Consider the following 60,948-nt stretch of genomic DNA (forward strand, 5'->3'; position numbering starts at 1 on the left):
GCCAACTGGTAAGTATAATTCAGAAAGAAGGATTACAAATTTGTCAGAATTTAAAGTTACAAAGAACCTTAAAATATGAAATGCATAGGACTAAGCAAGAACTAGGATCTTTTTGTAAACAATTTGATTATGGAATAACCCAAGATAAAAGTTGTAATGGTCAATGTTCTAAATCTAAGCCAAGAAAATATTATAAAAGAGAAAAATATTACAAGAAAAAATACATAGCAAAACCAAGTAAGGAAGAGTATTATAAAAAGAAAGATTATAAACCCTATAAAAGGTACAGGAAGAGAACTTCAGTAAATAAGACCCAAAATAAAAAATCATTTAAAGATTTAATATGTTTTTATGGGCAAAAGGGTCATATATCTAAATTTTGTAGGTTTAATAAAAAATTAAATGAATTAGAATTAGATGAAGAAATAGTAAATAAAATTCAGGAATTATATATAGATTCGGAAAGCTCAGGATCAGAAGTAATAGAAAGTGAAAACCAGATAGATGAGTTAGGAGCTAGCTCGTCAGAAAAATCAATAAGTGTTCTAACTAAAGAGCAAGGCTCATTATTGGAACTAATTAATAATATAGAAGATAATAATACTAAAGAAAAATTTCTTAAAAAATTAATTAAAAGTTTTGATGAAACAGAAGAAGTTAAAAATACCGTCCCTAAAATAGAAAAACAAACTTATGATTTGACCAGAATATTAAGCAAAAATAAAAAACCTAAAGAGACAATAACTATAGAAGAATTACAAAAGGAAATCAGAATGGTAAAAGCTGAAGTAAAAGATTTGAAACATCAGCTTCAAAAAGATTCAAAAAGAATAAAATTCCTAGAAGAACAATTAATTTTTGGATCATCCTCCTCATTTGAAGAAGTAGAAGATGAAGAAAATGAACATAATAAAATTAGTCAATTAGATAATGAAGAAATAGATAATAATTTTATTTTGTTATTACAAGAAATAACTTCTAGAAAATACTTAGTAAAATTAACTATTAAATTATCAGAGGATTTCAGGATAGATACTATAGCATTATTTGACACAGGAGCAGATTTAAATTGCATATAATCAAGTTTGGTACCTAAAAGATTTTGGCAGGAGACTAAAGAAAAATTAAAAACAGCAAATAAAACTAATTTAAATATTCTAGAAACAGAAGCATTAATAGTAAATCAGGATTTAGAAATAAAAACTGGATTTTTATTATCCAACAGATAAATCATATGGTAATATTAGGAACCCCTTTATAAACCTAATACACCTTATTTAGTAAAAGAGGACTGTATAGAAATTAAAACCAAGAATAAAAAGATTAGAATGGATTTTACAGAAAAACCTAAAATAAAAAATCTAAATTTAATAAAAGCACATTCCATTAGAACAATGGAAATAAATTCAATAATAAAATAAAAAACAGAGAATTTAAAAGATTTAAAGAATAATGTACATCTAACTAGAATTAGAAATCAATTAGAAAGTAAGTTTATAAAAACCAAGATAGAGGAATTAAAAAATTCTATGGAAAAATAATTATGTGCAGATCATCCTAATGCTTTTTGGAAAAGAAAACAACATATAGTAGATTTGCCATATGAAGAAGGATTTAATGAAAAATCAATCTCAACCAAGGCTAAACCAATTCAAATGGCACCAGAATTATTAGAACATTGTAAAAAAGAAATTAAAGGATTAGAAGATAAAAAATTAATTAGTAAATCAAGAAGCCATTGGTCGTGTGCAGCCTTTTATGTTAATAAAAATGCAGAAATCGAAAGAGGAACACCAAGGTTAATTATAAATTATAAACCATTAAATACAGCATTAAAATGGATTAGGTATCCTATACCTAATAAAAAAGATCTTTTAAATAGGTTATATAATGCAAATATATTCAGTAAATTTGATATGAAGTCAGGATATTGGCAAATTCAAATAGATCCTAAAGATAGACATAAAACGGCATTTACAATTCCCTTTGGACAATATGAATGGAACGTAATGCCTTTTGGATTAAAGAATGCACCTTCAGAATTTCAAAGAATAATGAATGATATTTTTAATCCTTATTCAAAATTCTGATATAGATGATGTCTTAATATTCAAGCAGAGTATAGAAGAACATTTTAAATATTTAAGGACATTTTGTATGATAATAAAAAAGAATGGATTAGCTCTAAGTAAAACTAAAATGAATCTATTTCAGACTAAAATCAGGTTCTTAGGACACTATATAGAACAAGGTATAATTCAACCCATAGAAAGAACAATGATATTTGGAGATAAGTTTTCGGATGAAATAACTAATAAAACACAATTACAAAGATTTTTAGCTTGCCTAAATTATATTATAGATTTTTATCTAAATTTAAATAGAATGATAAAACCATTGCATGATAGACTTAAGAAAAATGCTGGCCCATGGACTGAAGAGCATACCAGCATTATAAGACATATAAAATCTTTAGTAAAGTATATCCCAAATCCGAATGCATTTAAAATTGTAGAAACTGATGCTTCAGATATAGGATATGGAGGAATTCTAAAACAGAGAATAGATGATAAAGAAAGGATAATCCAGTTTACATCTGGACACTGGAATTCAGCCCAGATAAATTATTCTACCATTAAAAAGGAAATTCTAAGTATTGTAATTTGCATAAATAAATTCTAATATGATTTATTAAATCAAAAGTTTTTAGTCAGAATCGATTGTGTAAATCAGCAAAGGATGTTTTGAAAAAAGATGTTAAAAATCTTGCCTCTAAATAGATTTTTGCTAGATGGCAAGCAATCTTAAGTATTTTTGATTTTGATATTGAGTATATTAAAGGTAGTAAAAATAATATTCCAGATTTTCTAACTTGAGAATTCTTACAGAACAATGGGAAGAAAGAAGAATAAACAAAAGGAAGTAAAATCCAGCCCAAGTCCTACTCCTAAAGCCCTATCAGAACATTCGGAGGACCTGGATAAAACTGTAAGACCACAAGTAAAAAACCCAAGCCCATCAGATATAAAATCAAGCCCATTAGATTTAAAAAGATGGATTGAAGAATTAAGTCAGTCACCAGAGGTGATTAAAGCCTTCCAAAACATAACCTCCTCCTCGGGAGAATCAGGTATGGCCCCTAAAACTAAAGCGATCGTACCCGTTCATGGTACGGCTAGTCTGTCTCAAACGGTAGACAGTAAAGACATCTCAAATCCATTGATGGTTGTGGGTTTGCCAAAAATCCAATCTACTCAGGGGTATAATATAAGTTTACATAAATGGATTATAAAAAATGTATCTAATTTTGAAATTGTTGTTGAAAATGGTTATAACGATGTAAACCTTTGGGGAGTTATTAAAAAATATTATCTTGATAACTGGTATTTTATACCTAAAGATTTTTCAAAATCTCAGGAATACTATCATAGTATTTTGGAAGATACTGAGTCAGTAAAAATAAAATATAATTTTGACAAAAATGATAGAAATATAATAGCTTATACAGATAAAATGGGTTATCCATCCCAAGGGTTGGCCAACCCTGAATTTGTATACTGGTTTAACATTTAAAACTCTAAAAAAGCATTTTCCTTCATATAACTATTTTGATTATATAGACGCCTGGAAAAATGTGTTCAGTATCCAAAATCCAAACCACACTCACTCATGGCTAATATATTTTGATCAGTCAAAAATTAAAGAAACCACCAGATTTCCAAACTAGTTTTTAAAATGGTGGCAGTACAGGGGTATTTCTGAAGTATCCCAAGTATATCAGTATTTCAAAAGCAATTATAAACCCAACTTGAATGAAACCTATATATCCCCTTTAATGTATTTCTGTATAAACTTTTTTATTCCTTGGGTATACCAATGGTTTTTTTATTTTCAGTATATGGTGAGAACTTCTATTCCAGCTATAGTAAAAAAGCATAAAATTAAATGGTGGAGATCATTCAGAAACACCACCACAGAAATAGTTGTTAAGGAATGGATACTTAAAAAAGCACAGTTCCCTGCTGTGTCTTATGCTAGTAAACTAACACTGCAACAAGGAGAGCCATTATTTGGAGCCCAGAAAGCCCAATGTCAGGCCTTATTAGCAGCAGCTAAAACCCCTGAAGAGTTCAAAATAATTTGTCAACAGATGTTCAATCAGTTTACTCCAAAAGAAAAAGAAAAAGTAAAGCAATCCTGTGATAAAGAATCGTCAAAGAAATCTACTGATAAAGAATCATCAAGAAAGTCTTCTAGTAAAAAAGTTTCAAAGAAGCAGTAAAGGAGAAAAATTAAAAAGCAGTCCAGTTCTAAATCGGAGTCGACAGCGTCATCCCAGACGTCATCCTCCAGTAAAAACCAGACATCTTCATACTGTGATAGTAATGAAGACGACTATTATGGAATTCTCCCACCAATAAAAATCAAAAGTAAAACGGGTAAAAGAAAAGAGAAAAAGGAATCAAAGGTGAAAAAAGAAAAGAAAGAAATATTAAAGAAAAAAGGCAAGAAAAAGAAGGACACCTCATCTTCGTCCTCATTAGCATAATCAGAATAAGGACAGAAATAGTAAAAGGGTTGGCAGACAAACTATTGATCTACAGTAAAAAGGAACAGAGGTGGCAAACAGACTATTCACCAATAGTAAAAAGGAGTAGTAAAAGACAAAAGCAGTGACAGACAAGTTACTATTCATAAACAGTAAAAGTCCGCGTGAATCAACAGTAAATCTCCCGTGGCTCAACAATAAAGGCTAGAAAATTTATATATAAAGGGAGCCTCTCCCCTTGTGAAGGCAAACCATTGTAATCCCTCTCTCTCTCTCTCTCTCTCTAGTTTCTCTTTACATTTCCTTTGTGTATTCTCTCTCAATTTCCAAAATTCTGTATCAGTTCTTAATTTTTAAAAAATATAGTAAGTTTCTTATTTCTCATATTATATACTGTTACTTTATAAGTCCGTGTTGACGACACCTTTCTCTTCTCCCTCCACAATCTGACTTAACTCTAGAGATTCCAGGTTAAGGTTGCAGGAACCCTAACCGCCGTTAAAAAAATTAAAACCTCATAAGTATGCTATGTGGTTGCAACTTAGTCTGATCTTCCACATTAGAAAACTGTTATAAATTAACTATTATAAATTTTCTGTCATAATTAATAGCTTGAAGGCCAATGACTCTGAGAGGCTATTAAACTTATACTTTTTTGGTATATAGACTGGAAAACCAGACCTCTTCAATCTGGCAAATTGTTGTGCCGTAGAAGAAACTTGGGTTACAAAGTCACGTACCATTAAAGTTATCTGATTTTGAAGTTATAGTTCATGAAAAAGAGTCCATTATTCAAAATTTTGAAAAAATATGTTTTGGGTATGCCAACTGAACCCGTTTTAGCCAAGGTTTAGGCGTCATAGGGTATAACAGGCAGTGGCCGCAACATAGTTCAAGATTTTTGAAAATGGATCCTTTTTTGTGTAAATCGGCAAGTACAGTAAAATCAGATGATTCAGAGTCTTCAGAAATTAAAAGAGTAATAAGTAAAAATGAATTAATATTGGAAGATTTCGTAAAAGTAATAGATGAATGGGAAATTCCTAAAGTAGATAAAGAACATATTTATAAAATTCCAAAATTTAATGTTTTTAAAACAGATTATGTAATAAAAACAGAAGAAAGGGATTTTCTAAAACCACTTTTCTAACCAGATTGATGTTAAGGGAAGATTCAAATCAAGATTTTTGAAAAGAAAAATTCTTGGCAGGACTTCCTTATTTCTTAGGAGAAAAGGTCAGGAACAATATAAAACAACAATTTGGTTGTAATTTATACTTTGTTCCAAAGGCTGAATTCATCGCTTTATAATGAATTTTATATATTAATGCTATCGGAATAGATCCTTGTTTCATCTTATAATTATGAGTTTTTATTTCTAAAACTATACTATCTAAAATATTTAAGTCGTTATATATATTTGCATTCGATTTAGATTAAACAAAGCACATAAATAAAGATAGTCTTCTAAACTCGACAACAACCTTTGCTCCTCTCTAATTTGAATTCATCTTCATATATGTTGATAATATACAAAAAGTAAGAATCATTGAAATTGTGACATGTGTACACGTGATTTGAAAAAGACGAACTAATCTTTTCATCCGGTCGATTAGAGACCCTTTGGAAATCCCAAGCCAATGCTGTATTTTTCATTTTCTTTATTTCCCTTTATGTTGATAAATCTTAAATAATCCTTAATCTAACTTGAACGTCGGAGAGTTTTCACTAGAGGTATTATCGGTGGACTCTTGATCGCCTTTTTCTATTTTCAAGGTCTCCTTTCTCAAGATCAAATATGAAGAGACCCAACAAAATCAACTCAGAATCAACAGTTAACCTATCGAATCGTGTCGCTACCCAAGTGTCTACATCTGGACACTTTGCTGGATATTGGATCATCATATATCCAAGTTGTCATATGCAAATTCACACATTTTACAACACTTGTAAAAATTAGCAAATAGTGAACTACATGTATTGTTTAAATTTTAATAATATGTAGTCATACCTTCACAAGGTATACTCTTGTTAATCAAAATCAAAGTACTTCAGGCTATATCTTGATTAATATCTAAACCTTTCTAATAGTATAAAAGATTTTTTTTAAATTTTTTCACGTACAGCTTCATTCTTTAGTTATTTAAATTGATCTTTGGACTAATGTCAATAATATTATGCATATAAACTCCAAGAGATTCAACAATAAAAACTGGCAAGAATAATGGATCAGATCTATTGGTGGAGTGAAATCAACCTAGATTTCAAAATTAAGCTAAATCAAATTGAATAAGTGCTCTCCAATGACCATTCCTTCAAAAGTGCTTCAAAACGACTATGCCTTCCAATATCTTATTCATGAACTATGTTTTGACATCCCATTCTCAAAACATAATCTTGTCAACAATACTACTCTACTACTAGAACCAAAATTTCTTAAGCTTATTATATGTCCATAGCTCATTTAGCAAATCATTTGCTAATAAAATAACTATGCAACATATACATGCAAATCGTTGACTTAACACTTTCTTCATGAGTTACATTCCTTCCCTTCACGCTCTTTGAAATAAGGAATGAGGAGTTTAGTCCAAGAACATATCTTATACGCTGAAGTTTAAAATACCTTTTAAACTTATTAATTAATTTTAAAATATAGTTTAGTGATTTTATTTATTAGGATAATTATATAATAAATAAAACAATTATCATGTGGTTTATACTTCAATTTGTAACAAAAAGGATCTATTTTGTTAGTAAAGTGAGGTTTTTCCTCTAATAATGTTAAATAACATTGGTAAATTACAATTTATTCCCTAATATTTAGTGAAAACTACATTTTAATATTTGTATTTTTAAATTTAGTCAATTAAGTTTTACTTGACAAATAAAATAATTTCTTAATTTAAATTTTATGTTTTAATTAAAATTAATCCTTATATTTTTATAGTTGGTCTCTTAATATTCTAATTACAAAACTGGATTGCTACTAGCACTAGGGTTCAAATTGACTTAAGGTCGTCAAAGTCAGTAGCAAGCCCACTATACATCTTGTTACATCTGATATATCCCAAACATAATCCTAAAAATTTACATAAAACATTTTTATAATGTGAACCAAAACTCATCATATGCATACATACATACTTGAAAATATAAATCTATACTAGAGCTTTCATCAAATGCTCCAATATAGTCACATTACATACTACAGCTTGGTTCAAATAACTTAACTTAAAACTTTTACATGATAAGATCATTAACAAGGGGATCACAAAAGAAAACTCGGGCAAAGCACAATACAAAATCATAGTACATTATATATCAACAACTAATTAATTACAAAAAGAGTTATACCAAAAGACACTACTGATCGCATGCTATCTCTGATCCTGCAAACTTAGGATTAGGAAAAAGTGACTTATAGCCTAGTGAGTAGAAATATAGCATAAAATAATTCAATAAAACATACACTTGTATGAAACGCATCGTAACACAAATAATTTACATTAAGATGGACTTGTCACCAATGATCCTCCATAATTCCAATAGTGCCCGACCCACAACGAATGTTCCTCAAGACTTTCTCTTAAACATAACATAACATAGCATATCCATAGTGTCAAGGGCGTAGAATGTGCACTCTAGTCTTTCTCTTACATAATGCCAAGTGCGTAGAATGGGTCTCAACCTGAACTTCCATATCCATCATACATAACATATCATATCAGGTTCAAGGGCTAGTGGATCATTTGACATCCATCCACAACAACAATCAATTATGCAATACATCATATTCGTGAATTCTAATGCAAAAAAAAAAAAAAAACTATTCATATATACATGGCATTTGTGATGCATGAGCATACTTAAAAGCATTTAGTTCGATTAACATAATAATTTAGTTCAATTCTACTCACCTCTTGCAGACGCAAGCCTCACTCTGAAATAGTTATCTCATTATTATCCTCTACAGTCTCCCAAGTTTAATCCTATATAAACAGACTTAAATGAAGGACTAAACATAATTTTCACAACTCTTAAAACTATCCTAAAACACCCCTAAAAGTATATAAGGAAACACGTAGAATACAAGCTAGAATAGGCTGGATAGGGGACTTTCAACGGCAAGTTTAGTAGCTTAAAATTTTCTTATAGATGCCAAAGTCAAACTTTTAGAGGCACTTATGGCGGCCAAAGATGACTGCCTCAAATGCAGGTTTGGTGGCCAAAGGGACCTTCCATGGTTGAACCTGGATTTTGGCAGAATGCCAAACTCGATTTTGCTTCTGCAATCCAGTCTCCAAACGCAACCAAAACACAACATAGCCTAAAAAACCATGTTATAAAGACACCACAGGGTCTCAAACAACATAAAAATGAGGAAAAGAACAACATGTAATCAAACCACATAAGATTCATCAAAATAGAAATTTATTCAATTATCACACTTTGAACTTCCATTTTTAACCCTTGCATACATTGGAATCTCTTAAAACAACTTACAAAACTTTCAAAACTGAAGAGAAGATATGGGTTTTAACTTACCTCTTCAAAGAAGACACAACCACAATAAGAAATAATTTGGTGAGGAGGAAAGGATGAGCTCTGAAGAGTCCCGATTGCCAAAAACTCAAAAATCCAAAATTGATTCTTCAACAAGGTTATAAATCCATGAGAAAAACACTAAAGATGAGCATTTATGAAAAAATGGGGCAAGAGACTCACCTTTGCTTGGAATAGAGAAAATCTTTTGACCTTTTCAAGCTGAGACCCTTTATAGGTGAGTCTGCCTGCCAACGTTTGGCGGCCAAATACTTAAAATTCTCCAAAATCTTTTTTAACATATTTTTGAAACACTTAAAATTCATTTTATAAAAATCCACTTTACCCATCTAAAATTTCCAATTTCAAGAACTTGGATTCCAACGGAGATTCTGTTAAGATTTTGGAATTCCGGCACCAGATTTTATCCAGATATTACACTTCTCATGATGAACTTAAATGTGTTTTAATGCAAGAAGTTAAAGCGATTGCCTTTATTTCTAGACAACTAAATCCACACGAGAAGAACTATTCCCCCGATGATATGGAGTTTGCATCCATAGTTTTTGCACTGAAAATAGAGTCATTACTTATATAGTAAGAAATGTTACATCTATACAAATCATAAAACTTTGAAATACTTGTCTACAGAGAAAGAAATTAACATAAGATAGAGAATATGGATGAAGTTACTGTAAGATTATGATTGTATTATAAATTATCATCCAGACAAAGATAACCTGGTAGCAGATGGACTCAACAGGAAATCCTTATTTTCATTAAGAGCAATGAATGCATAGTTGACTCTAGAGATGATGGAGCTATCATAGCAGAATTAAAAGTCAAAGGAAGATATAGAGATAGCCTTACGGACTAGACATGTATAAGAAGAGAAGAAGTAGAAGCACGTGATTAGTGATGATGGCTACCCTATCACTAGAAAGTTAAAATAAAGCATTCTTACATAGGCACACAATTATTCATATGCTATGCATCCAGATAGTACTAAAATGTATTAAGATCTAAAAGGTGCACTATTAATGACTAGGCATGAAAAAAGGTGTAGTTGAATTTGTAACAAAATGTCTGGCATGTCAATAAGTAAAAGCAAAACATCAAGTTCCATGAGGGTTATTGCAACCTGTCATTATGATAGATCATAAATGGGCTAGAATTACTATAGATTTTTTAACAGGAGTACCACACACTAAGAAAGAAAGATTTCATTTGGGTAATAGTTAACAAATTGACTAAATCAGCACATTTCTTGCCTGTTATAACTGACTATATACTAGAAAAGTATGCAGAATTATACACCAATGAAATTGTGAGACTACATGGTGTTCCTATCTCTATCATATCAGATAGAGATCCCAGATTCTAAGGAAAGCTACATGAATCTTTGGATACTAGATTAAACTTTTGTATAACTTTTCATTCTCAGATAGATGGTCAATCAGAGATAGTAATTCAAGTTTTGAAAGATATGCTCAGGAGTTGTGTATTTGAATTTGAAGGTAGTTGGGAAAAATATCATCCACTAATAGAATTTGATTACAACAATTATCAAGCTGGTATTAAGATGGCTCCTTATGAGGCATTATATGGCAGAAAATGTAGAACCTTATTATGTTGGACAGAACTTAGTGAAGTTAAACTTGTAGGTCCAGAGTTAATAAAATATACTATGGAGAAAGTTGGAATTAATCAAAGAAACATTTAAAGCTGCAATAGATAGATAGAAATCCTATACAGATCTGAAGAGAAAAGATATAGAATTTTTTGTTAGGGATAAAGTGTTTTTAAAGGTTTCTCCATGGAAGAAAGTGTTAAGATTTAGCAAGAAAGGTAAGTTAAACCCTAGGTTTATTGGTCCATATGAGATAATTAAACGTGTGGATCCGGTAGCGTATAAGCTAGCTTTATCTCCATAACTAAATAGAATACACAATGTCTTCTATGTATCCATATTAAGAAGATATAGATTTGATTCTTCACATGTCATCTCAGCATAAACTATTTATGTATAGCCTGATTTAACTTATGAAGAAGAGCCAATGAAGATTCTAACAAGGGAAATAAGAGAGTTGAGAAACAAGAAGATTCTCTTAGTTAAAGTGTTATGGAGAAATCACAATGTGGAAGAAGCTACTTGGGAAAGTGAAGAGGTGATAAATCAACATTATCCATAATTATTCAGAGCAGATAAAATTTCGAGAACTAAATTTCTTAAGAGGGGAAGAGCTATCACATCCTCAAACTCGTAGTTGGGAATAGTGACACTACCAAATATGAGTTAGGTTGTTTCACAGTTAGAGGAAGTGACATTAGGGGAGGTGCTAGCTTACCTCAAGCCACTTAGGGGAAGTACTAGCTTAATCCCTATCTACTTGACACAAAATTTACCTATAAATAGAGCATCAAAACCCTGCTTAGAGGTATTGAGTTATATTTGAAATAGAAATGACATGTAATAATATTTTAATATTTTTAAGTCTTAAAAATTGAACCATAACAAGCTCAAACAAAGAAACAAACATATTTAAAAATAAAGTAGACCGTGTGATAAGCAAGTCAGAGTCAAGTCACCTTTAAGAGGTTGCAATACCCGGTTAAACTCTGGCGTCGAAATTCCAACATTCTAACAGAATTTTCCTTGGAATTCGAGATCTCGAAACTAGAATCTTTTAGAAAGGTAAAATAGAATTTTCATTAAATGAATTTGAAACTTTTCTTGGTGTGTTAAAAAAAAAAGTTAGAGGAGTTTTAAGGTTCAGCTGTCGAACCTTCAAGTTCGGCCGCCGAAGGTGGCTTTTCCAGCCACCTATAAAAGGCCTTCAGTTAGAAAACGTGAGAGCTCTTTCTCCATTTTCGGGCAGAGGTAAGTCTATGCCCTTTCCTAGATGTTTTTGCTGAAATTACTTCAAATCTCTTGGAGAATTCATGAGTTTTTACTTTATTTTTGACCTTTGGAGACCTCCAAAAATCGATTTATCTCTTCTCCAAGTCTTGCTTATTATAATCCTCGTGTTCTTCAAGAGGTACGTTCAATCCTTGCTTTTCTTATATTTTCTGAAGGTTTTTAACTAGTATTACAAGTTGTTAGGGCATGCATAATTGATTATTCTAAAGTTTTAAAGTTTGAGTTAGTTTTGATGATGGATGATTTTCTCTTGGGATTTTGTTGATGCATGTTGAGTTTAGAACAAGTTTTGAGGTCCCTTATGCGTGTTAAGTGTGTATGGTAGTCTTTAGGCTATTGCATGTAAGTTTGGGTTTGTTTCTTGGCTGTGAGCTTAGTGCAAAATCGGGTTCTGTCTTACTGGAGAATCTAGGTTTGGCCGCCAAAGCAAGATTTAGCCATCGAACCTGCCTGTGGAGGCAGCTTTTAGGCCGCCGAACCTACCCCCAAAGAATTGAACTTCGGATCTGTGAAGGGACCTTTGGCCGTCGAACCTCCGCCGAAGTCCTCTGCCCAACCTTTTTCAGCTTGTTTCCTACGTGTGATCTTGTATATTTATAGAGGTGTCTTGGAGGTTGTTTTAAGTATTGTAAAAGTTATGTTTGGTTTCTCATTTAAGTCCATCTGTGTAGGATCGGACTTGAGAGACCATAGAGGCTTGCAGTGAGAAAACTGCTTCAAGTAGGCGTGCGTTAGTCAAAGGTGAGTAGAATTGAACTGATCTATTATTTTAATAAAATCAAACCTTTTTAAGCATGCTCATGCATTAAGAATGCCATGTATATACGATTAGGTTATTTTGCATTAGAGTTCATGAATATGATGCATTGCATAAATTATTATTATTGTGGATGGATGTTGGATGACGCACTAGCCCTCAAATATGTTATGATATGTTATAACGGATATGGAAAGACCAAGGCTGCCCATTCTATGCCCCTAGCACTATGGACATGTTATGTTATGTTTAAGATGAAATCTTGAGGAGCACCCATTGTGGGCGGGGCACTATTGGAATCTGTAGAGGGTTACTGATGACAGGTCCATCTTGATGTGAATTTTTTGTGTTGTGATGCATTCATACGATCATATATTTTATTGAACTATTTTTTTTATGTTATGCTCACTAGGCTCTTGTAGCTTATCCCCTTTTTCCTAACCCCAGATTTGCAGGATTAGAGTTAGCTCAGGAAGTCAGCTGAGTTGCTGGTATAGCCAGTTGTAATAATATAGCTATGGACATGTATTAAATTATGGATTAGAATTGTTCTTTGCCCTAGTGTTTCCATGTAATCCCTGCTTCATGATCCTTATATGTAAAAGTTTTAAGTATATGTTATGTTTGAACCAAGCTTGAGGCATGTTATGTTGACCATATTGGAGCATTTGATGAGGGTTCTAGTATGGGTTTTATGATTTTAGTTATAATGCATGCATAGGTCAAGTCTTGGTTCATGTAATGATTATGTTTTTTTGTTCGTGTGATCATTTATGAGATTATATCAGGTGTAACAGGATGTATAGTAGGCTTACTACAGGTTTCAGCGATCTTAATTCGATTTGAACTCTAGCGCCGATAGCGGTCCGGTTCTTGAGTCATTACAGAATGGTATCAGAGCCCTATGTTCATATGGTCGGACGTAGAGTGTTGGGCTCATAGATGTTATAGAGGGCAAACACAATTTGAAAAAATCATGTCCACTAGGATAGGATGTGGAGTCCTATCTTGATATATATATATGATGATGTGTAATGCCATGACTATATGCATGTGCATTGATGATATGATAGGTATGATGTGGGTTCATGTGTATCCACATGAACCATATGATGCTAATGTCTATGTGTTTAAATGTTGTTTTCAAAAAACAGGATGGGAGGCTCACGTCAGTCTACACGGTTGACTGGAGTCCCACCTAAAAATGAGAGTATAAATGCCCTTCCCCTTACTGCTTCGTCAAGAGCGCGGTCAAGTAGAAATAACAGGGGTGAAATGTCAAGGGACCCTAGAAGGTCTTTTGATGTAAATAGAAGGAGAATAGAGCCGGGTAAGATGTCTGCAGATATTAGGGAAACAGTAGGTAGTGATCAGAGGAGAGATGGAAGTTTGGGTATGAGCTTTGAAGGAGAGGGTGTAGGAGAGTCTGTAGGAGGAATAGGAGGCGCTTAGGCCTCAGGACCCGCCTATCCACCTCAGTACCAACCCTACTGTTAGGGTCCCGGGCCAAGGATCTTGTTTGGGGTCTAAGTGTAGATGGTTGGGTAGGTGTTTGGGTGTTTGGGTTAGATTTCTTTTTGTTTGCTCGGGTCATTAACGATTCGGCTCAAAGAGGGAGCCTTAAACCTCTTGAGTGTAAAGTACTCAAAGACTGAATGAAATTCCAAGTTGATTCTTCATTGATGTTTATGCAAATATTTATAGGGTACATCAAAGGATCATAACTTGATCATGGCCATTACTTCCTAGAATAAGGGAGGATCATGACTTGATCATGGCCACTACTTCCTAGAATAAGGGAGGATCATGACTTGATCATGGCCACTACTTCCTAGAATAAGGGAAATAACAGAATCTGAAAAATACGTTCCTAATATAATGGAAACACTAACATAATGCATAAAGAAATATTCAACAAATAAACTAGAAACTGAACATGACTAACTGCTTCAATCCTCAACTTCCATAAGCATTACACGTGGCTGATGCTTCTGCTGGTTACGAGTATACACCTGCAAGGGTCTCGTAACGGTACTTCCCGCCCCGTTAGGAAGCTTGTCCGCAAGTGTAAAATCTGGAAAGCGTGCCAGCAAATCCTGAACATTTTCCCAAGAGGAATCAGCTGGGGAAGATTGGCTCCAATGGACCAAGACTTCCTGTTTTCCCGAACGACAACGCTGTCCCAAAATAGCAAAGGGAACCAAAGATTGCTGTTCAGTAATAGGAGGGAGAATCGTTTCAAAATTTCCAGAATCAGAATGATATGGCTTGATTGTGGAGACATGAAAGACTGGATGTAATTTGGAATCAGGGAGAAGCTTCAACCGATAAGCCATAGAGCCAATGCGCTCTAAAACCTCAAAAGGACCATAATATTTGGCAGCCAATTTCTGATTTTTTCTTGAGGCAATGGATGACTGACGGTATGGCTGGAGTCGGAGTAGAACGACATCACCAACATTAATCTCCAATGGCCGGTGAGAACGATCATAATGAAGTTTCATTCTGTTTTGAGCCAATTGAAGGTTGTTGCGTAGGAGCTGCAACATTGAGTCACGTTGCTGTAAAATAACATCCACAGTCTCTACAGTGGAATTGCCAGCCAAGTAAGAAAGGAGTCTAGGTGAAGCACGCCCATAGACAGTCTCAAATGGAGTGGATTTAAGAGCTGAATGGTAGCTGGTGTTGTAGCAAAATTCAGCCCAAGAAAGCCAATCACACCATTTGTGGGGATGAGAACTAGAGAAGCAGCGTAAATACATTTCCACTGTACGATTAGTGACCTCTGTTTGACCATCCGATTGTGGATGATAAGCTGAACTAAAACACAGTTTAGTACCAGACAACTTGAATAATTCAGTCCAAAAAATGCTAGTAAATGTAACATCGCGATCACTGACCATGGTTTCCGGTAGTCCGTGAAGCTTGAAAATGTTATCAAAGAAAATACGCGCAACACCCACAGCAGTATAAGGGTGAGAAAGTGCCAAAAAATGCCCGTATTTAGAGAACCTGTCAATAACGACTAAAATCACATTTTTGCCTCTAGAAGTTGGAAGGCCTTCAATAAAATCAAGAGACACATCTGCCCATATTTGTTGTGGAATCGGCAGTGGTTGCAGCAGACCTGCTGGTTGCAATGATTCTGTTTTGTGGCGTTGGCAAACAGGACAAGCTCGAATGAAATCCTGCACCATTTTTTTCATCCCTTTCCAGAAGAAATCCCGTGTAACTCGGTGCAGCGTTTTCTGATATCCTTCATGACCCTGATTGTGAAGTGCAGCTATAACCAGAGGTATTGTTGGTGAGCCATGTGGAATAAAAACCCGGTCTTTAAAGAAAAGAAGACCTTGTTTGAATGTCCATGTTGCGGCAGCTGAGTGATCAAGAACCGCTGAGATGAGGTGCTGGACGTCAGGGGACTGTTGCTGTTCCTGGCGGATATCATCAAACAAATCCAGCTGGGGCATAGAGAGAGCAAGAAAACATGGTTGATCGGAATCTCGGCGCGACAGTGCATTGGCCACAATATTCGACTTACCCGCCTTGTACTCTACAGTGAAGTCAAAAGGCAGTAGTTTGCTCACCCAGTACTGTTGTGAAGAGGAAAGTGACCTTTGTTCAAGCAAAAATTTTAAGGTGTAATGATCTGTGCGCACCAAAAACTTTTTGCCCCAAAGATAAGACTGCCAATGTTTAATTGCTTTGACTAGACCGATCAACTCCCTTTCATATGCTGGCAATTTGGTGTGACGAGTCGCAAGAGCTCGGCTAAAAAATGCCACAGGTTTAGTCTCCTGTAATAGAACAGCCCCAATTCCTGATTCAGAAGCATCACACTCAAGAATAAACATTAGCTCAAAGTTAGGAAGAGCTAAAATTGGAGTAGTGGTGAGTGCCCTTTTCAACTCTTCAAAAGCCTTAACCGCATCATCGGTCCAGTGGAAGGAGTTCTTTCGCAACATAGCTGTGAGGGGAGCAGCAATAAGGCCAAAATTGAAGACAAACTTACGGTAGTAACCAACAAGACCCAAAAAACCCCGCAAGCCTCGAATAGAAACTGGTCGCGGCCAATCAGTAATAGCCGAAATTTTGGATTTGTCAACCTGAACGCCTTCATGTGAAATGACATGACCCAAATAAGAAACTTCCGTTTGGGCAAAGGTACACTTGGACCGTTTCAAGAACAATTTGTTTTCTGCCAAGAGGCTAAACACTTGTCGCAGATGTTGCATATGGTCATCCCAAGATTTACTGAAAATCAGAATGTCGTCAAAGAAGACTAAAACAAATTTGCGCAAGTGGGCATGAAATACCTCATTCATTAAAGCCTGGAATGTGGAAGGAGCATTTGACAGCCCGAATGGCATGACCAAAAATTCAAAATGGCCATGGTGAGTTCTGAATGCGGTCTTCTCAATGTCTGGTGGATGCATGCTAACTTGGAAGTACCCAGAAACCAAATCCAATTTGGTGAAATACTTTGCCCCTCCCAATTCGTCCAGAAGCTCTTCAATCACAGGAATTGGAAATTTGTCTTTGATAGTTCTTGCATTAAGTTCCCTGTAATCCACGCATAGGCGCCAAGTTTTGTCAGCTTTAGGAACCAGAAGTATCGGAGAAGAAAAAGGTGATCGGCTGGGACGAATAATCCCTTGATTCAGCATAGCAGTACACTGTCGCTCGATCTCATCTTTTTGGTTGTGTGGGTATCGGTAAGGATGGACCACTACGGGTTTGGTATTTGGAGCTAGAGGAATCCTGTGGTCACAGTGGCGAGCAGGTAGGAGACATGTGGGAGCTTCAAAGATTGCAGCAAAATCAGCTAATAATTGGCGCAGATGATGATCGCGAGCAGCAGATGGTGAAAGGGAATTGAGGGATGAATTTGTTTCTGATTTGCTGTCTATACCCGTAAGAGCCACCTGTTTCCCATTAACAAAGAAAGACATCCACATGGAGTTAAAATCCCATAAGATGGGGCCCAGAGTAGCTAGCCAATTAACACCGAAGACCAAGTCAAAACCAGTGAGCTGTAACACAAATAAATCCACTGTGAAAACAGAGTTTCCCAATTCAATCGGTGCGCCTTTGCAAAGACCAGGACTGTGAAGTTGTTCACCGTTCGCAACTTTCACCCGTAACCCATCCTTCGCATCCACTGTAACCTGCAAATCGGCCACCACCGAATTCGAGACAAAACTATGGGTGCTTCCCGAATCAACCAAGATCAGTACTTGCCTACCGTGCCAACAACCTAGAAGTTGCATAGACTGGGAATTGCGAGTTCCAGTGATGGCATGGAGAGAGATTTCTGGTGGAGAATCGGAATCAGACTCCGCATCAGACTTACTGTCGTCATCCAGATCAATCAAAAATAGGTGTTTGCATTGACGTCCGCGTACAAACGGCTCATCACAGTTAAAGCACAGTCCTTTCTTCTGTCTCTCATCCATTTCGTCTGGGGTGAGTCGTTTGATGGTACGGCAAGGGCGGTGTTCTGAAAGGGGAGCAGGACGTCTGACCTCGCGTTGGGTAACACTCTTGGAGTAGAGCTTGCGTTCATACAGGCGTGACATACTCATGGCGGTGGCTAAGTCTTTTGGCTGGTGTAGCTCGACTTCCACTGCTATGTATTCCTGTAATCCACTAATATACAACTGAACTTTCTGATTGGAACCTAAGGTACCAGCCCTCGAAACCAAAATCTCAAATTTAGTTTGATAATCCTCCACCGTTCCTGTCTGCTTCAATTTGGCAAGCTCCCCTAACTTGTTGCTGCGAATAGGGGGTCCAAAACGAAGATTACATTGGTCAACAAACTCAACCCAAGTAGGATTTGGAACATCCTGGATTAACTGTAAGTACCACAATTGGGCAATTCCTTCAAGGTGGTAAGAAGCCAGTCCCACTTGTTCATCATCAGGAGTGGACTGATGCTTGAAGAAGTGTTGACACCTGCTAATCCACCCAAGAGGATCTTCCGTGCCGTTATAGCGAGGGAAGTCCAGTTTGGTGTATTTGGGCACAAAGGAGCAATCGCGAGTAGTCACAGAACTGGAGGTTCCAACTGTTCCCTTGTCACGCCTTGGTCGAGCTTGGCTTTCCGCTTCGGGAGAAGTAGAACAAGCCTGTTTAACTGAGTTTAAATCAAGGGACATGGCATCCATCTTAGCATGGAGCTGCTCAACTTTATCATGGCGAAGTTGATTAGCCTGCTGCTCAGAAAGGACGATATTGAGAAGTTTAGTGTAATACCCGGCTAGACTCCGGTATCGGAATTCCTACCGTCCGGTGGAATCTCGGATGTCGAAAGCCTCTAGTAGGGTAGAAACATGTTTTCATAAAATGTTTTAAGGTATTTCATGGTTTTAAGTATAAAAAATTAAATGAGTTTTTGCATGAGAAGTCTTTGGAGGAAAACCCAGGTTCGGCCGCCGAAAGTCAAGTTCGGCCGCCGAATATGCATGCGTTTTGGAGGCACGTTAGGCCCCCGAAAGCAGGAGTGAGGGAAGTTCAGGTTCGGCCGCCGAAACCCAAGTTCGGCCGCCGAACATGGCATGCATGAGGAAGCACTTTCGGCCCCCGAACGTGGCCTGGCCAGCCACTATAAAAGGGTCACTTAGCCGATATGGGCGAGCTTTCTCCCATTTTCGGCCATAGCTAGCTTCCGACCTCCCTCTCCCCAGATCTAGTGTTTTTCCTTCAAATCCCCACCATTTTTCTTGAGTTTTAAGCTTGCATTGAAGATTTTGAACTTTTGAAACAAGTTTTGGAGCTTTGGGAACTCAGGAGCTCATTTTCGTGGATCTCCAAGTTTAGGTCGTCTTCCTCTCGATCTCCAAGAGGTAAGGGCCGATCTTAAGCTCCTTATATGTTTTAAACAAGTTTTATGAAGTCTTATGGGGTAGAAATGCATGTTTAAGTTAGTTGAGCTATGTTAGGTTTTATGGGATTTTTGAGCAATGTGGCATGTTTGAGTATGTTTGAAGTGTTGTAGTTGGGGTATATGCTTGTTTGAGGCCCTTAGGAGCTTGTATGCATGTTTTGGTTGAGTGGTATGCATGATTTGAGCTTGGGAGGCGAAATGTGCATAGGAGAGCTGAGTTTCTGCCATTCTGGGAGAAACCAGGTTCGGCTGCCGAAGGGAGTTTCGGCCGCCGAACCCCCTTGTGGAGGCAGGCCTTTCGGCTGCCAAAGTTGCCCCCGAAAGGAGACTTTCGTCTCTATCTGGGACTTTCGGCCGCCGAAGGTGCCGCCGAACATGCATGAGTTTCGTCTCTGTCTGGGAGTTTCGGCCGCCGAAGGTGCCGCCGAACCTGCCTGACTTTCGGCTCTGGAGGGACTTTCGGCCGCCGAACCTGCCGCCGAAAGTGCCCTGTTCAGCCATTTCTTGCATGTTTTTCTATGGTTGTTTCATGATGTTTTAGGGGGTTTTTGGGGAATATATTAGAGTTATGTTTATGTATGTTTGGTCCCTCATTGGAGTCCACCTGTGTAGGTTCGGACCCGAGGAACCGAGGACCCCAGCAGTGAGCCAGCTGCTACAGAGTTTGTCAGAGCTAGCCAGAGGTGAGTGGAATAAACCTTAAGTTTTAAAATAAATGAAATTATGAATTTTGAGCATGATCCATGCATCATGAATGCCATGAGATATAGTAGGTTGTTTGCATTAGTATTCACGAATATGTTGCATTGCATTTATGATATTGATGTTGATATGGATTGGTTATTGGATGATCCTTTAGTCCTCATATGATATGATGATGTTATGGCATGATATAGTATGGAAGTCCAGGTTGTACCCATTCTACGTCCCTGGCATGATGTAAGAGGAAGTCCAGGTTGTACCCATTCTACGTCCCTGGCACAGTTGGACTGTATGATATGTTATGTTAAGAGAAAGACCGGTTGTACCCATTCTACGTCCCGGCACAGTTGGACTATGTAGAGGACTATTGGTGACAATACCATCCGAGATGTGATTTGTTGTGATGTGCTGCATTCCATGAAAGCATGAAATTTTAATATATTGTTTTCTACTATTCTGCTCACTGGGCTTTGTAGCTCACCCCTCTCCCCTAACCCCAGATGTGCAGGTACAGGGTAGACTAGAAGGTTAGCCAGAGTTTTGAAGTATGTCTATGTAATAGTTAGATTGTGGACATGACGATTGTACTATGATGTAATGTGAGAGATTTCAGTATGTTATGTAATGAGGTATATTGAGGTTATAGATGTGCTTGACCCTATGAGTATTGTAATCCCTTGTTGATGCATGATCTTAGATATTTAATGATACAGAACGTTAGCCAACTCATCTCATGTTGTATCGCCCGTTGGGGCATTTATGAGATCCCACAGAGGGATCATGACTATGTACATGTATGTTCAGGTTGAGTTGGATGTTTAAAGGAAAAGTTTTAAATTTTTATGTATGATTGTTGATCATGTATGGGATTAAACAGGTTTACAGGTTACATGTCAGGCTTGCTACGGGTCCCGGCGGCCTTAAGCCGATCTGGATCCTAGCGCCGGTAGCGGTCCGATTTTCGGGTCGTTACATTTAGTAAGCTGGTCTTGAACAGAGTCCCCCATAACAGTCGGCTCTGATACCAAAATGTTAGGGCCCCGGGCCAAGGATCTTGTTTGGGGTCTAAGTGTAGATGGTTGGGTAGGTGTTTGGGTGTTTGGGTTAGATTTCTTTTTGTTTGCTCGGGTCATTAACGATTCGGCTCAAATAGGGAGCCTTAAACCTCTTGAGTGTAAAGTACTCAAAGACTGAATGAAATTCCAAGTTGATTCTTCATTGATGTTTATGCAAATATTTATAGGGTACATCAAAGGATCATAACTTGATCATGGCCACTACTTCCTAGAATAAGGGAGGATCATGACTTGATCATGGCCACTACTTCCTAGAATAAGGGAAATAACAGAATCTGAAAAATACCTTCCTAATATAATGGAAACACTAACATAATGCATAAAGAAATATTCAACAAATAAACTAGAAACTGAACATGACTAACTGCTTCAATCCTCAACTTCCATAAGCATTACACGTGGCTGATGCTTATGCTGGTTACGAGTATACACCTGCAAGGGTCTCGTAACACCTACCCATAGGGACCTGGATATCTTATGGGAGGTATATCAGATTACTCTAGCTACCACCCATACCCCTCATACATGCCCTATCCTCCCTACTACTCACCATATCCACCCTACCCTCTGTTTTCACCTCTACCCCATTACCAGAATCTGGCAAACCCTAACCCAAGGAGTGCTGCACTACCTCCTCCTCCCTCAGCAAAACCAGTAATTCCTGAAACCCAACCACCCAAATCTAACCCATCAGCAAAGAATAAGGTCAAAATGACGGATTACCTGAAGTTGGATGCTCTTAAGTATAAAGAGGGTGATGACCCGTTTGAGTACATTAAAGCAGTGAAAATGATAGCTGATGAGTTAGGGGCTAGTGACAGTAGAGCCATTCAGATGGTGGGGTTCACTCTGAAGTGCAAAAAGGCAAAGGAGTGGTTTAATAATTATATGGACCCAAAGGCTGGATGACTTATCCTGGAAGCAGTTTGCAAATGAGTTTGCAGGGTGGGCTTTTCCAGACAGTTTAAGAGAGTTGAAGGTGATAGAGTTTGAACAGTTTAGGCAGATTGAAGAAATGAGTGTGGATGAGTACACAGACAAGTTTATGGAGTTGCTTTAGTATGTGGGTCATGCTTATGAAACTAACCAGAAGACGGCTAGGAGGTATACCATGAAACTCCTCTCTATGTATTCCTCCCTGATCTTAGCAGCAGAGAAAGAGTGTTTCCACACTATAGTGGATGCAACTAGAAAGATGGAGGTTAGTGCCATCATAAGGGAACAGTGAAGCTGTAGATGGCATAGTCATCAGGTTCCAAAACCTTAAGTACAGGAAGGTTTGATCTCTCTTCTCTGAGTGCAGCTGCCATGGAAAGTAAAAAGCGGAGTAGATCCACTAAGAAGACTAAGAAGAACAAGTTCTGGAATAGGTTGAAGTCTGGTCTGGGAATGGGTAGTGGTTCAAGCTCTAGTTCAGATAGCTCTAGATGTGTGAGGTGTGGTAAGCTGCACAAAGGGCTTTGTCAGTTTGGGACTATAGCTTGTTATAGATATGGACAATAAGGACACATGGCGCATGAGTGTCCCAATGCAGATAGGATGACACAGTCTCAATAGATGGCTTCTGGCAGCATGGCTCAACTAGCAGCTTTAGCCACATCACAGGGCAAAGGGCCAGGTAAAGGGAGAGGGACAACCTCTTCTTCAGCAAGTTCCCAATGGGAAGGTCCTTCAGCCCCAGCACGGATCTTCACCATGACACAGCAGGAAGCCAACATATCAAACACAGTGCTGTCAAGTAAACTCACTATTGGGTGTTTTGATGTGTATGCTCTTATGGACTTTGGTACCTCTCATTCCTTTGTTTTTCCGAGAGCCATAGACAGTTTGGGTTTAATAGCTTCTAGGTAAGAGTGTCCTCTTTGGGTTAGTGGGCTCAAGAGTGGGCTCAAGTGTGATCATTTTGTGGCAGAGTCAGTCTGTCGGTTCAGTCCAGTTATAGTTGAGGATAGGTGCCTTCCAACTGATCTCGTGGTTTTAGATTTGATTGATTTTGATGTCATTCTAGGGATGGATTAGCTCTCTACTCATGTGCTACCTTAGACTGCAGAGATAAAGTAGTTAGGTTCAGAGAACAAGATGGATTGGAGGTCATCTTTTGAGGAGATAAGTCAGGTATGCCTAGAGGTTTGACATCTGCCTTGCAGGCTCATAGGTTGTTTAGGAGGGGTTGTCAAGGAGTTTCTTGATCATATCAGAGAGTTCATAAAATATTATTGTATTTAAAGAATCACAAAATTGAAGGATGAGAGAGATTTTTTTAATTGAGAGAATTTAGAGAGCGGGGAGAAAATTGGCTGCCACAAAGATAAGAGAAAAAAAAAACTATTTAGGTAGAGTTTTTTGAGAAAAAAAAGATTAAATGGGTGTCGAAATAAAAAAGGTAAGAAAATAGTAATAAAAATATATTGTTTTTTCTTTTGAGGGAAACCACGAGGATTTCCGTTTTTCCTTTTTTTAATTCAGTTATTTTTTATTTTTTCAATTTAATTATTCAATTAATTAATACTTAAATAAATTATTCTTATTTAGTTTTTATTATTTTTTATTTTATTTTTTAATAATTTTTATGATATAAAGTATCTCTTTTAAAGTTTTAAAAAATAATTTTAAGTGTACTAAAATCATCATATGTGATTTTTATTATTAGACGTTCATTATTTCAAATTCAAATGTGTATTTATTTCAATACAAAAAATAAAAAATTATAATAAATATCAAGCGTTTTATAACAGTTAATTTTTATGACTTGTTGCTCATTAGAGTTAATATATAATCTCTGAACTCTTTAATAATAGTTAATAATTTATAAAATACACATGTATTTTATTTATATAAGTTTCATGATTATTAGCTTTTCTAAACTAACAAATAAATAATAATTTGTAATTTTTAACAGGATTTTATTATCAAGTTATCAAAATTAAAAATAATTTGATAATAAATAAATATGCAAAATGTGTATTAAAATTAAAATTAAAATTAAAATTAAAATATTTTTACATCTTTATCTTTTTTATTAAATTCAAAACAATATTAGTCATCAACAAAATTAATTATTACTAGGTGCTAATTATAATTGTCTAATAGATGTGTATTCCCTAATTATTGGCCTTTGTAAAACGAAAAAAATATAACATAAAATATATAAAAATAGAACATTTAATCAAAATTTTAATAAAATATAGCGCCTTCGAACCAGTACCTACCCTAAACGGATATAAATTTATTTTCTATAGGTTTTATGCTAAGGAAGCAGCTTTGTTTGCTGTTGATAATGGTTGGAAGGCATGTTCTTGTTGAGTCATTGGATGGATTAATTGATTGTGATTTTATGAATTCTTGTTTTTTCTTATATATACAGCAGTCATATGCTTTGGGTGGCTTGTCTTTGTGTATTGGGGTTGGACCAATGATGCCTTGGTATCTTCTTGATGGTGGCTTACTGCTCGAATTGGTGGCTTATAGCTCGACTTCTTGATGTACGGTACGGTGTCTGTTGATGGTCTCCACATGCTGATGCACTTTTTTGATTGATTTGGGATTGGCTTGAGCTGTTATCATGGTTTGGTCATGAGATTTAAAAATTTAGATTAAATTATATTTTAATTCTTTAAATTTAATAAAACATATAATTTACACTATATATTTTTAAATTCAGTTATAAAATTTTATTTTATAATAAAATAATTCATTTAATTATATTTAAGATTATAATTGCTTATAAATAAGTACTTATATATTTTTTTTATAAACTAATATCTCATATTTATTTATTTTAATATATAATAAAATAATAAAATAAAAATTAAATTCAAAATCTTGACGCAACCTAACTCATACTAATAGTGAGAAATTTTTTTCGATCTAACTTTTCTTTTATCAGTGATTTATTTTTTAATTTAATTAGAATAAAATGATTTTTTATTTTATTGTTTTTCAATTAGAAAATACTAAAATTTCATAAATAAAAAGATTAATTTATAAATATAAATATATTACAATATTGAGTAATTTATAAAAATATAAAAATTTAATTGAATTAAAAATATAAAGCACAAAGATATTATTTTATTTAATTAAATAAAATTTTAAGAATTAAATTTAAAAATATAAAAACTAATATGTATAATTTACTAATAATATATAATAGAGAAAAATCTCGTGAAAAATATTATATTTTTTGTTATAAATTAAAGTATATTAATTTATAAAATATTACTTAAACATGGGTTAAACCGCGAGTTTTTTAGTCATAAAATTTAATTATACATGTCATAAATAATTTAAAAATTTACATCATTAATGTATTTTTATTTTTATTTTAATTTTAAAATTAAAAATATAAAAATATATCACAGAAATAAAAAATAACTGTGGAATCCACCACCCGTACAACTAATTTCTATTCAAATGAAAACTAGTATGTTTACGGTAGAGGATACGGTTACGGAGAGAGCAGCGAGAGGATGACAGTTTGCTGTGCCCGTCTCTCTGCTCCTTCCTCAGCTGCAGTTACGAACAGATATAGAATTTCTCTTACTCACAACTTTCCTCTCCATTCCAAAATATTCTATACTCTTAATTCGCTTACCCGCTCAAAATGTAGTCAAGCAGTGGTGAAGAGCGAGACGACAAGGAATCGGAACTTCGCAATTTCTCCAAATTCTAGTGTGGCGGTGCCTTCAGATGATTTCGTGGTTGTGAATTTTTATCGATTTGTGTTTATCGAAAATCCCCATGATGAAGTTGCGAAGCACCTCTCTTTCTTGAAGGTTTTCACTAGTTTTCATTTCCTAACAGCATTTTTCTCTCATTGCTCTTACAATGTGAATTTGGACTTTGCTTTGGACATTTTATATATCATATTTAAGTTTCTAATAATCTTCACAAATGTGCAATTCTTTTAAGATGGAACGCAAGTATTTAGAAAGTAAAAGCCTCTCAATTTCTTTTTTGCTTGAAACTGATCCTTTCTGCTTATTTGTGTCATCAGGATCTTGACATACATGGCCGCATTTATCTGAGTGAACAAGGCATTAATGCCCAGGTATTGTTTCTGAGCTTTTATTCTCTCTAGTCACCATATTTTTATGCTTTGATCATCTAATCTACTTATAATTCTCTGATTCGATGCGTCTTGTTCTTCTTTGTTTCATAAATGTGCTTTATTTCTTTACACCTTGGTAGCGGAGCCAGAAATCTTATTTTTTGGGGGGTGGGGCGACCAAACCTCTTCCAATAAATAATGGTAATTAGAGTTGAAACAGTAGCCTTTTCTTAGTTGAAACAGAGGAGTCGCTGATGAAGAGTTCGTTGGAGGGAGCTGCAAAAACCTCAAGACTCGTTTAAGGAGAGAGTCTCTAATCTCACAGGAAATTGTAATTAATCTGATTCATGCCTTTATTGATGGCTGCAATGCTCTTTCTATAGTAAAGAGTTACTTGGCTGAAATAGAAGTCTACTTTGAATAAAATCTTAAGGCAATAATACTCTTAAAGAATTTAATCCTAATCTGTAAGTAAAAGTAGTCCTAATCTGTAAGTAATTAAACTCTAGCTATAATCTAAAAATAAAAGAGTCCTAACCTGTGAGTAATTCAACTCCAGCTTTCTGCTGAAGTTTATCCGAAGCTGTTTTCTGCTGCAATTAAACCTCCAAGAGCCTTAAGTCCTTGCTTCTTCACACCTCTTGTAGTGTTTGCCAATGAATGTATCTGTAACAGATGACTTCAGCCGTAAGATATTCTATGTTTTATGGAAATAAAACATGTACTTTTTTTTACATCCTTAATGTCGTATTGTTTTCCTTATTAAATATATTCTAATGCATCTCTTCTTTCATGTGTTGTCTTGAATTCATTCCCCTGAACCTCAAAGTCCTATGACACATGATGTTTATCCGTATATGTTCTTCCATTTCTATGACCTATGCTACATTGCTGATCCAATGGTTAATGCGTACTCCATGCATCTACCACTTGAAAGCTGATTATTTTATTTGAATAGTGCTTCAAAAAGGTCACTTGTCCAACTGTCAATATACCTATGTATAGTGGATGCATCTGTGGTATTGATCAACTAGTATTAAATCTGTTTAACTGATATTATTATGATGTGGCTAAGTATAACGTCAAATGTTCTGCAAACAATAAGTTAAACTGGAGGTAATGGAATGCGGTCAGTGATGAATATGGCTTCATGGTAAGTTAACCTTTTTCATAATGCAATTACCGCTGGCAGCCAACAAACTGTTTCTCTTCTTAATTAAATGGACCTTTTCTTTGCAAAGGACAAGTTAAGGAAAATCACTTTTAGCTTAGCATGAATGTCATTATGAGTAAGCCAAAATATTCTGGGTACAAAATGTGCAAAAATTTGTTGTATCTTAATATTTTCTTCTAATGTTCCGTGTCATTTTGCAGTTCAGTGGACCATCAAAAGATGCTCTTGCATATGTTGAATGGTTAAGAGAAGATATCAGATTTTCTGATATATTGGTTCAAGTGTCTCCAGCAATAAATGGCCATGCCTTCCCAAAATTAAAGCTGCGCTACAAACCCTCATTAGTTCAGGCAAGAAATAAATTTTGCATCATGTGGGAGGAGACAACCTATTAAGTGAAATAAGAGAGTGAGGCTTACTGCTTCTTTATTGAAAGTTGCTATTTTCCTTGTGATTGAAATATACTCAAAATTCAACCAAGTGCATAAAAAAAATTTGTCGTTTGGCCAGCCACTCACTTTTTCAATTTGATTAATCGAGTCCAAAGTTATTCACATGGACCCAAACAAATGTTAAGATAGATTGTTAAATCTGATACATGGGACCAATGACATAATAAAAATATTATTGTATTTAAAGAATCACAAAATTGAACTTTAAGTGAAGAATTTTGTGAGAAATTTTTTATTCTATTCCGATTGAATTGATCTTTATAAGGTTTGAGTATTTATACACAAAGAATCAATCTAAATTAGAAATATTTACAATAAGAATAAAATTCCTATAATTAAGCCTAATTAGAATCCCAAAGATCTGAATCCTCCTAATTAGGAACCTTCTATATTGGTCAATACTCCCCTCAAGTTGGTGCACATATATCACACATGCCCAACTTGCAAATCGAGATGTGATAGGTCTTGTTGTTGAGCTTTTTGGTAAATATATCAGCTAGCTGTTCATCAGAAATCACGTGATCTAATCTTAAGACACTATTTATTAACTTATCTTTAATGAAGTGTCGATCAATCTCTATGTGTTTCGTTCGGTCATGCTGAATCAGATTGTGAGTTATACTGATAGCAGTTTTGTTGTTACAGTACAGGAGGAGTTTGTCCCTCTCCAACAATTTCAATTCCTCCAATAATCTCTGCAATCATAAGAATTCACAAACACCTTGTGCCATCCCTCTATATTCTGCCTCAGTACTTGATTGAGCAACAACATTTTGCTTTTTGCTTTTCTAATTAACAAGGTTTCTTCCCACAAGTGTGCAGTAACCGCTAGTTGACCTCCTATCATCAAGGGATTCAGCTCAATCTGCATCTGTAAATGCGTGTATGCGGATATGACTATGTTTAGAGAATAGAAAACCTTTTCCAAAAGCAGACTTCAAGTATTGCAAAATGCGAAAAACAACTTTCATATGAGACTCACGAGGATCATGCATAAACTGACTGACTAAGTTGACTGCATATGCTATGTCTGATCGAGTATGCAAAAGATAAACTAGTCTGCTTACCAACCTTTGATATCCCCCAATATCCATTGATTCGCCACTCCCTACTTGTAGCTTGTGATTGCTCTTAATGGGAGTTTCTGCTGGTTTGCAGCCTAACATATCAGTTTCTTCTAAAAGATCCAAAATGTATTTTCTCTAAGAAATAAATATTTTCTTCTTTGATTTGTCAACCTCGATTCTCAAGAAATATTAAAGTGTTTCTGGATCTTTAATTTCAAACTCCTGAGCCAAAAGCTTCTTCAGCTGACTTATCTTTTCAGTGTCATCTCCTGTCGTTACTATATTATTAACGTAGACTATGAAAAAAGTAATTTTACCCTTATGATGTCTGATAAATAGGGTATGGTCAACATTGCTCTGTTGATAGTCAAAGGAAATCACAACTCTATTGAATCGATCAAACCAAACTCTAGATGATTGCTTCAACCCATACAAAACCTTTTTTAGCTTGCACACCTTTTCTTGTATTTTGTCATCAGCAAATATAGGAGGAATTTCTATGTACACTTCCTCTAATTCTTTGTGAAGGAATGTATTTTTCACATCAAGTTGTAGGTTCTAGTCAAGATTAGCGGTGCAAGATAGCAATACTCTGATTGAGTTCATTTTGGCAACAGGGACAATTGTCTCCTAGTAATCCACTCTATAGGTTTGAGTGTATCCCTTAGCAACTAGACTGGCCTTGAATAATTCCATCCAACATAAAATTTAATTTTATAATAAACTTGTAACTTGTAAAGTTCATGAAATTAAAAGATATTTAAAAATATAATCAAAACTAAGTTATACAACTTAATAATAAGTGCAAACATATCAAATAAACATAACATCCATAAATTTTAAACATCATATATAGTAACTTGCCTTAATTCTCAATTAATACCACCAGAATGATCGTCTAAGACAGGTTTTTGAGTAGAAATTGAAGTATATAGGCTACTGTAAAAAAAGTTAAGAGAAATATGGCAATTTGTGGCTTGAAAAGTTGAAATGGAGGCTGGAAATAAGTATGGAAGAAAAGAAGTATAGAAGAACTCTCTGTGTGCTGGAGCCTGGAGTTGGAGAAGTGCTGGAGATGGAGAGAGTGTTGGTTGCTGGATGAAAAGAGTAACTAAAGACCAAAGACAAAAGACTAAAGAGAAAAAGTAGAGAAATCAGTTTTTTTTCCTCTTTAACAATATATTTTCATGTGACAAAGGCCGGTGCTGGGTGAATAAAATAGGCACTCTGCAAGATTCTTGAAGTTGAGCAATTGATTTGAAATAAAGAAAAGTAATGGTCGTTACGGCCGTTACATCACGGCTAATAACGGCTGTTACGGTTGTGTAACTGCAATAACAGCCATTACAGCAACAAAATTTTTCTGCCGTTATTTATCGGCCTTAACGACCATGACTAGCTTCCAAACTTGTAAATAACATAACGACCGTTATTTAAAACCATAGCTGGGGCTAAGATTGCATCTCTCCAATAGGTTTTTGGCAGGTTCATGGTGAAAAAGAGAGATCGGGCTACTTAACAGGTGTCTATTTTTTCGTTTAGTAACACCATTTTGGGCAGTAGTGTAAGGACAACTAATTTGATGCAGGATCCCATTAGACTCCAGATAAGCAGCAAAAGGTCCATTCATGTACTCTGTACCATTATCAGTTCTCAAAACTTTTATCTTATCATAAAATTGAGTACAAATCATCTTGTGAAAAGATTGAAAGCAAGAAACTGCATCACTCTTTACCTTTATCAATAAACCCAAGTCATGTGAGTGCAACAATCAATAAAAGTAACAAATCAACGATTACCAGATAGTGAGAGTGTTTGAGTAGGTCCCCAAACGTTAGAATGAATGGTCACAAAAAGAATCATACTCCTATTGTTACTGGAGGGATAAGAGGTTATTATATGCTTAGCATACTCACAAGCATCATAAACTAAAGAACCACATTGAGCTTTGTAAAATAAATCAAGACAAAGTTTCTTTAAAGCAAAGAATGATGGGTGTCATAACCGTCAATGCTACTCAATGATTTCCTGGTTGATATCCTGATTTCTTCCAAAAAGAGACCGAGGTGAATTCAAACTCAAATTCCCTTTTAATATATATAAGTCATCATGCAGTCTACCATTGCTAATTCTCTTTCCAATTTCAAGGTCCTAAATAACATAATGGTTAGGAAAAAATTCAATTTTACAGTTAAGTACTTTGGTGAGAGCACTAACAGTTAAAAGATTAATAGGAAAATAAAAAACAAATGATAGCTTGATATTTGGAGTACAAACAATAGAACCGGTTCCAGAGACAGAAGTGAAGGAACTATTGTCTATTCTGACAATATCCTTTTATGGATATGAAAGATAATTAAGGAAGCTTTTAGAGGAATCCATCATGTGTCTATTTGTGCCAGAATTAATAATCCATGGAGCAAAATTAATAGATGAAACGAAAGCATTATCAAAGGCCCTTGCATTTTCCATATTAGTCAATTTCTTGTCTGCCATTTCAAGGAGAAGAACAAACTATTTTTTTTTAAAAACAAGTAAAAAACTACTATTCACCGAAGAAGCAGAGGCGAAAAGGCATGGGACTGGGTTAGTCAGAGGCTCGACATGAAAGGGAGGTCGCTAGAAAGGAGAGCCATCCGAAAAGGGCACCAGAGAAAGACCTACGCGCGTGGCCGTAGTAATATTTAAAGAATAATATTGTGGGTCTCATAAATTTACTTTCCAATATAGCAATGGTGTTGAAAAATGCTATTTAATTTAGACTTGATGAATAATTATACAAAAAAAAAAAAGAGTAAAAGTCTTGATTGACTAAAAAATTTGTTTAAAGTGTTTAATTGACTCTTGGCCATAACAATGAGGGCCAAAATAAGCCTTTGGCTAAAATTTTATCATGAAATGATTTTCTAGTTTATTAAATATATTTTTTTCTATTTGGAATTAATGAATTAAAATTAAAAGAACTTTTACATGTTTTTTAGTTCTTTTTGCCATGTATAAGTTTTTGAATATGCGTGCATGTGCATATCCATTCATTTTGCTTTTGTTCTTTCCTCATCAGTTGGAAGGAGGCATTTCACACCTTCCTTTGTTGAATCCGTCGGTGAGAGCAACACCTCTAACACCATTTGAGTGGAGAAAAAGATTAGAAGCAGCACATGAAATTGATGTGATGTCAAATTCAACTATTGGTTCAAATTATGTTCTATTGGATGTAAGAAATGGTATGTTTTCTTAAACTTTCTTCTAGCTTGGATTCTCATTGTTGGAAGTGCTACTATTCATTGCTCTCTCTCTCTCTCTCGTGCACGTGTAATGTTTTCATGTGGACACCCTTTAATGAGAGGTTAGCTAATAAATAAAATAAATCATAAATTTATAGAGTAGGCATTGTAGGTTTGGAGATTTAATTGCTTTCATCAATGTTTGCTTGAGTAAAATTAGAGTGATATTTTGAGTAAAATTAACAGAGCTTGTGCCAACTATGGGAGGATTAAAGCCATCAACTATTCAAACATGGTCTTATGTTAGACATGGAGAGTAGGAAAGAAAAATTTTGGAAGAACCTGTCATATATTTATTTGCTCCGGAGTCTAAGATCCACTTACAAGCATTATGATTAGCAAGAGAGGCAATACCAGGTTTTGACAAAGACAAAGCACCGGAAAGGGCAATTGTGTTGCCTTCAACCATGTCAAAACAAAAAGGAAAGGCTACTATAGGAGCATGAAGAATTTTTTAATTCTACTTCTATTGAATTGATCTTTACAAAGTTTGAGTATTTATACACAAAGAATTAACCTAAATTAGGAATATTTACAATAAAAATAAAATCTCTATAATCAACCCTAATTAGGATCCCAAAGATTTGAATCCTCCTAATTAGGAACTTTTTATTTTGGTCAACACTCCCCTTCAAGTTAGTGCTTAGATATCACATATGCTCAACTTGCAAACCAAGGTGTGATAGGTCTTGTTGCTGAGTCCTTTAGTAAACACATTAGCTAGCTGTTCATCGGAAGTCACGTGATCTAACTTCAATACACCATTTATTAACTTCTCTTTAATGAAGTGTTGATCAATCTATGTGCTTCGTTTAGTCATGTTGAACCGGATTATGAGTTATACTGATAGCAGCTTTGTTGTCACAGTACAAGAAGAGTTTGTCCCTCTCCAATAGTTTCAATTCCTCCGACAATCTCTGCAACCATAAGAGTTTACAAACACCTTGTGCCATCCTCTATATTCCGCCTCAGCACTTGATCGAACAACAATACTTTGCTTTTTTACTTCTCCAAATGATAAAGTTTCCTTCCATAAGTGTACAGTAACCACAAATCGACCTTCTATCATCAAGGGACCCTGCCCAATCTGGATCTGTGAATGCATGTATGCTAAGATGATCGTGTTTAGAAAATAAGAGACCTTTTTCAGGAGTAGACTTCAAGGATCGCAAATGCGAAAAACAACTTATATGTGAGACTCACGAGGTTCATGCATAAACGGTCTAACTAAGCTGACTACATATGCTATGTCTGGTCGAGTATGTGAAAGACCAATATCCTCTGATTTACCAATCCCTGCTTGTAGCTTGTGATTGCTCTCAATGGGAGTTTCTGTTGGTTTGCAACCTAATATATCAATTTCTTTCAAAAGATCCAGAATGTATTTTCTCTGAGAAATAAAGATTCCCTTCTTTGACCTAGTAACTTCGATTCCCAGGAAATATTGCAGTTTTCCTATATCTTTAATTTCAAACTCTTGAGCCAAAAGCTTTTCTAACCGAGTCATCTCTTTAGTGTCATCCCTTGTCATTACTATGTCATCAACATAGACTATGAGAAAAGTAATTTTACCCTTGTGATGTCTGATAAATAGGGTATGGTCAGCATTACTCTGTTGATAGCCAAAGGGAATCATAGCTCTGCTAAATTGATCAAACCAAGCTCTGGGTGACTGCTTCAACCCATACAAAGTCTTCTTTAGCCTGCATACCTTTCATTGTATTTTTTCATTAGCAAATCCAGGGGGGATTTCTATATACACTTCCTCTTCTAAGTCTTTGCGGTGGAATGCATTTTTTACATCAAATTGCTGTAGGTTCTAGTCAAGGTTGACAATGCAAGATAGCAATACTCTGATTGAGTTTATTTTGGCAACAGGGGCAAATGTCTCCTGGTAATCCACTCCATAGGTTTGAGAGTATCCCTTGGCAACTACTCTAGCCTTGAATTTTTCAATTGATCCATCTGCTTTGTGTTTCACAATGAACACCCATTTGCAGCCAACTGGTTTTTTTCCAAGTGGAAGAGACATCAACTCCCAGGTCTCATTTTTAGCTAAGGCTTTCATTTTTTCAATCATTGCTCCCTTCAAATTAGAATCTTTGAGAGTTTCTTTCCAATCCTATGGGATAAATACAGAGGAAATAAACAAGGCAAAGGCTTTATAAGGTGGAGACAAAGAATCATAAGAGAAAAAGTTAGAAATAGAGTGCTTTGTGCAAGATCTAACTCCTTTTCTTTGAGCAATTAGTTTATTTAGATCATCAATAGACTCAAGATTTAGAGATGACTTACCAGATGAAGAAGAGGAAGATTATTGACACTGAGTAGGCTGCACAATGGCTTTTTATGCTTCTGTTTTGTCTCTTGTTGAGCATTTCCTTAAATCTGGATTATCCAAATGCCTAATTTTGTCATCAATAGTCTCCCCCTCCCCCTGTATGATAGTCTCCTGATCACCAATAGTCTCCCTCTGTATAGTAGCCTCCTCTAGAGTAAAATGTTTTGGAGTTATAGGACTAGGAATCATCTTTTCTCTCTTATTGTCTTCCCCCTAAAGAGGTGATGGGATAGTACCGAAGTAAGATTCGGTCTCTCTAAATGTAACATCCATACTGACAAAATATTTTCTAGATGGAGGGTGATAACACTTGTAACCCTTTTCTGTGGGAAAGTACCCAACAAACACACATTTAAGAGCCCTTGGATCGAGCTTTCCATCTGTCGTAGTATGAAAAAAATACTTGTATCCAAACACCTTTGGTAGAATAGTATAAGCATTTTTCCTTTGTAGCACTTCTAAAGGGTTTTTAAAGGCAAAAACTTTGAGAGGCATTCTTTTAATGAGATAAGTTGCGGCTAAGACTGCATCTCTCCAATAGGTTTTTGGAATGTTCATGGTGAAAAGGAGAGATCGGACTACTTCTAACAGGTGCCTATTTTTTCTTTCAGCAATACCATTTTGGACACTAGTGTAAGGACAACTAGTTTAATGCAGTATTTCATTAGACTCCCGATAAGTAAAAAAACGGCCATCCATGTTTTTGGGACACTCTTCTTGATTTCTTCCCTTAGTTCCTCCTTTGCTGACTCATGTAGAGCCTTAATACTCTCTTCAATCTCTTCCATCTTTGCCATTCTGGATTCCTTATTGACTACTCTGGATCTTGTCATCTCACTATAGTAGAGCTTCGAAATTCAACTGGTTCCATCAGCGACAGAAGGGAGCAATTTGGGCCCTTGCAACTTAGCTCTGATACCAAATGTCAATAGATTTGGATCTTGACAAATAGAATTTTGGGATGAGAAAAGAGAAGAATATATTAGATGAGGTGAGAGGAGAATTTAGAGTGAGATGAGGAAAGAATTAGAGGTGTTTGGAAAGGGATAATTGCATTATTTTTCTTGCCTTTCCATCACATACCATTCCCGTTTTATACAAGAATCTGAGTATAACCGTCTCTAACAACTTTTGTGTTAGGGTCCCGAACCTGAGATCGAGTTAGGGGTCTTTCGTAGATGGAAGTGGAAGGTGTTTGTGAGGGTGAGGACGTGGTGTTCTTTTTGCGACCTATCTTGAAGAATTAGAAGACTCAATTAGAGGGAATCTCAAACCTCTGAGTTAAAGTACTCAAAACTATAATGATTTCCAAGCTGATTTCTTCATTGATAATTATTGAATATTTATATAGGATGTAAACCACCCTTTGCTACATCAATGGAATCATGACTTGATCATGGAGTCACAACCTCCTAAGATAATGGAAATAACTGAAAGTGGAGATACCCTCCTTATATTGCGGAAATACTAACAAATGCTTAAAGAAAAATTCAACAACTAAAAATAGAAACTAAACTGGTCAACCTTCAATCCTTACTGCTTCCCCATCTTCAGTGGGCTGTACACGTGGCTGTTTCTTTTGACTGTGGGTGTAACGTGTATACACTTGTAATGGCTTTGTATCATTTTGCCTCCAAAACTCTACTACAACTATCACTTACTAGCCTTCCTATTCGTTCTAGAATATGTGATGGAATCTTTCAAGGGGAAGGTATTCATATGATAGAGTTTTGATATATAGAAGAAAAGGGAAATTTAGTGTCTCACATGTAGGAAGGACGCAAGTTTATAATGTTTTTCTCCTTGTTGGTAACAGTCACAGGTGGAGTTTGTTATGCCAGCTGGAGAAGTTGTTGCAAAGCTTGTGGGAAGGCAGGTTGTAATAGCCATATAAGCTTGTAATAAGATGAAAAAATGTATGCATATATATAATAAATTGAACGAAAGAATTGTGAGTTCCTGCAGTAATTTCTTCTCCCAATCCCTGTTTCTCTATTTTCTACATCTTTAAAACTTTTTGTTTGCATCAAAATTTTTGTATCACGAAACATTCATATAATTTTTTAAAGACCAACTTTGTAATAAATTACTCATTTGACTTTAACATCAATTATCATAGATATGAGATCACAGTGATTTTTTTTTTTCAATTCTTTTTTAGTGTTGATTGGGATCAGTTTTGCTAATTTTGTAAAGTAATTTATGACAGCAGCCAATATGATTTGAAATGATTTAGCACAAATAATGCATTTTTCAACGCAGAAGGACGAACTAGTGAGTTTCTCCATAAGTAGTAATTTTTCCTAAATAATAGCTGTAGTATTCAGTACATGTTATCATCCCAGTTAAATAAAATACTTGTCATGTACAAGAAAATCACGTTCGAGAAGAAAATAACAGAGAAATGAAGGAATAAGAGCTATAATAATGTGAAGTGGCGATGGGGTTGCAAAGGTGGAGCGTAGCAGTTGGATGGAAGAAGAGTAAAGCTGTAACAGAAGTGAGAAGAGGTGTTTAAATCTAATAGGCAGGAATAGTTATTGTAGTAACAACACCTCTATAAAACACTGATACTTTGTTCACAAATAATAACGAACCAGAATATCTTTCCGCTATTTTCTCTCTGTCCCGATCCTTTTCTTGCTATCTTTCTCCTTGTTTCTTCTCTTCTAGTATTCCAATTCTGAAAGTATAATTGTAGCGATCAAGAACCCCAACAATACTCCAACGCTGGAGATTTTACTCATTATATATGTGCATATTCAATGGCCATAATTTCATGATTGAAAGTACAGCTGCCATTATTTCTTCATATCAGGTTATGAGTGGGATGTTGGTCATTTCATTGGAGCTCGGCGACCTGATACAGACTGCTTCAGGAGCACTTCTTGTGGACTAACAAATAGAGAGGTAAGATATGTTTATTAATGTGTGATCAAATCATCACAGCGGAATATTGAACACATTGATGACCAATTGATTTCCACCAGAATCTGTAGTTCAACAGACTTGTTTGGGCACTTCCTGTTTTGCATGTTTGTTTCTGTGGATAACATTAATTGCTCTTAGTTTTAGTTGCTTATTATTATTTATTTATCTTTTACATCTGAAATAGGAGTACAAAACTTTTGTATAAATGTCACCTGTGGTTATAACAAAAGATGGTGTTCTCTTGATCTTAGGCTGCCCCCTTTTAGGGTCTGTTTGGTGTATCTTGTTTCTTGGACGTGCTTGTCCATGTATGTTAGTTAAAGTTGTATATGTGAAAAATGGCTTGATGAAACAGGTAAAAGCCACTTTTTGTGGTTATCACTTGTTCTGGCAACCTGCTTCTCTTTAAGACATGGAATAACAGAAAACAAATGTCTCATAAATTATGTTTAAACTATATTGAATAACAACAACCACAAACTGAAAATGGCAGAGGAAACAGCATGGTGCTTCCATCCTTTCTGACTAGCTTTTTCCTGGAAATTTAACATTTTTACTTCTAAAATTTATTCTCAGAATTTTTTATTAGATGTTGATAGCAAACCAGCAAGCAGCCCGAGAATTGATGCTAACTTAGGCCCAAGGCCTTTGAGGGTTTACTACCAACAGAAACTCAGGAAACAAGCCCAAGAAGTAGGTAGGGAAATATCTGGGAAGGAGACAGATCTTCCAGGAATTTGTTATGTATGAGAATCTGTTATTATGTACTGTATAAAAATAAATAAAGGGAGCTGAGGGAGGGGAGCGGAAAAAGGAAGTATAGGCAGCCATTGCTGCCGGCTACTGAGTCTAGTTTGGGAAGTATTCCTGGGATTACTTTTCTTTTGATTAATCAAAGTATTTTGCGAACAGAGTGCTCCTGATTGTTTTTTCTGATTGTCTTTGTTGAACTAAGAGGTAATACCAGGTCTTTTTCTTCTATTATTCACCTGTCCCATTTTTGGGTTCTATTCTCTATCGGATGTTTTTCATACAAAAAAACTAAGTATTTGTGGTAGAGTTAGGAACAGGAAAATGAAGAAACAGAGGACAAATGGAAGTAACTGGGCTGTATATTGAATAACTCAGCTTTTCTCAATTACAATGACCTTCTATTCCTCAATTCCAAATCAAAATAAAGGACCCAGGAGAAAGGAATCCCATCTATTAGCAGCTAGCCTAGCACTCATAGAGGTGAATAACAATACAGAAACCAAGCATATCCTAAACATTACACCTAACTTATTTATATAACATACTGCTGACTCATCTAAGGAATATTGTCGCATTATTGGTGTCAGGGAATCTTCTTCAAAGGCAAAATCTCCTGCTTTGTCATTTTGTACAGCAGGGTACTCTGGACTCTTCTATTCCCGCTCCTTTGTTCCTTTACCCTTCCATTTCTTCCTATAATAAACCCAATGGTTGGGGTTCGTGGCCCATGTTTGAGTTCGGCCTATTTGGGCTGCTTCTATCAGTTTGATTGTTTGTGTCCATGTGGAATTTTATAGGAGATTCATGAGATTCAAGATGTGTCTAAGTTCCCTGGTAAATTCTTTTGGGGTTGTGATGTAGAAAAGGAAGTCAAGAAATTTCAAATTCAAATACTAAAGAAGTTTATTAATTTGGTTCAAATTTAAGATAAGGTGTATGGGGAAATTATAGAATGCTCCTAGTCCTGTACTACAGTTACAGTTATATTTATATCTATTTTAAATAAAGAGCTGTTGGTCCTTTAGGTCTAGGCAATTTTTTAATTTCAATTTTCCTGCTAAGTAAAAAAAAAAAAAAAACCTTGATTTTTAAAACTATGGGTGACTGGGTGTCCTCCATCCAAATATATCATAACCTTCGGAGAAAAGCTGAAGTCAACAGTATTATGGCACCCATATTACCCCCAGAAAATTTCACTACTATTGTATAAGAAATGGCCTCTGATTGGGAATATTCCTTTCCATTGGCTTTCAAATGGTACCAGATTGTGATTTGAGGTATTTTTGGTGCAATGATTGGTGAGTTTTGTGATTTTAATTGTGGGTTGCTGATGGCTGTGATTCAATACTTGTGTTTATTGGCATAATAATTGGCGGAACTGTTATGAATTGATGTTTTCAAGGTCATGTCGTGGGTTTAGGTACCCTATTCCCACTAATTGTTTACTATTATCTATCCAATACCCAAACGTTGATATTTACTAAACCAGCTGCATATTTTCTAGTCTATCATGTCTGAAACATAAGCAAAAGAAATAGAAGCAATAGACTATATTACGATGAAATCTAACAGAAATCAATATAACAGCAGTGAGTGAATACTTAAGAAGAGCTTATGATATTGAAATAGAAGAGCATAAGCCAAATTCAGGTAAAAGATTGAGAAATGCAAGAAGTTGTTAGTTGGTGATATGATATGCATACATGCATAACTCTTCTAATGGAATAAATCTTAATAACATCTTTTTGAACCTTGTACTGTGTAATATTGTCACATAAGTTAGGCACCTATTAGGAATATAATAAACAATTGGCATCCAGATTGTAGTAAATCATTGTCAATTTAGACGTCTTCTTTGTAATTAAATTAATAGTTGAAGAGACTATAGATTTGGAAAGATTTCTTCCTGAGAAGTTTACCTTTATATCATCATTATTTTATATTATTATCAGAAAATGTTCCACATATATGATTTTTAGTTTGTTGGATTGAAACATATGATACTGTAATTTAGTCAGATACTTCCAAGATTAATAAAGTTCCTTCGTTTGGAGATAAGCTGCGAACATTCTTCAATTCTTTTTGCATTTCTTATTCAGGTCATTGCTTCAGATCCTTTAGCAAATGCAGATAAAAATACCACAAATATATTTATGTATTGCACAGGAGGCATTCGTTGTGATGTGTATTCTACCATCCTAAGGTATCTTGCTGGTTCCTTGCTTTTACCCCTTTTTTTTCATACAAAAGATTTGTGCTAGAGTTTTGGCATATCAATCAGAATTCATGTCGAAATAGGCTGATTTTTGTGAGGCATATCTCTTCTAGTGCTTGATTAATTAGAATCTTTTCTATGAAAAAGGTGACTTTCCTATAGTGATTCTGATGAGGGTTTACCTATTTATTTCCGTAACCTAGTTATAGACATGTAGTTACATAATTAAATAGTGGAAGTTATAGATTATGAGAAGTAACTATCTATTCTATTACACCCTAGAATTTAAGATGGTGCACAATGCCTAGATTGGTATGAAATATGATGAAATGTTGTGTGGATAGACTCATAATGAACTGTCTACAAATTGATCCTCACTAGTATTGTCATCACAGGATCCTTTCTTGAACAAAAATGCAAATTGACCTCCAATTGGTTTGTGCAAGCAACCAAATGTCAACCTAGAAGGTAGTAAACATGTTATCACAGTAGACTTCCATTGGTAAGCATGTGAGGGTATAGAGCTTCTTCAACAATGACCTCACCTAGAATATGTCCATGATGATGACAACACGAAAGCTTAGGGCTTTATACTTATATTTTGTGTATGTGTTACTCGTAGAGATGGACGATTTTTACTTGGCTGCCTAAGAGACTATCTTGGTGTTTGTTCAAGCAACTTGTCTAATCAGCCTCATTTTAGGTGGCCATAAAATATAGCGTTGACTTATTTGATATGATTTGATTTGATTACGGATTTTAGGCATAATTAAGATCCTTAATTATTTTTTGATTACTTGCTTCCTATTTAGTTGTCATTCTTTGACTATAAATAGTCATGTAAATCACTTGTAAAGATCAAGAGTGAAATACAAAAATATTCTAAAATTCTCCAAAATTCTTCATGGTATTATAGTTTTTTCTTGATTTTAGAATTTAAATTAAATTTTTCCTCTTTAGGGTTTCAAAACCCTAGATCTACCTTTTTGGTACTGCCCAATCTACAGACCTTTTCACATCTCGCTGTCGGCATTAGGAGGATCGCCGACCAAATTGCCCACTCTGATGTCGGAAGATGCGCGCGTGAGGCTCACGCGCCGCTTCGATCACTCCGGCGCTAATTCCGACCCTCTCTTTGGCCTTTCTATGCTGGTCTTTTGGTGATTCGGTTGGGCTTTCTTATATGTACAACCTTTGATACTTCTTATTCTTTCACGATTCATTTGTTTTACCATGGTTGAAGGTAAAAAGGTCTCGATTCCTGACTCTGATAGTTCTTCTTTGCAAATTAGTCCTGTAAAACTTGATGGAACCAATTATCTTGCTTGGTCAAGATCTTGTTTGTTGTTTATCAAGACTAGAGGATTGCAGGGCTATGTCACTGGTAATAAGAAGTAACTGAATGAGAGTGATTCAAATTTTCTTCAATGGGACTCAGACAATTGTCTTGTTATGACATGGTTACTTAACTCTATGCAACCTCATATCTCTAAGTCCTATTTGTTAATTGATACTAATGCAAAGATATGGAAGGCTTTGTTCTTAACTTATTTCAAGATTGAGAATGATGCCCAAATTTATGATATTCATAATAAGATCAATGGTACTAAGCAAGGAAAAATGACTATCTCCCAATTTTATTCTGAGTTATGTGACTTATGGCAGGAGCTTGATTACCATCAGGACTACCAGGCAGACTATACTGGAGATGCAGTCAAATTTCAAAAAATGATTGTGTTGACTTATTTGTTGATCCTAGCTGATTCTAGGGATATGATTTGACCTGATTAGGATCCTTAGTTATCTCTGTAATTATTATTTGATTATTTGCTTCCTGTTTAGATATAATTTTTTGTGTATAAATAGTCCTGTAAACCAATTGTAAAGATTAAGAGTGAAATACAAGAATACTCAAAATTTTCAACTGAGCAAAAACATTTTTTTTTCAAAAAGAAATAATAAACAAACTTTCTTCAAAATTCTTCATGGTATCATAGCCTTTTCCTGATTTTAGGATCCAAATTCAATTTTTCCTCTTTAGGGTTTCAAATCCTGATTTTAGGATCCAAATTCAATTTTTCCTCTTTAGGGTTTCAAAACCCTAGATCTACCTTTTTTGGTACTAACCCATCTAGTAGCCTCTCCTCTCACCGCCGGCACCAGGAGAATCGCTGGACTTTCGTCTTTTGGTGAATCGATTGGACTTTCTTGTGTGTACAACTTTGGGTATCTCCTATTCTTTCACGGTTCGTAAATCTTTACTATGGCAGAAGGTAAAAGGGTCTCGATTCCTGACTCTGATAATCCTTCCTTGCAAATTAGTCCCATAAAACTTGATGGAACCAATTATCTTGCTTGGTCAAGGTCTTGTTTGTTGTTTATCAAGGCTAGAGGATTGCAGGGCTATGTCACTGGTAATAAAAAACAACCGGATGAGAGTGATCCAGATTTTCCTCAATGGGACTCGGATAATTGTCTTGTTATGACATGGTTACTTAACTCTATGTAACCTCATATCTCCAAGTCCTATTTGTTAATTGATACTGCTGCAAAAATATGGAAGGCTTTGTCCTTAACTTACTCCAAGATTGGGAATGATGCCCAAATTTATGATATTCGGAATAAGATTCATGATACTAAGCAAGGAGAAATGACTATCTCCCAAGAAAAGGTGATCTCCGAATTCTGTGATTCTAAATGATATGGTTCAGCGAGAGAGTTCTAGTAGACAGGGGGAGATATCCAATCAGAGGGAGAGAATTAAATGTTTGAACAAGGCAAATTTAAGGAGGTATTCTAGGAGAGACAAGGCAGAAGAAGCCATTATGCAATCTACTCAGAGTCAAGAACCTCCTTCTGGTGAGTTACCCACAACTCTTAAATGCTCCAATAATTTAGATAAACCTATTGCACAAGGAAAAGGTGTCAGATTTTGTACTAAACACCCTATTTTTAACTTTGTTTCTTATGATTTCTTGTCTTCCTCCTATAGAGCCTTTGCCTTGCCTATTTGCTCTGTCTCTATTCCACAAAATTGGAAGAAAGCTCTTACAGATTCTAAATGGAAGGGAGCAATGACTGAAGAGATGAATGCACCGGCAAAAAATGAAACCTAAGAGCTTGTCACTCTTCCACCTGGGAAGAAACTTATTGGTTGTAAATGGGTGTGCACAGTGAAACACAAAGCTGATAGCACAATTGAACGGTTTAAGGCCAGATTGGTTGCTAAAGGATTCACCTAAACCTATGGAGTGGATTATCAAGAGATATTTGCCCCAGTTGCAAAAATAAACTCAATCAGAGTCCTATTATCTTGTGCAGCTAACTTGGACTGGGACTTACAACAGTTTGATGTGAAGAATGCTTTCCTCAATGGAGATTTAGAGAAAGAAGTGTTCATGGAGATTTCTCCTGGGTTTGCTGATGAGAAGATATAAGAAAAGATGTGCAGGTTAAAAAAGGCTTTGTATTGGCTAAAATAATTTTCCAGAGCTTGATTTGACAGGTTTAGCAGAGCCATGATGTCCTTTGGTTACCAACAGAGTAATGTTAATCATGTACTGTTTATTAAACATCACAAGAGTAAGATCGCCCTTCTTAATGTGTATGTTGATGATATAGTGGTTACAGGGGATGACAAAGAGGAAACGACTCAACTAAAAAGGTTGTTGGCTCAAGAATTTGAAATCAAAGATGTAGGAAAGCTTCAATATTTCTAGGTATTGAGATGGCTAGATCAGAAAAAAGAATCTTTATCTCCCAAAGAAAGTACATTTTGAATCTTTTGGAAGAAACTGGTATGTTAGGGTATAAACCAGCAGAATCTCCCATTGAAAGTAATCAGAAGATGCAAGTAGGAACTAGTGAGTATGTGGATATTTGAAGATACCAGAGATTTGTAGAGAGGTTGATTTATCTCTCACACACTCGACTAGATATAGCTTATACTGTTAGCTTAGTTAACCAATTCATGCATGACCTTCGCGAGACTCATATGCAGGCTGTCCTTCACATCTTGAGATACCTAAAGTCTACGCTAGAGAAAGGGCTTCTTTACTCCAAACATGGTCATCTCTGAGTTGAACTTTTATAGATGCAGATTGGGCAAGATCTCTTAATGACAGGAGATCCACCTTTGGCTTGGCTACTGCATAATTGTGGGAGGGAATTTTGTCAGCTGGAGGAGCAAAAAACAAAGTGTTGTTGCTTGGTCAAATGTTGAAGCAGAATACACAGTAATGACCCAAGAAGTGTGTGAACTTTTATGGTTGCAGAAGTTATTGGGGGAGCTGAGGTTGCCCGAGATAAACAAGATGACTTTGTATTGTGACAACAAAACAACCATCAGTATAGCACAAAATCCAGTTCAACATGACTGAATAAAGCATATTGAGATTGATCGACACTTCATTAAAGAAAAATTAACAAACGGTGTCTTGAGTTTAGCTCATGTGACTTCTACTGGGCAATTTGCGGATGTGTTTACTAAATGGCTCAAAAATCGAATATACCATAATCTGATTTGCAAGTTGAGTATGTGCGACATCTATGCACCAACTTGAGGGGGGAGTGTTGACTTATTTGATATGATTTGATTTGATTATAGATTATAGGCATAAATTAGGATCCTTAATTATTTCTATAATTATTCTTGGATTATTTGCTTCCTGTTTAGTTGTCATTTTTTGTATATAAATAGTCATATAAATCACTTGTAAAGATCAAGAGTGAAATATAAGAATACTCTAAAATTCTCTAAAACTCTTCTTATAGAAATGTATGTTGCACTAGGTCTAACAAGGAGAAAGAGAGGAAGAGAAAGGGGAAGGAAGTAGAAGAAGACGAGAGAAAGAGGGGGAAAAGATAAAAAAAGAATCATGGTTTCATGTTATTCCAACTGATGTTGGGATTGAGAAGCCACCGCCCCTATCAATTCTTTTGGCTCACTTTTATAACTTCGTTTCAAATCTTTTCCCCCACCCCAAAATCTTGTTTGTGCCCGTTAGTGGCACAGGAACTTGGTTTCATTGACTATGATTTTGGAGTCACTTGTGGCAATGGTGGTGAAGGAGCGATGGTTGGAGGAGACCTATAAAAGCTCATCTTCCTGAATGATAACGTAGGAGTGGAGGGGAGTCTCCTTGTCTTCTTGTCCCTTAGCTTTGGCTAAGTCCATGGAAGAGGTGAAATTTAAGGGGAAGAGGGGATAGTTAGATTTGGGACTTCACTTAAATTAAAATATCATTTATTTAATCAAGCATAGAGAGTCATTTTATGTGCTACTAACTGTGCTCATTAACGAAGGACTTCTAATATAGATGGATTTAAAACTCAGGAACTAAAGTATTCAATTTTAGAAATACAACAATATATCCGCTAATTATGCTAAAACTCAAGGACTAAAGTGAAATTTACCCATAGAGAATTGAATGGTCACCATTCTTGTGTATAAATAAATGATTGGAGCATGGAGAGGGCACCTTTTTTTTCTCCTTATTATGCATTTGTTGCTGGGGCTAGTTCCAGCTAGTTCATGACAGTCTCCAGGATATTTTTCCTTTGGTTCTTTTCCTTTTTCATTCTGCTGTTATTGACTTATAAAGCATGTTTTATTGAAAGATACTTGTAAAGGCATTTTTGTCTTTTACATTAATATAAATCCAGTTACAAGTATTGTCCTTTCTCTTTTCATTTTATTTTTCTCCTAAGTCTATCAAATTTGTCTGACTTGTGCGATCTCTAAATCCAGGATGGAAAATTTTAGGGAGATGATAGAGGAACATGGAAGTTTTTCAATGGAACTTATCTATCTACCATCATGGGCAGGAACAAAAATTTAGCATAATCTATAAATTGCTTGGTAAATTAAAGCATGCATGGGTTATTGAAAAATCATTGATAATAATACAATGAATAGGAACAATTATGTTCAAGAGAATTTGAAGAATCTGTGTGGTCCAGAAAAAAAAAAAAAAAGAGCTATTAGTTTGGTGTAATAATTCTTCTGAACTTGTGCCATATTATGTGGTCCATTTTGACTAAGAAAGAGTTTTAGTCAAAACGTGAGCTTTATAAGGTTTATTTTTGTTCTTGGTGACAATATTCTTTTCCCTCTTTTTTTTGGCCTTCTTATCCTCTCTGCATTTAATTAAAAGGTGTTTAATTTTGTGTGGTAGACAACAGGGTTTTCAGAATTTGTACACCTTAATGGGAGGGGTTTCTCATTATCTTAACGTAGAAGGCCCTAGAGGATGGATTGGAAATTTGTTTGTGTTTGATGATCGACTTTCTCTCCCACCTTCCGCTTATAATCCTGATGCTGATTCTAGTGCTACAGAAATAGTAACCAAAGCTCAGGGAGGATCAGGGAACTATTCATTTGCTAACTGTTATGTTTGTGGATCACATGTCCATGAATTGAGGCATCGAAACTGTGCTAATCTCGATTGCAACTTGCTTTTTCTGTAAGTCTCTTTCTCTTCTCTTCTTTCATTACTTAAATGTTGGATATATTTGAATTTAGCCCTCCTCAAATGTACTGTTTCTTCTCTAATATATTCATTAGACTTTAATTTGTGATGCAAAATGCTGAGGAATTTGGCAAAATATAGGAATTTTGCTTTGAAAGTTGCTCCTGGAGTAAATTCAATTGGGCCAAACTAAAAGAGCCTCTAGCAAATATACAATTGGGACTTTTTTATTATTATGTTCTATATTTCCTGTTTCAGTTATGATTAGGTTCCAAGTGTAAAATCTCCTTTTAATTGATGATCTTGATGATAATTTTTTATGTAATATTTTTGTATTAAGGTCATATGGGAGCACATTAGGATGTTGTCATGTATCATAGGAGGAAGTACAAGAATAAGTCAAAGTAGTAGCATTGGAGGGAAATTAGTTAATAGCAGTTAGTTTCAACAGTTGTAACTGCTATCTCTTTGGTGGGAAAAGGAGAATAAATAGAGCTGGAGAGTTCGTGCATTGGCATCTAGAGAACTAAAGTCAATAATATCTCTCTATTTCTCTCTCCAATCTCTTTTCTCCCTATATTCTCTGTTCTCTTCTCTTCTATTCTCTCTTTCTTCTTCTCTTCTACTCTATTCTGTCCCATCACAACTGCCAGTTAGGGTTTCACCTAATATTTCATATATTTTATTTTGCAACTAAACATAGTAATGCGAGCATAGTAATGGCAAGACTCCTCAACAATAAGTTGTACATCGAAGTTTTGAATCATGAGAAATTAAGGAAAATTTAAGTTATTCATGCTGATTACAATATTTGGAAAATAAGAAAAAGAAATAAGCTTATTTTTTAAAAATTCATGGGTTCAGTTTTAACCGCCATTAATTCACTTTTGAAAAATATTTCAATTTGGTTTAATGTCTTTTATGATCTTATATAGATTAAGAGTCAAATTGACACTATTGACTAATAAAATTCTTCTATATAAAGAAATATGTTGGTTTGCTGAAAGGATAGATGAATTTCAGAATCTTAAATCAAGTAGAACACTATCAATATTTCTTTATTCTTTTAGAAGTGGCAATTATGGAAGGAAATGGATTTTTATTTGTATTCTAATTAGGTTATGATTTATTATTATTATCTTTTTATTAGTAGGATTACATTTAGTTTTTCTTATTCAAATAAGATTATCTTATATTTTTCTATTTCAATTAGAATTTGTTTTACTTTCCTATTTTAATTAGCCTTTGTTTTGTTTTTCTAGTCCAATTTGGATTAGGAGATATTTGACTATAAATAACTTTTATTTTGTACATAAGTGAATAAATTAAAAGTAAAAGATATTTACTCCATAATGAGAATTCTTAGTTGAACCTCGATACTTCTTTTATCCATTGAAAAATAGTTAATTCTTTGTACCTCCATATTTAGCAACTTATTAAGATTCAATCTTGTGACGTTTTAATATGAATTTCTTGCATACGTAGTTAACTCATCAAGAATTTTTTGTAACGTCTTCTAGTTGAAATTATCGCTTGATTATTTATATTTGTAGTCATATTGGTTGATTAGGGGTACAGTAGAGCAATTCCTAGAAATTATTTTTGCTTTTGTTTGTTGTCAAGTTGTGTAATGGGGTTTTTGGTCACAAGTTGATATTGGATATCAGAATAAGGTGATAGACAAATTTTTATTTATTTATATTTAAATTATTGTAATTCCCTTTGGAAAAATGAAATAGGGAGAGAGACGAAAGTAGATTGGGTTGATAGAAGAAATAGAAAGGGGAGAAGTAATAGAGAGAATTAGAGAAGAAAAAGGAGAGGGAGGAAAATTAGATAGGAAGAAATATCTTTGATTATTATTGATCTTAGATAGATTCTCTTTACAAGTGGGTTTCTATTTATACTCTTTTGGTTCTTATAAGTACTACTAAAAGAAAGTAGTTACACCTGCTGAACTAATTCCCTCTAACTCACCAATTTGAAAGTCACATAAACATTCACGTTGCACTATCTGCTCTACTCTTTATTCATAACATTTCTCACTTCTTGAAATTATTCTTGTCCTTAAGAATGAATAAACTTGTTGGTGTATCTCTGTTGCAACAACTAGGAGAGTCTTAAGGGTGGCAAACAATTGCAACATTTTCTTTTCCTTTGTCTTCTCATTTCACACTAATTTTCTTTGAGCAGTAAATGATTGCAACATCTCAAGAAACTCACTTTCTGATACGTGCACAAAAAGGGTAATATTTTTCAACAACTTGAGACGCAAAAACGGTATAATATTCTTCAAGGATTCAATTAAGGAAGCACGAAAACATAAGAATCCTAGGGACGTTTGAGTTATCCAGGTTGAATATCATATTTGGAAGATAAAAGGAAAAAATAATAGACCATATTTTTTAAAAATTTATAGGTCTAATTTCAACCATCATTAATTCACTTTTGAAAATTCATATATAAAATATTTTAATTTTTTTGATATCTTTTATTATTCTATACGGATTGGTAGTCAAATTGATATCATTAACTAATAAAATTCTCCCACATGAAAAGGAATTTTGGCTTACTAAATGGGTGGATGAATTTTATAGTCCTAAATCAAGTAGAATATTGCTAATATTTCTTATCCTTTCAAAAGTGAAAATTATGGAAGAAAGTGAATTTTTATTTGTAATCTAGTTAGCTTATAATTTATTTTCCTTATTTTACTAAAATTAGTATTGTTATCTATTAGGGTCCTTAGAAATAGATCGAGTTATGGATCTATTGTTGGAATTTCCTAGGGTCGAAATTTTCTTTTTGCGACCTATGGTTGTAGTAGAATAAGCTTTTTAGAGAGAATCTGAAAATCTCTTGAGTTGAAGCACTAAAAAACTTTGAAAATTTCTCTCATGATTCTTCAAATTGTTACACTTAAATACAAGAGGGAAACATAACTACTAAAAATAGGAAATGATTAAGCAACATGGAGAATCACCCTTCTACCACTAAGGAAAAGCAAAAACTAACTTGCACTATCCATATCATGAGTAAACCACTAAGAACATGACTTAACCACTAACTACATGACTCTTGAAAGTAGGACAACTAAATTGCATTATTTGCTAACATTACTCCTTCTTCCACTATGCGCTAGTCCTCAAGTGCAAACTTAGGAAATTTCTGAGAACTATTTAGCCAGTAGTTGATCCATTGCGATATCTCTCGAGTCATCATCTGCTAAATCCAGCCAGAATAATTTCTTGCACTAATATCCTCAAAAAAAGAGTTCATCACAGTTAAAACAAAGTTTGTTTCATCGTCGTTTCTCCATCTCATCGCGGTTTAAGTGCTTAATTATTCAGGTACCTTTTGCTTCCATTGTTTGTTGAGATGAATGATTGGTTAAGGACTTGCAACACACATGGATCAATTTTTCCATTCACAAAGTCTTGACATTCTCATGTCAGTGACTAGGTCTGTTGGTTGGTGAAGTTCCACCTCTACAGCAATATATTCTTGCAACCCACTAAGATAAAGCAGTATTTTTTTATCTTGGGTGAGGCTTCCAACTCGAGAGACAAGAATCTCAAATTGGGTTTGGTAGTCAGCAATTGTTTCTGTTTGCTTTAATTTTGCTAGCTCTCCCAATTTGTTACTATGGATCGGTGGTCAAAATGGAGATTGCATTGGTGCTTGAACTCTTCTCAAGTCAAGTTAGAAAAATCTTGCATTACCTGCAAGAACCACAATTGAGTTGTACCTTCCAAATGAAAAGAAGCCAGACTAACCTTTTCTTCTGCAGATGTTTTTTAGCATCGAAAGAAGTGCTTACACCTGCTCAGTCATCCTAATGGATCTTCTTGATCATTGAAATGAGGGAAATCTAATTTAGTGAATTTTGAAACAATCGTACCATTGACTGAATTATCTGAACCTGTTGATCCTATTACTTCCTTGCTTTTAGATGAGCGAGAGTGATTGCTTCCCTCTGTTAGGTGTTGGGTAAGAGTTGATAATGTCACAGGTAAGATATTCCAATTTAGCACTTAATTCTTCTTGGCGAGCCTTGTTGGTAGCTTGCTCTTTCAAGAATAAGGCAGGAATTCGGTCAAGCTGTTATTGTTGAATTGAGTCATCCATAATTTGGCTCTGATAGCAAAATGTTAGGGTCCTTAGAAATGGATTGAGTTATGGATCTGTTGCTGAAATTTTCTGGATACAAAATTTTCTTTTTGTGACTTATAGTTGCAATGGAACAGGCTGGAATTTGAAAATCTCTTGAGTTGAAGTAATAAAAAATATTAGAAAATGTTTTTATAATTCTTTTATTGAATTACTGCACTTAAATACAAGAGGGAGACATAACCATCTCTTAAAGATAGAGAACCATTAAGCAACATGAAGGATCACTCTCTTATCGCTAAAGAAAAGCAAAAACTAACTTGCATTATCTACATCATGAGTTAACTACTAAGAACAAGGCTAAACCACTAACTAAATGACTCTTGAAAATATGACAATTAACTTGCAAAAAGCTAACTTGCATTATTTACTAACATTATCCTTGTAATACTAGGATAATATTAGATTTTCCGGTGTAAATATGATTTTCTATTTCAATTAGGATTTTTTTTTCTACTCCAACTAGGATTAGGAGTTTTTTACTATGATTACCTTTATTCTGTACATTAGTTAAATATGTTAAAGTTGATATTTTCTTCGTTACGAGATTTTTTCTTGGTTGAACTTATAGTCGTCTTCTGTCCTTTATAAAGATGATTATTCTTTGTGATGTGCATGCTTAGCTAATTTATCAAGAATTTCTTGAGATGTTTTCTAGGTGAAATTATTGTTTAATTATCTATGTTTCTAATCACTATAAGAAACTATTTCAGTCCATACAAGGTCTTCTTCAGTCTGCATATCTTTCCTTATATTTTTTCATCGGCAAATTCAAAGGGATTTCCTCTTATCTTCTAAATTTCCTGGAGACATGTATTTTTCACATCAAACTGCTATAGGTCCCAATCAAGATGGTTGCGTATTGTCACGGTTTCAGATTTTGGCCTGGAACCGTGTGGCACTTGGTTTGAACTCTTTTCAAGCCAAGTCAGCCAAGCTCTCTACGCGTTTACCTGGACAAAGGAACGTAAAGGTTAGGACCTCCTGCCCCATTCTCGTAAAAACGGAGAATACCACAGTTACCATATGAAAATATCATGATCGGATAATTATAGCAACTAAAAGCACATCAACAAGCAACCAAGCACCGAGATTTATTGAATAGGCTACTTATTTTATTCCAGGGACAAAATAGTCATTACACAGTCATGTCAATGATCCATTCCCAACTTGCAGACAGGGGGGAACGCCTGCAAGAAGAGAAGGCACAATCCAGGGACTCAACAAGCCTACGGTGGCCAGTCGGGCCCAGCCCTTGCTGGTGGCCAACTAGTCACTCCCCCCTAAAGAGCCTTAAGAACAAGTAGAACTATGATGGGAGGAGACATCAATATGTCTGAGGTGACACCCCCCCTTTTATAAACAAATAAAAAGGAATTACAAAAAACTGACACGGCCCTTTTCTTCCTACTAATTTCTACTAATTTATCCCAATATTGTTTTCTAAGAATTCCACTATTGGAAAATTACAGTTTTGGTCCCTGAAACTCTATGACCCTGACACTCCCCCACTTAAATGGTCGACGTCCTCGTCGACTGAGCGTTAATGAAGTCCACTATCTTGTGTGCATATGCCTGTAGACTTGACTCCTCCCAACTGATTTCTTCAACACCAAGGCCGTTCCACTTGACAAGGTACTCTTTGTGTGATGGATGCCTGGTGGACTTGACGATTCGTTCCGCTATGATTTCTTCAACTCCTTGATTGACAGGTGGTGCGCGGGTTACTGCTGGTCGTGACGTCATGTTACGGCTTGCATTTGACTCATCGGCATAATATGGCTTCAATTTGCTCACGTGAAATACTGGGTGGACTGTCATCCACTTCGGAGGTTCGATTCTGTAAGCAGCATGTCCAATCTTGGCAACTACTGGTACTGGTCCTTCATACTTCCGGACTAATCTTTTGTCACGGTTGTGGAGGAATCTCAGCTGCTCTGGCAATAGCTTCACCATCACTAAGTCACCGACTGTGAACTCCTGCGGGTGCAGGTTCTCATCTGCCCATTTCTTCATATGACTCTTAGCTTTCTCCAACTGAGCGCGGGCAAGCTCCACATTTTGTCTCCACTCCTTACTGAATTGGAATGCTTTTAGATTGCGACTTGAATAAGGCCCATCTACATTATAAGGTGCCAACAGTTGTTGACCTGTCACAATCTCAAAAGGACTTTTGTTAGTAGTAGAGCTCTGTAAAGAATTAAAACAAAATTGAGCAATATCAAGGAGGGAAACCCAATTCTTCTGGCTAGCACTAACAAAGTGTTGTAGGTACTCCTCCAACATTCCATTAACTCTCTCCGTTTGTCCATCCGTTTGAGGATGGTAACTTGAGGACATCGCCAGGTTGGTGCCCAACAACTTGAACAACTCCGACCAAAATGACCCTGTAAATCTTGCATCACGGTCACTAACTATGCTCTTTGGGATTCCCCAGTATTTTACAACATGCTTGAAAAATACTTTAGCAGTCTCCTTTGCCGAGCAATATTTTGACACCGGCACGAACGTGGCATATTTGGAAAACCTGTCGACAACCACCAAAATGTGATCAAATTCCCCCACTCGTGGGAGTCCAGCTATAAAGTCAATGGAAACACTTTCCCATGGCCTACTCGGCACTGGTAATGGCTGTAACAACCCTACTGGTTTTTGTCTGTTCGCCTTATCCTGTTGACAAACCAAACAAGTCTTTGTATACTCTTGGACGTCATTCGCCATTTTTGGCCAAAAGTACCCTTGCTTCAGAAGTGCTAAAGTACGCTGCCACCCTGAATGGCCAGCCCACCTAGCGTCATGACATTCCTTTAATAACAAACTTCGAAGTCCTCCTGCTTTGGGAACATAGATTCTGCTCCCTCTTGTCATGATCAAGTCCGCTTCTAACCAAAATTGCCTAGTTTTGCCGTTGTCCACTAGTTTCCTCAAGGCCATGGCTTAGGGATCCTTTTGTAACTCTTCTCGAATCCTTTCTTTCAACGTTGACTTTGCTACGCTCTGGGATAATTGAGCTATCTGCTTAGCAGACGAGTTGGAATAATCCTCTAGGCCCTCAGCTGCCGCTATAGCTGCATTGACTTCTGTCACCTTCTGTCTCCTTAATTCATTCTTGGCCCAAGGTTTCAACCCTTTCATAAAGTTGTAAAATCGATCCTCCTCCAGCATGTTCTCTATGTTTAGCATGAGACGTGAGAAGTCCCTCACGTAATCTCGAACCGAACCTGTTTGTTGTAGCTCTCCCAATTTGCACCGTGCATCATATGCCACATTCTCCGGACAAAATTGAGCTCTTAACTCTTTGGCAAACATGTCCCACGATGTAACTTGGTTTGCCCCCGGCCCCGCTCTCACTATTTTATTACGCCACCACAATTTAGCATCATCAACCAAGTACAAGGGTAAGATCAACAGCTTGTCCTCCTCGGACTCTCGCTTGGTAACACTAAAGAACAACTCCATGTCAAAAAGAAAATTGTCTACTTCTTTTGCATCCCTAGTTCCGCCAAAAGCTTTCGGCTCCGGGACCTTTGTCCTCTCTGCCCCACAAGTTTTCATGTCATTGCTCCCCGTAACTTTCATAATTGTGTTCACCCTCGCATCAAGCTCCTCCAGTTTACCTTGGAACGTGTTCATCATCTCTTTGACATTATCATTGATCGTATCGATGGTCTCCTTAGCACCATCTCTAATCTCTTCGACAACCCCTACAAAAGAGGTATGAGCATCAGAAACAGATTTGAGACTTTCCATTATGCCTCCCACTTGAGAGGCCACTGCCTCCCATTCTGTCATTTAGGACTCCAGATCACCCCACCGGGTGTCCTTCGCTTGAAAAGGATTTTGGGTGGCCTCAAGCTCTATTGGCTTACCCTCACCTTTAGGCGATTTAGCCCTCTTAGCCAATCGCCGTTCATTTTCTTTCTCTAGCGCCTCAATGCGCTTATAAGCAGAATCAAACTCCAATACCATCCCCTCTTGGGTGGCATAGTCCCTCAATAGAGCAACAATGTTCTCAACCCTTCTCTCAAGGGCATCAATGCGTGTGGTAGATTTTGTCATACCTCCACACTATTCTCGATCGTTCTGGCTTTGATACCAATTGTCACAGTTTCAGATTTTGACACTGGCCTGGAACCGTGTGGCACTTGGTTTGAACTCTTTTCAAGCCAAGTCAGCCAAGCTCTCTACGCATTCACCTGGACAAAGGAACGTAAAAGTTAGGACCTCCTGCCCCATTCTCGTAAAAACGGAGAATACCACAGTTACCATATGAAAATATCATGATCGGATAATTATAGCAACTAAAAGCACATCAACAAGCAACCAAGCACCGAGATTTATTGAATAGGCTACTTATTTTATTCCAGGGGCAAAATAGTCATTACACAGTCATGTCAACGATTCATTCCCAACTTGCAGACAGGGGGGAACGCCTGCAAGAAGAGAAGGCACAATCCAGGGACTCAACAAGCCTACGGTGGCCAGTTGGGCCCAGCCCTTGCTGGTGGCCAACTAGTCACTCCCCCCTAAAGATCCTTAAGAACAAGTAGAACTATGATGGGAGGAGACATCAATATGTCTGAGGTGACACCCCCTCTTTTATAAATAAATAAAAAAGAATTATAAAAAACTGACACGACCCTTTTCTTCCTACTAATTTCTACTAATTTATCCCAATATTGTTTTCTAAGAATTCCACTATTGGAAAATTACAATTTTGGTCCCTGAAACTCTATGACCCTGACACGTAGGATAACAGACTTAATTGAGTTCATTTTAACAACCGAAGTGAAAATCTCCTAGTAATATACTCCATTAGTTTGAGTAAATCCCTCAGCAACTAATGTGGCCTTGAACTTGTCAATTGATCCATCGGATTTGTGTTTCATAGTGAATACTCATTTGCAGCCAACAAGTTTCTTTTTAGGTGAAGGGGAAACCAGCTCCTAAGTCTCATTCTTTGCCAAAGCTTTCATTGCCTCTATCATTGCTCCTTTTCACTTAAGATATTTAAAAGTTTCTCTCCAATTTTGGGAAATAGACAGGATAAAAACTCTATAGGAGAGAGACAAGAAATCATAAGAAAGTTAGAAATACCACTTTATCCAAACAATCAATTATCTCTCCCTGATTATTAATAGTCTCTCCTTATCTACTAGAACTCTTCCCTTGGGTAAAAACCTTTAGAGTCACAAAACAAGGAATCACAGGAATTACCTCTTTTTTCTCATTGCTTTTCCTTTGAAGTGCTGAAGTAGGGTTCAATTTTTCTAAATGTAATGTCCATATTGACAAAATATTTTTTAGATGGTGAACATTTTTGTATGGGAGAATACCCGATAAACACATATTTAAAAGCCATTGGATCTAGTTTTCCAGTTGTCTTAGTATGAATAAGACAAATACACCCAAATACTTTTAGTGGAACAATATAAGTATTTTTTTCCTTGTAACACCTCTAAAAGACTTTTAAATACAAGAATATTGAGCGACATTCTATTAATGAGATAAGCTGCAACTCAAACTGCATCTATCTAATAGGTTTTTAAAGGTTAATTATGAAAAGGAGAGATCTAACTACTTCCAACAAATGCTTATTTTTTCTTTTAGCAATACAATTTTGAGCACTAGTATAAAGACAACTAATTTGCTATAGTATCCCATTAGACTCTAGCTAAGTAGAAAAACGACTATCCATGTGTTTTGTGCCATTATCGGTTCTTCAAACTTTCATCTTAGCATCAAATTGAGTATAAATCATATTGTGAAAAGACTAAAAGTAAAAAAACATAATGACTCTTTGTCTTTATTGGATAAACCCAAGTCATTCGAGTGTAACAATTAATAAAAGTAACAAAAATCAACGATTACTGGATAGTGAGATAGCCTGAGTAGGTTCTCAAACATCAAAATGGATAGTCATAAAAGGAATCACACTCCTATTATTACTCAAAGAATAAGTGTTTCTTGTATGTTTAGCAAACTCACAAGCATTACTAAAAAAGAACCAAACTGAGTCTCGAAAAATAAGCCAGGATATAGTCTTTCTAAGATAGAAAAGGATGTCCTAACCATCAATGCCACTGTATGGTTTTCCGATTGACATCCTTATTCTCTCCAAAAGGAGCTTAAGATGAACTAGAATATAAATTTCCTTCCAAGATATATAAGTCATCGTATAGTCTATTATGGCCAATTCTCTTCCCAATTTGAAGGTCCTAAATAACACAATGGTCAAGAAAAAAAAGATTAATTTTACAGTTGAGGGCTTTAGTAAGAGAACTGACAAATAAAAGACTAACAAGAAGTGAGGAACTTGAAGAACACTAGATAGCTTAATAGTTGGAGCACAAATAACAGAACTTGTTTTAGAGATAAGAGAGAAAGAACTATTAGCTATTTTGACAGTATCCTTGTTTAGACATAGAAAGTAATTAAGAAAGCTTTTAGAAAAGTATATCATATGTCTATTTGCGCCAGAATCAATAATCCATGAAACAGTGTTAAGAGATGAAATGGAAGTATTATGAGAAGTACTTATATTATCCTCACTAGTCCTTTTCACACTGCTGGTTTGTTTCAAGTTGGCCAACTCACCTAAAGGATTGCTTCTTAGTGGAGGTCCAAAGTGCAAGTGGCAATAGTTTTTAAGTGTCCCAAGTTATTCCTTGTTCTTCCTGTTTTAGTTTGAAAATCCATAATTGAGCCTCCCCAATCATGTGAAATGCTGCAAGTCCCACTTTATCGGCCTCTATTGGTTTTTGATTGTGGAAAATTTGATCACAACGATTCAGCCACTCCAATGGGTTCTCTGTGCCATCATAATTAGGGAATTCCATCTTAGTATAGCACGGCATTATTGTAGTTCCAGGTCTGATATCAACCCGATCTTTAATTCTCTTCGAAAAATTTGATTGGCTATCGATGCTGTCTGTTCCCATTTTAGGATCTTGGTTCTTTCTCTGTTCAGCAATTGCTTAATTATGGTCTCAAGTAATCTTCAAATCTCTCTTTGTTCCTGACATTGTTGTTCGTAACGTTCTTCAAAGAGTTTGATATGGGATTCTAACTTTTGTTGTAGATTATTTTGATCTCCCATGACACAAGGCTCTTATACCAATTTGTTATCTCTTGGATATGAATCACGTTACATGTCTATTTACAATAAAATTAGTAAGGCCGAAATTGTTGGTTTTCCTTGATTCTTTCCTCACCCAATTGTTGTTGTTGTGAGCTCAATGAAGGGAGTTCTGACCTTTTGAAAATGTTTAAGAGAGAATTCATATCTCAATTTAGATGAAATAAATCTGCTTACTTTATTTCTAATTTTCCAACAATATATACAGAGAATAGTATTACTCTTTAACACAATTCTACTAAGATAGGAGTCCTAATAAATTTGTTACAATTTATGACCTAAAATCCAGGAATTGAATTAGTAATCAAATCTTCTAAATCTTCTAAAATAGTCAACAAAGAACAAGCAGGAAGAAAGATAGTTAGAGAGTTATTGTGTTAGTTACAAGCAGTTATTCACTGCTGTATGAAGACTGATGGGTGTATCTTAAGCTTCATTGCAGAATAATCAAGAATACTCTCTCTCTCTCTCTATCATTCTTCCTTCTCTCTTCTATTTTAGGGTTTATTCCCCGACATTACATTGCATCATCCATTACAGTATATGATTGATTATATTGCATTGTATTATGTCGTATCAAACATAACCCAAATCAAGCAAAAAGTGGCATGAATCAATCCACTTAATGAGACCTGCTACTGAAAACCCACTACACGTATCATTTAGTTAATTTCTCTGTATAAATAAGCTAAAATAGGAAAGTATTATCTAATTTTACTTTTCGATTGTTTCTAATAATAAAATTAAAATGAATTCCATCATTTAAAGTTTTACTCAAAACACATGAATTTTCCATTATAAAATCATTTGAATTGGATAAGTTGTTTAAAAATAATCGTAAACATTGGTAAACTAACCCTCTGTTGCATAGACCAAGGCCTTAGCCTTACTCCTGCTATTTAAAAGCTTTCCTATTGATCAGAACATATGAATCTTTCTTTTTAGGTGCTGTATAAACTGTGTGAAGGATTTAAGAGGATGTTGCTGTCTGAAATGCAAAACTTCTACTAGGCTTAGGCCTGTTTTGGCGGGGAATCAGAGATACAAGAAATGGCATACTTACCGAGAAGTGGAAATGCAAAGCAAGTTGACAGAATGATCCTTGATTACTAGATCTTCAGTCCACCGTCTTCTCATGGGCTTTGTCTCTTGGCTGAACTGTCTGGGCACAGGTGAACTTTGACAGAGAACTTGGAATTGTTTAAGCTGATCTGTTTGCTGCATAAATCATCTAGCCGAAGTTGTTAGGTAAAAGGGATTCGTTTTAGAAGAGGTTCATGTTTGTAGTTTATATTAGGCAGTTAAGGGAAAATTCAGAGCAAAGAAATGATTACAGGTCATGAATGTGAATTTTTTTTTTCCGTTATTTCCTCGTGTATTTTATTTTATCTTGTGACATTTTCTTTGATTCTATGTCATGGAAAATCCAACGTTTAGTACTCAAGTGGTATATTTTGAGCACACAATGATCTATTTCATGTCAATTTCAACTTTTTATTCAAATTAATTTACAAGTTCCAATTTGAATTTAATTTAGATCAAAGTTAAAATTTAAGCAAAATTATTTGATTTAGCAAAAAGAGTTTGAATTGCAATTTATGGGCCAATTAAAAAAAAAAAAAGTTAAATTGAACATTATTCAAGTGGGAGGCAGGGTAAAATTCAGCATTAAGAGATTTTGAGATGAATCAAAGCTACAACTGCAGTGAAATCTTTGTCGTCCTATAAAATCATTAACACCTGTAAGAACCGTGACCAATAGCAAACAGTGCAATACGAAAAAATAAAGATAATCATGAAAAGAAAAGACGAATTTTACGCTCACATTTCTTATTGGTAGTGCAGGTTATTCTTTTTCCTTCATTAATGGTCACTTGGGACTGCTTAACTGAACAAATTATGTTGTTTATCTTCCCACTTAAATCTATTTGCAGTAAAGCAAGATTGAATTTCTACAAATCGGCTATTTTGCATTTGGGAAATTTACTGACTGATTTTCCTTCAGCATATTCATGTGAATCTAAATTGTGGATTGTCTTTATGTTTGCTTGTGAGGTTACTCATGCTGATTCTGAGAGAAAATTATTATTTAGTTCTCTTAGTCTAGTAAAATTAACTATTCAATCTCTCTATTCGTAAGAATATATTAATGAGTTTTTAGTTTCTTAAATTGTTAACCATGTAGTTATTCATTACGGGAACTCAATTGTTGTGATTTTGTAATTACAATAACTAAATAGATATGATTGTGAAATTATATGGACTAAAAAATTATGGTTTTCAAATTTCAGAAATTAAATAGTTTTGTTTTGAAAATACAGAGTTTAATTAGAGATAAAAACATTTTAATCAAGTGCATATTTTTAACAACTTAAATAAACTTAAGAAGTAAAGTTAAAAGAAAGAGGAAAAATGGAGAGGGAAATATAGAGGAGAAGAGGAGAAAGTTATGTTGTAAAAGT

The 60,948-nt window shown here is 35.4% G+C and overlaps 2 protein-coding genes across 5 annotated transcripts; one reads left to right on the plus strand and one right to left on the minus strand.

Moving 5' to 3' along the window:
• Positions 1-14,269: 14,269 nt before the first annotated feature.
• LOC110608432 lies at positions 14,270-21,887 on the minus strand. Of its 2 annotated transcripts, none has more exons than XM_043951664.1 (5): positions 21,341-21,887; positions 17,657-19,020; positions 16,199-16,750; positions 14,711-14,980; positions 14,270-14,580 (listed from the first exon to the last, which is right to left on the minus strand). In XM_043951664.1, the coding sequence occupies exons 1-4, from the start codon at positions 21,496-21,498 to the stop codon at positions 14,724-14,726; spliced, it is 2,331 nt and encodes a 776-aa protein (XP_043807599.1). In that variant the 5' UTR covers positions 21,499-21,887; the 3' UTR covers positions 14,270-14,580; positions 14,711-14,723. The 2 variants fall into 2 exon arrangements, with proteins under 2 accessions (XP_043807599.1, XP_021603348.2); XM_021747656.2 differs by having other exon boundaries at positions 16,199-16,758; positions 17,635-19,020.
• Positions 21,888-25,854: 3,967 nt separating this feature from the next.
• On the plus strand, positions 25,855-59,968 carry LOC110609584 (rhodanese-like domain-containing protein 8, chloroplastic). 3 transcript variants are annotated; one of them, XM_021749268.2, is made up of 9 exons: positions 25,856-26,216; positions 26,438-26,491; positions 27,866-28,015; positions 32,246-32,408; positions 36,626-36,685; positions 37,628-37,719; positions 40,593-40,696; positions 46,885-47,172; positions 59,432-59,968. In XM_021749268.2, the coding sequence occupies exons 1-9, from the start codon at positions 25,911-25,913 to the stop codon at positions 59,583-59,585; spliced, it is 1,371 nt and encodes a 456-aa protein (XP_021604960.1). In that variant the 5' UTR covers positions 25,856-25,910; the 3' UTR covers positions 59,586-59,968. The 3 variants fall into 3 exon arrangements, with proteins under 3 accessions (XP_021604962.1, XP_021604960.1, XP_021604961.1); XM_021749270.2 differs by lacking the exon at positions 27,866-28,015 and having other exon boundaries at positions 25,855-26,216; XM_021749269.2 differs by lacking the exon at positions 36,626-36,685 and having other exon boundaries at positions 25,858-26,216.
• Positions 59,969-60,948: the final 980 nt, after the last annotated feature.

Source organism: Manihot esculenta, chromosome 2 (genome assembly GCF_001659605.2).
Source record: "Manihot esculenta cultivar AM560-2 chromosome 2, M.esculenta_v8, whole genome shotgun sequence".
In the NCBI taxonomy this organism is placed as follows: Eukaryota; Viridiplantae; Streptophyta; class Magnoliopsida; order Malpighiales; family Euphorbiaceae; genus Manihot; species Manihot esculenta.

Bases quoted from the DNA above. Each gene is read 5' to 3' on its own strand.
- LOC110608432 (XM_021747656.2), bottom strand. From the start codon at position 21,498: ATGACCCGAGCAAACAAAAAGAAATCTAACCCAAACACCCAAACACCT. The intron at 19,021-21,340 runs ATGTAACGACCC...GTATTACACTAA, and splicing joins GTTCAAGACCAGCTTACTAA to ACTTCTCAATATCGTCCTTT. The intron at 14,981-16,198 runs AGTCCCCTGACG...CTGAACAGCAAT, and splicing joins TATCCGCCAGGAACAGCAAC to CTTTGGTTCCCTTTGCTATT.
- LOC110609584 (XM_021749268.2), top strand. From the start codon at position 25,911: ATGACAGTTTGCTGTGCCCGTCTCTCTGCTCCTTCCTCAGCTGCAGTT. The intron at 28,016-32,245 runs GCAAGAAATAAA...TTTCCTCATCAG, and splicing joins ACAAACCCTCATTAGTTCAG to TTGGAAGGAGGCATTTCACA. The intron at 32,409-36,625 runs GTATGTTTTCTT...TGTTGGTAACAG, and splicing joins TCTATTGGATGTAAGAAATG to TCACAGGTGGAGTTTGTTAT.